Here is a 72,089-nt window from a genome sequence, read left to right on the forward strand (position 1 = left end):
AAAAATTCATTTTCGAGGCATAACGTCCACTCCAGGAATTTTTTTAGTCCTCCTTAATCCTGTCATACAACCAGCGCCTCCCTATTTCCTAATAACGGACTTTCAGTCAATCAATCTCTGCATTGTGCGCTGCACCATACTAATGGCTGAATGAAGACGGTTGTCACTAAGCCTGTTTTCATCGATGTTTCACGTAACATATTTATTTCCCATTGATAGAGGGGTCGATGTAGGGCGGGAGACTAAAAGCGGAAAAAAATGAATGGTTTTCACACATTGTACAGCAGACAACCGCAAGGAACATCGTATATTTCACATTCCCACGAATGAATTCCTTCTTTTGGACAGAGATATTTAAAATAATGCGTTGAATTTTTATTCAAACTTATCTGGAGTGCTGGAGAATACCACAACGTAGCTTTTTTTACTAGGTGGATTATGCGGTCACTCATGATTTTGGTTTCCGTTATACACTATAAAAAAAAACAGAGTGCACACTACTCTTCTTGGTGAGTCCTGACTTGCTGCGTATATAACTCTATTTACAGATGCATGCAAACTCCCTTTTGGAGAGTCACCCCCCCCCCCTCCCGACTGGGTTATAGGTTATTGCATTCTCATTGTTTCCATCAATATTATACACTATGCATTGAGGTAAAGCTTAGAGAACGATTGTGTTGCCTTCATGCGTCTTTATCATTAATGCACTCGATGACAGCTTGCTAATGATAGAGGCACCTCCAAAAAAAGAAAACATCACTGCGAAGCAGCCAAACATGAGTAAGACTTGTTGCTGGGCGAGTTGGTTGAAATCTATGGGGTACATTTTAGCGCAAACTGTGAAAGAAAGCACGGGAAAAGAGTAGAGAAAAGCAGAAAGGTCGAGCGCTAAACTTCAACTGTTTATTCGAAAGGTGAGGCCAACAACAATGTATCAACGACCGAGCACGGGAGCATGAAATATCATTAAAGAATAAAGGAAACGCGCACTTGCCTGCGCATTGCGCAGCCTACAATTGTGAGCCTCTGCTTCGTGAGATCCAGATAAAAAAAAATTGGGGGACGCTTAAGCTTCGCCTTTAAGAGTTGAACGCGATAGCGATATTCCGTTCCTAGTGCGCAGTTCCAACACTACGAGTGTTTAACAGAATGCGCGCAGTAAGGTGTGTGCCTTAGGTAATGGGTAGCATGCTTTGCGAGTTGCGATGCACCCACTACGTGGTCTTAATGGAATACGCGCAGTAATGGGTGGCTGTCTTTAAACCACCAAGTCGTTATGATATTGACATGGTGTGACGCCCGATGGCAATGTACGCTTGTACCACGCAATATTACTCCGATATTACATCTCGTACTTTGACACCTGTATACAGGACGCGTATATTTGGGAAGCATGAAAGTTACTTTCAGTGCAGCTCCAAGCAGTGGCGTGGCTGTGTGGTAGAACACCTGCTTGCCACGCAGACGGCCTGGGTTCGATTCTCACTCGGACCCAACATTTTTATTATTTAATTTATTTCCAGCTTTTTCGATTTTTCGGTCACGGACAAGATGATGATTTTTCGCTCACAACCAACGGCCCCGACGCCGACGGCGGAATTTCTGCGATACGAGCTCTTTAACGCTATCGCGTTAATAGGCAGGAGCAGTGACACATTAGCGCGAGAGTTATTGGAGGCGTTCCATATTAAGAAGAGAGGCACGAGTTGTATCAGTGATACGTCTGTTTGTCTGTTCCAAAACGAGATGCAATTATTTGACATGAAAGTGTGATTTTTTCCCTTACTTTCGCGCGCATGCGCACATGGTATTTGTTGTTGGCTTCACCTTTCGAATAAACAGTTGAAGTTTAGCGCTCGACCTTTCTGCTTTCCTCTACTCTTTTTCCCGTGCTTTCTTTCAGAGTTTGCGCTAAAATGTACCCCATAGCCAAACATGAGGGACGACGATATTTCCATGGCAAGAACAACTGAAGGTCTAGGTATTTGCAATTACGGCTTCTTTAAATTTTAAACATGCGGCGGCCACAACAATGGAGAGAGCGAGCAATCACTGAATTCGGAGACTCCCCATGATTATGTCTATGGGTAATTCACTATTTTAAAGCGCGGATATGGAATAAATCAATTTTGCTGGCTACTGCCGTAATATAAACAGTGTACGTTGGCAATATGAATACTATAAACCAAATTAATACTACTGGTTGTGCTGTGCTGTGTAGCGCCAGTTCATTTATGCACTTTCACGTTTGCATAATATTTGTTTTAAGAAGTTCAGTAGAATAAAGATGTGTTACAACACTTGTCATGCATATAACAAACCCTTGCGCAGTTGTAAATATAGCACTATACTGAAAGCTTTGAAAAGTGCAAATATCCTCTGTCGACACCAGTACTACGCATCTTTTCGAAACATAGCTTGGAGGAAGTGGTCTGTTCTTAGAGCTCAACAAAGTTGTACCACGCGCTCTATTGTAGGTTGCCAGTTTTGGGAAAAATGACTGCAAACCATTACTTATATAAAATAAACATTACAGGTTACCTTAAATTAAAATGTGCTTTTGCCTATCCTACGTGAGCTATTTCAAAGCTCCGTTCATCCAGCAAAACATAGAGTTCTCGATAAAGTGCATTGCTTACCCACCGCCGCTAACGCTGAATCCAGAAGTGTAGCACGAGTGGAGGGCGTGCAGCTTAAGAATGTCCGATATATAGAGGGCGAGAGTTGAACGACTGAATTGTGTAATACGCGAGCGAGAAAGGTTTCCACGCAGAATTAATGAAAATGGAAGAAAACCCAAACAGTACTAGTCAGTGTAGCAGCGTAAATCTAACCCGTATAACATAGCGATCAGGTGTATGGGAGAGGCAGAAATGGTAATGGTGCTTGCACGGCTGCTTAGGGAAAGTGTTCCTTCTTGCTCGACCGGAAAGGGTAAAAGTGCTCAAAGCGCACGAGACACTCGTATTCCAGGCAGAGCCAGGTCGAGGTCAACACGGCGCCTTCAGTGAGTTTACGCAAGCGGTTGTTGTACTCGGCAAACAAACCCTGCAACTGTGAAACGAACAGCGATAAACAAGGTGCCTGCGCGTAGTGTAGGAGTGTTTGAAGGATTCTGTTCAGTTGTGGGCAAATGGGACTTGTTTTCAAGTGCGCATCGAATAAAAACCGCGAAAATCAGCCTAACCTAATGTACATGTCGCGCCTTTAGTCTTCTCTTTTGAAATTGTGTTTGCGTAAGGTAAGCGCTAGCCTGGATGGTGAGGTTTCTCATTTTTTTTAGAAGGTCGCCCCCGTGTTTCTGTATTCACCGTAGCGGAACGTTTACGAAAAGTTCATCACTTCGTCATCTACGAACCTGGTTGCAAAAAGCTTTACCGGCGAAAGAGTCGTACCTTACAAAACTTTTTTATCCAACAAGCTGGGTAAAACATGCCACGCCTTACACAGAAATAATGTGTAGGTAAAGTACAAAAGGGGGAAACTCGTTTGTGTGTTAAAACAAGAGAAACTTAGACTCTTACACATATGCGGCTTACAAAGTACATTGTAGCTGCGGATGCTTATGCGTAGGGCACACGGGCCATTGAGTTAATCAGCGATTAATGGAGTAGGAAAGGTCGTCAACTTAAAGATCGTCATTTATTCTTTCGTCTCCCGTTTGCCCGTTCGAGACTGTAAATACAGAAAAATTAGCCGCATATCTGCGCACTTCGCCGCAAATGTCGTCGAAAGACGATAGTCTTCTGCCGGCCGTACTACATGAGTCCTCCTCTTCTATGTTGAATCACCGCATCTGGCTCATAGCGTCGTATTTGCAGCGCAGCCCAAAAAAAACACTAGCATTTTCAGCGCAGCCTAAGAAACACTATGGTCTTTAGAATTAGGTATCTATGTATTTTCTAGTAAAAGAACACACAACTTAATACTTACGTATTGATGTTCAGCCTCAGACAAGCGTAACATTTGCTTTTTGATCGACAATGATCACAAGTTTGAACGGCGCTACCAGATAGAGATGGCTGGGCGTTGCGCAAGTGGTTAAACTTAAGCCGGGTGGCTGAATAGGGTGACAGACAGACCAAAATTTCTGCGTTTAATTTCCCCAAGAAAGACTATCGTCTTTAAAAAATTTGATGACTGCTCAGTTTTACGCAGGTATAGGAAGGATGAAACGCGTCTAATGATCGAGGCTTCGCATACCAGTAGTAGTGGAAGCGCACCCGCAAGCCACCCTTCGATTAACGTGCGTGCCCCGCCACGGTGGTCTAGTAGTTATGGCGCTCAACTGCTGACCCGAAGGTCGCGGGATCAAATCCCGGCCGCGGCGGCTGCATTTTCGATGGGGGCAAAATGTTTCAGGCCCGTGTACTTAGATTTTGGTGCACATTAAAGAACTCCAGGAGGTCGAAATTTTCGGAGCCCTCCACTACAGCGTCTCTCATAATCATATCGTGGTTTTGGGACGTTAAATCCCAGATATTATTATTATTAATATTATTATTTCCGATTAACATGCATACAGAAGCCGCGGTGACTGCATTTTCGCTGGAGGCGAGAATGTTTGAGGCCCGTGTGAGAGCATGCGCAGATAAGCTTTTGTGTGTACCTTCTTTTCCGCCACTGCGCTCTCTTTGAGCTGATAGTCCATGTTTGCACGCCCACGCTTTTTCATAATGTAGACTTCAAAATAGGACTTCTTTGAACTCCAACACGCACGTCGTAATGGTTGATAACATACGCGATTGTTACCTTAAAAACTATAAATAGGGAAGCTGATTCTCGAAAATCCAAGTACACAAATATATGATAATTTTTGCGGTTTTATGCCCCACAACTATGATATGAATATGAGAGACGCCGTAGTAGAGGACTCCAGAAATTTCGAGTTGTTAGTCGGCGTTTGTGGTGTCCTGACTTCTTTCTTGTGTCCGTGTTTGCACGCCCTGTCTTTTTAGAATGGCTGACTTATCACTTGCTCCCCTTTCCCTCTTTCCATCTGTGCGCTATATATTGCACACGTTCCTTGCAATAAACGGCTTTTGCTTTGGCTGCTCTGCGTAAGAGAATGTGGTCACTTCAGTGGCGACGAGGATAGGATTGGCTAAACCATAGGAATTACCCAGATAGTCATGGCTCGATACGCAAGCCCACCACAATTCGAGGAAGCTACGGACCACTGGCCGGCATACATGGTGCGGCTGGAAGTCTTCTTCGAAACCAATGGCATCACGGAAGAAAAAAAGAAGCGAGAATTGCTGGTAGCAGGACTGTGCCCCCACACTGTGGCCGTCGTGAGTGGAAGCTGCGTCTCATCAAAGGTGAACGAGCTTTCCTACCAAGAAGCTCTCGACACATACTTCAACAGCACTTTTCGCCCAGCCAGAATGAAATAGCCCAGTCCTACAAATTTTTCTCGCGCAACCAGATGCCCGGTGAGCCAGTCAGAGATTTTTTGGTAGCCACTCGGCAATTGGTAGATACCTGCAATTTCGGCAACTCACTCGACAGGATGCTGCGGGACCGGATATTTTGTGGCTTGCAAAATAGCTTGGTACGTCGTCAAGTGCTGGCAAAAGCATCTCTAACAAGAAGCGAAGCAGAAGAAATCGCTTTAGTGGCGGAAATGGCGGAAGAAAACGTGAAGACGATGAGGCCTTCGCCTGAATTAGAGGAAGGCGTGCACATGTTAAGAAACGGAAATGCACGGCAGGACACCAGACACCCATGTCTCAGGTGTGGAAAAACAGGGCACAACTCCAGAACGTGACGGTTCCGTTCGGTGAAGTGCTACCAGTGCCAAGAGCACGGTCATGTTCGCAGGATGTGTCCCGGACAACCAGAGAGCAGAACAAGGGAACACCTAACATGGCCACACCACCAAATTATTCCCGTGCATCCGCCAGTGGGAAACTGCGACGTTCCCGAATTGGAGGAACTGTACCTCGTTCAAACGGCAGATAAGTTCGTTGGGAACATTCATGCCGCAAGCATGCGCACTCTGCGTTGGAATGGAGTAGCAATTAAGATGCAACCGGACACAGGGTCCGCAGTTTCTATCATCACGTGGCCCACCTACGTACAGCATCAAGATGCCTGGCCGAAACTACAAGAATCGCCGCTCAAGTTGTCATGCTTCCTTGAAACACTTCCAGTGCGCAGCCAGTTACAACTCGACGTTTCCTCGGGGGTAAGGACGACCCGAGCTACATTAGCCGTCCTGGGGTGCTCCGGGCCGAACCTGTGTGGCCGGGATGTCATGACAGCGCTGGACCTTCTGGCGGAGCGGGGGCTCGGTGCGACGCAGAAACGTGAGAATGCAGCCATTTGCCAAATTGTCAGCGGCATGGAGGCTTTGTTAGAAGAGTTTGCAGATGTGTTTCGACCCGAACTAGGGCTCATAAAGGGTCCACCCGCCCGCTTGCCACTGCGCGATTGCTCTGTTCCTCGGTTCTGTAAGGCTCCGCAGGTTCCGTACGCCTTACCCTCGAAGGTGGAGGCTGAAATTGATCGCTTGGTGGAAAATGGAATTCTTGCCCCCGTAGCGCACTCGTCGTGGACGCACGCGTGGTAGCGGTGGTAAAGCTTAACGGGAACATCCGCCTACGCGGCGATTCCAAAACGAGTGTTAACCAAGCCTGCCACACGATGCAGTACCCTCTCCCGCGCATAGAAGACATCATGGCGACGTTGAACGGGGGCGAAGTATTTACAACCATTGATCTCCGCGACGCGTACAGTCAAATAGCTTTAGACGAAGAATCACAATTGATCACGACGGTGAACACACAGAAGGGCCTTTTTTGCTTCACTTGCCTTCCGTTCAGAGTAGCTTCTGCGCCAGCGCTCTTCCAGCAACGCATGGAAACAATTTTGCAAGCACTACCCGGCGTCCAGGTATACTTAGACGATGTAATCATTGCAGAAAAGTGTAATGATGACACCTCCTTATGCCAAGTGCTTGGAAGATTCCGCGAGTTTCGGGTGCGACTGAATTCACAGAAGTCCAGATTTCGGGCGAATGAAGTTGATTTCTTGGATTACCAAATCACCGTCAAGGGTGTTCATGCCAAAAGGGAAAATCTGGAGGCTATCCTAGACGTCAATACACCGGCGGGAGTTGCCGAGTTAAGGTCATTCTTGGGTCTGGTCACATATTACCAAAAGTTTCTACCGCAGGCACCTTTGTACGAACTACTGCGCGCCATGACTGAGTGGAAGTGGGGCGTACCTCAGCAGCAGGCATTCGAAGCGGTCAAAGCTCTGATAAGAAAAGCAGAGTTTCTCGCCCATTACGGTCCGGACAAACCGCTGGTACTAGAATGTGATGCTTCAGCCAACGGCATTGGAGCCGTTCTATCGCACGGCGCAGCTGAGAGCATGAGGCAACCCATTATCTTCCGTTCGCATATACTCATGGACTCGGAGCGGAAATATTCTCAGCTTGAAAAGGAAGCGCTCGCCTTGGTGTTCGGAGTAGTTAAATTCCGGCCATATTCGTTGGCTAGGAAGTTTACACTTTTGACTGATCACAAGCCATTGGTCAGTATTAAAGACGATAGTCTTTCTCGGGGAACTTAAACGCAGAAATTTTGGTCTGTCCGTCTGTATGTCTTTCTGTTTGTTTTTCTGTCTGTCACCCGATTCAGCCACCCGGTCAAAGTTGAACCACTTGCTTACCGCCCACCCATCTTGAACTGGTACGGCTGTTCATACTTGTGAACGTTGTCGATCAAAGAGTAAATATTACGCATATCCGAGGCGCAACATCACTAGGTAAGTATTAGGTGGTGTGTTCCTTTAATAGAAAATACATAGATACGTAATTCTAAAGACCCTAGTTCCTTAAGCTGCGCTGAAAATGCTATATGCACGCCGACGAACGCCCTCTGCCACAGAGGAAGGAAACCCTCTGCACAAGCTCATGTTTCCCGACGCATTGCCAGATGGCGTCCATATCTCACGCAGCGCCTCCTCTATCATTTTTTGACGGCATTTGCAGCGGAGCACGCAGATACGCGGCCAATTTTTTTCAACCTAGATAAGCCAACTCCTGCCATGGCGGCCGCCATCATCCAGCGGTGAGCCCTCCAGCTGAGCAACTACTGTTTCTCAGCTGGAGTGCCACACGCGTCTGGAGGAAAGGGTTTGACGACGTACGCGACAGGATTTTCACGTTATTCATGTAACGACCAGACAGTCATATTCGTCAAATCGTCTTACTCATTCAGGCCAATTTTGGTCTGTACACCAAGTTAAGGAGGCAATCATGAGAGAACCCAGACGTAGATAGATAGATAGATAGATAGATAGATAGATAGATAGATAGATAGATAGATAGATAGATAGATAGATAGATAGATAGATAGATAGATAGATAGATAGATAGATAGATAGATAGATAGATAGATAGATAGATAGATAGATAGATAGATAGATAGATAGCATGAATGAATGAATGAAAGAATAGAAGCATGAATGAATAACGCAACGAGAAGCTGCGTTATTCATTCTTCGGTCTGTTGGGAAAGGGAAACAAACATTCAACAACATGGCTCTGTGGCTGTCTTACCTCATTCTCCTACTTCCCTTTCCCTATCGTGAAACTGAACTGCCTGCCAAGAATTTGACATGTCGCTTTTGTGTTGCATATTTGTTTTGTTTTAACTGATGTCATTTAAGCGTGAAAGGGAGGCTTTCACCTTCCTTTGAAAATACATGATTCATGCGTCGTCCTTCTACAAGTGACAGTTTTATTGTAAGGAAAAGCAAAAGGCAGTCAAGCCTGCAGCAGATCACGCACCGAGATCCGGCTGTCACAGTCCCCGACTTCTTGTTTTAAAAAACACAGGGTTGTGCAATTGCGTGTAACGAGCCCTTTAATTCAACGGGCGACATTTCCTCGTGTGATAGATGCTTTGAAGACTACGTACCTAGGAGGATCGGTAGAAGTGTTCACGTAGTAAATATTTATTTCTCGATGGTAGAAGATTCTTTCCTCCCCCCCTCCCCCCCCCATCAGTAGCTTACCCGAGCTCAGGTAGTCACATTAAGCTTGATCCAAACCAAATCCTATCAAATCCTATTCCACATCCTTTGTGCTTAACAAAAGAGACGGGGATTTTTCTGTCGAATGGAAACGTATTGTCCACATTCCGTGTCTACTTGATCATATGTTCTCGCTGTGCCCCAACCAAGGGGCCTTGGATCTCAACAGTGAGGAGGACTGGAGTCGGCGTATAACCAGTGAAGTCCTCCAAGATCAACTTCTGGCCGTCCAGAGAGCTCACGCCATAGGGAAAGCCTTTGGCCTACCGGTGTTGACGTGGGCGGAGCCACCGACTTAGCCTGGGGACTTCGCCCTTGGTCCGTAGTTTCTCTGGACCATTATGATGTTCGTGCCATGCCATACCATGCCTCTGAGCACTTGCCTACTTGAACAATTCCCATTATTGTTAGTCATTTTTTACGATACTATGGCGAAAGAATTTGACCAAGTAAGGCGAGTGTGGGTAACTTTAGAACTAATACTTCAGGCCATGTAAAATCACGCGGTTCTTCCAGTAGCAGGTCAAATTATGTGCTAGGAGCCCGGCGACGGCGTGACCGTCGACCAATTATATGCACGGAAAAAGAATTTTTTTCTGACTCCTGAACACAGGATTACTGGCGATCCCATGTCACGGTCGCTATCACCATCACCGTTTACTTATGTCAACTGCAAGAACATTACCGTTTCAGCTAACTCCAATTGTATGTGTCTTCCACCAGGTAACTTAATTTAAATCTGTTTATTTACTCTTTTCATTAGTCTACGCAGCCTTCTCTGCCCAACCTACTAGGATAATAAAAGTGGATTGATATTTGCATTTGCATTGGCGCTTTCTTCAGAGATAAATTTAGCGGCTTTGTCAAGCGTCACTATGCTTCGAGATAGCGTTGAAACATACGTGCCCTATAATAGACGTCTAAGTTTGAAAAAGGAGCTCTGAAAAAAAAAGGCCAGTTTTACTTTCCACTATTCTGCGTTAAAGAACACTTCCTTATTTGAGTTGCTAACAATGTATAATGCGTCAAACGTGATGCAACTCAGCCTAGCTGCTGCAACACTGGCATTGCCTATAAATGAAATGCAGACTGTTCAGGATACTTGCCGACATAACCAAAAAGAAGGTGTCTGAAAAGAATAAACGCGCAGCCCAATTTCCATGGTGCGGCAAGCTTTGTTTTGCGATTAGCCGCTCAGCCAACGTCCGTAGATGATCCGGGGCCGCGGGCGCTCGAAGCGGTAGGCGCTCGCATTACAACTGTGCCGCTTCGATTGGGGGCGAGCTGCGTATGCTCGAGATCGAGAACGACGTGCAGAGCGTGAAGGAAATAAGCAATGTATTACTGTGAAAAGTGAAAGCTCTAAAGCAAGCGCTGTCAAGGTCCATATCATGCAACAAAAACGGCCGCTTGCTTTGCAGACGGCGCCTCCAACAGCACACATGTCTTTGTTCCTCTGCTACGAGGCTTAAAGTTACCAAGGCTGGCTTTGTCGAGACATGACACAGAAAGATGGCCTGCGATATCGATACAAAGGTGCATTGTATGTTCAAACTGGTTGAACAACTGAAAGTGCAGTTCCACTTCTCATGCGGGAACACTGGTCTAACAGAGCTGTTGGCTTAACAGAATAGTGTCCGAGTAGTTCGCGTTAGGAAAGTTCTCCTAAAAGAGAATTTCGTTCCTGTGTACCCACATTCCGGAGCCCTCCGCTACGGTGTGCTTCATAACATATCGTGGTTTTGGCACTTAAGACACCGGATACGATTATCAACGCTTGCCTAAGCATACAACAGGGCTGCGCATTTGTTCTTTTCTTTTAACAGCTCATTTGCGACTATGACGGGCGCAACTTTATTGAACAGCCTGCGTCCGATTTCTAGGACAACAGCAGTGTTGCGTCTGCTACGTGGAGTTGGTCCTATTTGACGCATTACAACATCTTACAAAGCTAAATAATGTTTTGTTTTTTTTTTACTGAACGACGTTTTTTTTTAGAATGGCTGACAACGTCCTTGACTTTAATCGGAGAGATCTCATAAAAACTAGGTGTGGCCTTTTTTTTTTTCAGGCTATTTAATATATCGGCGTTTTTGCTACAGAGCATATTTTCAGCCCAATTTTAAAGTGCAACGGTGCATGACAAAGCAATAAAAATCATCTAAAAAACTTTAAATACAAGCGCATAAGTACACAGGGACACAAGACGACAGCGACAAGCTCATAGCAGCGTTGTCTACAAGATCCCACTTTCATGCGGCGTTTGCTATAGCGGTCACACCGGGAGATGTTTCAATGCCAGATTGCGTCACATTGCGTGCGACGTACGCATAAGCAACGACGGTTTTTTGGAGTAACATGTCAGCAGATGCGAACGCAAGGTACAATTTGGCAGCGTAACTGTGATTGACAAACATAAATATCACCACACAAGGACCACTGTTGAAGCTGCGAGCAATGCGCCTGATCCCCTGTATTCTGTAAACCATCAATCGCCCTGTCGGATAAAGATATCGCGGTTTTGGAAAGCGGCACATACCGCAGGAATTAACTATTTTATGCAAGGCAATGTGGGCTTTGGCAAGGTGGGGCAGTTTTTTTTTTATTATTATCGCTCGTATTTTTATCGTTGTGTTCTCATCTCGGATGTTGTTCCAATAAATTTATGTGTCGGTATATAGATGGCAATGCTTTCCAAATAGACTTTCAGTTAATGCGCCTGTCCCTGTCTCCTTGTGTTCCTGTGTAGTTACACGCTCATATTTCAAGTATGACGAATCACCAACTCGCCCAATCAGCCATTCCAAAAATAAGCGCGAATGCCAAAGTCCCCCGCGCTTTATTATGCTCGGCTTTAGCAGTCTACAAAAATAAATTCCCAAATTACAGATATTTTGGGCCGTTCGTCAAGTTTGTAATTTTCCTCATAATTCCTTCTGCGTTAAAGTGATATAAAATACTCATGACATAACATTTCATTTCTTCTTTGTCGGGAAAATTTGAATCAAGAAGGGAAGAACTTTTTTCGCTAAGTCGCTCAATTTTCAAAAATGGTGATACTGCCAGAAAAGAGTTTTCGTCGGCTGCAATATACATCTATTTTTAGTCAGCTATTCTTTTTTTTATACGAATACAATTCCGAAAACATAGTGGGTGGTCCAAAATCTGTGCCTAAATAAATTACATCTAAATCGCAAATGATGACCAGGACCACCTGTTCATTCTTATCTGTATTCGCCCGAGACATTCTATCAATTTTCTTTATGCTTCATTGAGTACACACACTTCAGGCATACCTGGATTCGTCGTGGAGGTCAGCAAGAGAGCAGCGAAGACGGCAGTGGTGGCAGCGGGATCAGGTGCCGCAGCGGAAATGAAGGCGCGTACGCCCAGAAAGTGCCTTCTTTGGCGAAAGATATGAACGCGATGAGGACTTCGGAGCAAAATTACAGTCTTAAAATCAGTTTCCAGATTATCATTCGTTTCGTTTCGCAGAAGTCTGCCAATGACCAACGGGAGTATGCACTCAGCGTCCGCCTAGGGCACGACGTACAACAGCAACTGCGGCTGTAGAAGGATGTGTATTTGTATGCTTTTCAAAAGCAGCTGGCGCTCCTCGCAAAGAACTCTCCAATGCAGCACGTGCCGAACACAGAAGTTCGCCCTTGAAATTCAGGGAGGGTCGTCGAAGTTCAAAGTGATCTCTGCTTGATTAACGGCGATCGCTGTATTTCGTTACGCGAGGCCTTTATCTACTTTCATGGCGTAGTAATCACTGTGGAAGAGATGTACGACATTAAGTGAAAATACTCATGAAGATACGATAGTGAAGGTTGCGCAATAAGCACTCGCACGCATTTCCAGCGCGTAGGAGACACACGAAAAACAAGCACGCACAGCAAGAAAAAAAGAACAGTAAGAACGCTGCCGTAATTAGTCATGCTTTTCTTTTTCTTTCTGTATATGCGTATTTTTTTCATTTTTGTTAAGCGATGAAGTTACATCAGAATTAAGTATTCCAATTACTCCAGCAAATAGCTTTAAGTAATCAGTAATAACAGATTGGATGTTTGGCGGCTTACGTGACATGTGTTGGTGGTCGAAAGTTGAATTGTCTGGAATGCGCGTTCGGGAAACTCATTCTCTTTGTAATTAGGCATGATAGCTGGCATGCTTCTTTTGAGGTATGAGCATATATAATTGTCAGTTGCCTGAGATTGAAAGATATGTGTAATTAAGTTCTATTTTAGGGATCGAAACGGAGAAATTTTAGTGTAGTGCGTCGTTTGTGGCTGCGGAAGGATTTTAAACCCCTGCAATACAACACAGCACTTCGCTGTATTACAAGACCAAGACGAAATAAAAGAGCAAATATACGAATTACTTCTGTACAAACATAGGTTACGTCACTAGACCCAAATGAACATCCATCTAATAAAAGAAACACTTAGCGAACCAGAAGTCAGTTTGCGGTTTGCCACTGAAAGACTTGAGCACTATGAGCTGCAGTCTCTAGATGAAGGTCTATTGTTCACACCCAAGCATTTCTGTTGTAAGTATGACGGGAGATCAGAAAAGAACACCTCTCCTGCACGGTAATTCTGCCCACTCCAGGATAACTATAACAATCTTGACTTTTGTTCTGGGGGTTGTTCGCTAAAGAACGCATGTCCAAATAAGCGTAATCAGTACTTAAGCATTACATTGGTTAGATTGAATAGGGCTGGTTATGGCAGTGATTAATTTCTGGGGCCCAGCGTGCCAAAACCGCGACATGATTATCGGGCACGCCGCTAAGTATTCGACAATCACGCGATAACGAGAGTATGCAGCAGTTCGAAAAGACTTATGATCTTGTCATCAAGACGAATGCTAAATGTTAGGCCGAATGTCTTCAAGGTGGTTCCCAATGAAAACACACTAATATGTTTTCATCTTGTGACCTAGGAGTGGTCAACATGCTTTAGTTGTCGTGTGGCAAGGTGTGTGTTAAAAATTGCTGAAGGTGTGTTGCCAAAAGGCCGAAATAGCACTGACGTTCATAGGCGGATTTACCGGTGCGGAAAGGAAGGCGTTCGCCCTCTCCCCCTTCCCCACTCTCACAAAGAAGGGGAGGAGGGCAAGCTCGCTCCCCCATCTCTGACAGCGGGCAGCGCACTGAAAATCCAACGACTCACGTGAAGTTTTCTTTCAGCACAGTCGTCTTGTAATTGAAGTTTTATTGGACAGCCATCACTGGCTGCCGCGAACATCTTTCTCTCTGCTCTACAACGACGCGCACTGTTTCATGACACACAAGAAAAGCTAGAAAACTTCTAATAAACTTCTAGAGAGCAAGATCGGAAAGTTTAATAAAAGGTTAGTTGAGGTGTTAGTTACACACACTCATCTTGAAAATCTCCTGTAGCTTTGCTAACGGCGCGCAGTTAGATATCTAGAAAACTTCCAGCAAGAACTTCACCAACTTTTTACAAGACGCTTTGAAGAACAAGTTTTTACATCAATTCTTTATGCGCTGCAGCTCGTTCATGAGTTTGCCAACAGTGACAATAGTTCAAGACCTATAATATGCAAGAATTCGAGTTGGTATGACTCAGTTACTGGCATCACCCCATGTTTTTATAATCGCCAGGATAAGCTCTTCCCTGTGACGAATTATAAATGACCGATTGAATTCCCGCATAATATTGTCTGGCAAGAGTTATAGTCAGCAACTGAGGCCTTGTTTGTTCACACATTTATTGAATGCTGCTCATTGTCGCATACAAAGTGTAACCAATACAGCGAACGGATCACAAGTTTTACTGTGTAGGATCAATTCCCACCTACACGGTGTTGTCCAATTGGCATCAGCGGGAGGCTGGAACAGAATTGTTCGTTGCATTGTCCCTGAGAGGTGCACATGAAAAGCGCAGTGAAGCGTAAAATTTTCAGCCAGGTAGACACAAGAACGAACTTATCAAAATCACAATGCATGTTGGGCCACGTACTGCGCATGCAAAGCAGCAAAACTTGGCTAAATGGCAGCGAGTGCGGGACAGAAATAGGCTGGAGCAACTGAACAGCTAACTTTGTCCCGCCACCTACACACAAAATGGGCAATAACACTTCGTTGTCAAGCTTGCCCCTGGATACCAAAAATAAATCTTGGCCCCTACTGAAACTTCGGAAGCATGACATTTGTCCTGAGGTCATTCCAGCGTGTCATGCGCCGAAAATCTAAAGAAAACAACATGTTGACGACAGGAGAACATCAACACCAATTTAACTTGTAAGAGTACCTAACAATGAACAGCAATGAAGTAAATCAAGTCTTGTAGCAGGTCAAACAGCTGGTACATACATAACTGCTTAAGAGTAAAACTTTACTTTTACAGCCGAGCTGATATGCTCGAAGTTTGCGTGTGTAGCAGATAGCAATTTGTCATCATCATGAACCGGCACGCACTCGATCGCCGCCCAAGCACACTTTACATATGGTTAGCAAGAGAAGCTGAAACGCGCAGCCCCTAGTTGCCATGTATATTATAGAATAGCAAGGGGCAGCAAAGAAAGACGTGAGAAGCCTTGCCAAGCCAGGACCAGCTAAGTGTCCACCAGCTCTGCTGTGAGACAGCGTTGCACGACTTAGTCCAAGCTACGCTAATTTTTTAGCACGAGTGGCGTGAGAATAACTCGCGCATATAATATTCCAACATGGTTGAAGTACTTACTTGAATAATAATGCCATATCATGAAAGAGTACATTTTAGTTCGAAAACAAAGCAAATACAGCTTATCAGCTGCCCAGAAGAACTAGAAAATGCAATGTCCTGCAATTCCTAGTTTATGTGAACATCCAAAGACGTTAATGCTAAGATTGTGAATGTTAATTGATAACATATGTAATACCTACAAGAACTCCTAGGCAACTAGGACATTAACGAGAAAACCTTCCAGACGATTGAAGAAAGAATGACACATATGAGACAGGCAACCGGATGCTTTAACCCTTTGAGGGTCGAATTTATTCGCGAAATGCAGTCTAAAAATGTGTAATTTTTTTATTGCTGAAATAAGTTCTTCAGACGATTCTATTCCAGAAAAAAATTGTCTAAAATTTTCTAGCGAGACCGTAAAGTGACAAAAACATTTTTGTTGTTACATACACATAGTTTATTCGTATTAACATCAAGCAAAGTCCTTAAAAAACACTTATACGATTTCTTATAAATAAAAATTATGCATTGTATTAAACATAGCTCACATATACATAAAAAATAGGCGCACCAGAGGACTTTTCCGGTAAAAAAGTGTTCGTGCTCCCCCAAAACAGGAACCACGGCGGCGTCGTTTGCGTAATTTAGCGCTGCATGGAAAGAGATGTAATCACGCCCCGGGGAGCAATAAATGAGAGAGTCACAATCGGTCGCCCTTTGAGAGATTAGAAAGCAGAGAGCCATGAGCTTTGCCGGCGCGAGAAGCGATAACCACCCGAAGGACGAAACCGAAACCAGTCACACCACGTGCGCACGTTCGGATGTGCAAGTGAAAGTCGCCGCGCCACATCGGAAAGCAAGAAAAGAAAGAAAAAAATACAACGCAAAGACATCGGAGCATGAAAAAGATTCCACGTATACCCGAAGCGTGGCAACACATGCAAACAAAAGAAATGATCGACAAAGGCGCGCGTTTTAAACATACAGGCTATGCCGTACATGTACGACGAGAACCCTTTGGTGCCTGTTAGGTGATGCCGTACATGTACGGCGAAAACCGTCAAATCCAGGTGCGGAAGAGTATGGCGCATCACTGGGTGTTCCTCGTGCGTGTTTTTCAGCAGGCATCGGCGTAACGCTCTTTGAAAACGGACATGTTATGACACTGTAATGTCTAAAATTTAATCAGTTGACTTGTAAGTGGAAGAGCACATGCTATCGCTGTCACAACTCCGGAGCACAAAGCGCTGACACGTAGGCATCATCAGCCACGTTTTCGGAGTAACAGACATCAGGCGGCTATCGTTTTCATAGGGGTACTTATCGGAGGTCACTGCCCCCTTACACAATGTCAGGAATCGGCGGGACTTGGGAGCCCCTTGGAGAGTGAAAGCGACCCAGCAAGCACGAAAGCGATATAAAACTGCTACGGAGCGGATTGGTCAAGACGAAATGAAATTCTTCCAACGAGTTTTTAAAAAGGCTGATGGCGCGAGTTGGTGTTTCATTATGCTTAGAAATATGAGCGCGTAACTTTTACAGGGACTTAGGAAGATAAGGACTAGCGCATACTACCTGAGCGCTTATTTCGACAGCATCGACATATATGTACCGACAGATAGAAGAATCGCAGGAACAGCGGAGAAGAGAACGCAGCGAAGAAAATACAAACGATAAAAAATAAAAGATATCCCTACCACACCTGACCGTAGCCTGCATTGCCTTGCGGAAAATAGTTAACATCTGCGGCATGTGCAGCTTTCTAAAAACACGAGTTCCCTATCTGACAGAGCGATTGAGGATTTGCTGACACAAAACAGGTGATGACGGGCTATGCTGGCAGCTTCCCATATCAAACGTCCGCTCAGCAAACTTGTGAACATAGGCATTGTGAACACCTGTTTCACTAATGCAATTGACCGATCTTGTGTTCATTCAATGGCAGCCAGCTTCGACAATCAGGTTGCTAGGCTTAAGTCAGCTGGGTGTCCAAGCCAGTCTTGGTCTCCGTGGCTGAAGGCATCCGTAGAAAGCGGAAGGCCAAAGACCGTGCAAGCGATTTGCCGGAAAGGAGGGAAAACAGCAGCCGTGAAAAAATCGCTGTTGTTCCATACATGCATCAGGTCACCCGCCGCTTGTAGTTTCTCCGGCACCTCATAAGCTTTCTCATCTGGAAAAATTGACGTCTGCTGCAAGACACAAAAAAGCGATTGTGCAAAACGAAGCACAGACAACAGTAGCGTTGTCTACATGATCCCACTTTCATGTGGCGGTTTTAACATCGGTCAAACCGGAAGATGGCTAAATGAGCGATTGCGTGAGCATGCGTGCAACGTATGCGTAACGGGAACGATGGTTTTTTTGGCGCAATATGTCAGCAGGTGTGTGTGCGAAGTACAGTTTGGCAACACAACCGTGATTGATAAACATAAAGATGACCGCACAAGAATAATTATTGAAGCTGCAAGCATAGCGCGTGATCACCTGTTTTGTGTCAGCAAACACTCAAACGCCCTGACAGATAGGGAACTCGTGTTTTCGGAAAGTGGCTAATGCCGCAGAGGTTAACTATTTTCTGCAAGGCAATGCAGGCTATGGCAGGGATAACCATCCCTCAGGTGTGGCAGGGATAACCTTTATTTTTTATCGTTTTTATTTTCTTCGCTGTGTTCTTTTATCGGCTGTTCTTGGGAAACTTCTATCTGTCGGTATATATATGTCAATGCTGTAGAAATAAACGTTCCGTTGGTAGTATGCGCTTGTCCTTCTCTTCCTAAGTCCCTGTAAAAGTAATGCGCTCGTATTTCTGAGTTTTGAAAATCCGTTCATTCGACTGTACCGCTCGTATTCCCCCACTAATTTCCGGCTGGTATGCCATTTCAGGAAGCTCTACAATCCTACTTTAAGAAGGTCCCAGAAATCTGTTCTTCAAAGGTGATATTCAACGACCACCGCAAACCTTGAAATTTATACGAATAGAATTCTTCTACAATCCGAATTGTAATGTCCACTTTCTTTCTTCATGCCTCGTCTCCTTACTCACCTTGTTTCCTTTTCCCATGCTCCTAGTTTTCTCGTTCCCATCCCCAAAATACGCATTCTCCTTCTGGTACATATTAGGGGGAGGAGAACGAGCGGCTGTCGGCAGGTTATTCGCACTTAAACGATGCAGGAGGCACAGGTACAGCGACACTATTGTTGTTATATCACTTGTGAAATTACAAGAAGGGCCGCGAAAAACACGCAAGTCTCATTGGACCACTGCTATACAGCAGGAAAAGGACGTCTGGAGAGCAGAGCTGCCTGGATTTATACATGTTGTAATAAGCTCGCATGCAGACTATTGTATAAAAGTGATACGACTCGAGTAGCAAGGCAGCATGAACTTATTATTACTGGTTACAAAGGTTTATCTCAAATGTTCGAGCACAGCTGTTTGTTCACGCACATTAAATGCGCAAAAGTGACAATCAACAAGAAATCAGTTGCACAAACGATGCTCCTGTAATATACTCCAATTTGATAGAACAGTATCACAGAAATGAGTACTGAAGCAAACTACAGAGCAAGGGCAGCAATTTTGATGAATGTATCAGTTCTCTAAGAACAAACTTATAAATAGTCGAAGTGTGAACCTACCTTCAAATATTCCGCAAAAGAACTATGGCAAAGGTTAAAATAAGGTGCTTATTCAAGTGAGAAAAGCCTGAATGTAGGCCCCAGCTACAGAAATAATGGAAGTAAGCGCATGTTCAAACCTTTAACAAAATAAATATTTCACAGCTTAAAATCAGGTACATAGGCAAGTGCGGGTATGGCGACCACCTCAATAGCACCCCTTGTGGATGACGTCACGTGAATACTTTCTAATGAAGGACACAGAGCATCTTCGACAAATTACAAGGCGCCATGATGATTGGCCGAAACAGCTCAGCAGGGCGCCGCGGTGCGATTTGTTGACGATGCCAATACACAGAGCCACTCACAGAAGTTCACAGCTGCTTTAACAAGTTGTGTGACTTTTTGTTCTCTTTAAAGTACCAAAGAAGAAGAGCGGAAGTGAAATGTTTTGATATCAGTCTTTACTCATATGATAAACAGCAAATAACCCCGTCAATAGAGAAGTCATAATTTAGGTGGCGCAACGCTTGTTTCTAACCATCTAGGATAAGTAACACCAGAAAAAAAAATAGGAGAAAAGAGGAATTTTGTTATATACATTAATGCCTGACAGAGGACGGCGTCAAAAGGAGAAAACTCGATAACACCGTACGGCGACAGAAAGCGAGCATGTTATAATTCACCAGGCGCAAGCGACGTGCTAGATAGCTGTTCGCTTCTGCTAACAGGTGCCGTGTTTACAGAGGAAGGTGTAGGTTGACGGAGAAGGGAAAACATAAGCCACAAGTGCGAACGCAGCGTGTCGAGACAGTCAAGGCAAAATGTCACCACGGCACTGAAAAAAAATGCCTAACTCTTGCCCTCAAAACGCACCTTTGACTATCATGCCCCCAGTAATTCGAAACTAAAGCTCGTCCAGGCTCTCGTTAAATGCAATAGACTGTGCAAGAAACGACGAAATAGTACATTGTCGACATAGGCGTGCGCAAGGTACCCCACCAGGAGGGGGGGGACGAAGGTTCTTTGCAGCGCCCCCCTCCCTACTAAGTCAAAGTAGGGGGCAGACTTTGCGCCCCCCTCCCAGATTAATAGGGGGCAGCCGCCCTCCTACACCCCCCCCCCCCCCCCGCGTGCGCACACCTGTGATTGTCGCTATTAAGATTATTATCCACAAATTGTTGCAGTGACACGAGAAAGCACGTGATACGTGCGTAACTTCTCCGAATTCCGTACGTTGCACACGCAGAATAATCTAATTTATATATTCAAACCCATCAAGCTGGCAATAAAACTGTAAAAATGTAATGTCACGCGAAGCGTGACATTATAATTTGTTGCTATAGCACTCATTCCTTCGCCCTTGTGCCGAAACAATGCACAACAAACGCTCAACTACGTCTGTGAAGACACGTTTTACTTTCGTGTTACACCAATTCCTATGAAAGAGGGATCAGCCATGTCTTTTTGCGCTAATTCGACATTCATTTGATTTGGGGATCTTTTATTGAAATGTAAGAAAACTTGCCTCTCAGTCAATTGGTTATTTCTCTTTGTTCTAACACAAAATGAAGACGATGAAAACTAGGGTAGCATAGTAAAAGTAGTCCTATCCGAAATGTGCTTTGATCTCAGCATCGACAGCCATCTTTGTATTTATTGTTGATTACCCAACTGCCCTTAAAGTGATTTTAATATTGCCCTTTGAGCACGCTGCTCTCTGACAACTAGGCAGTTTGGATGCTTCCGTATCTCCTTTGGTTTCATGCAGGTTAAGCGAAATAAAAAAACTACGCTATGTTGATGAACTCGAAGCTCTTTGCCGAGACCTGGCACTTGCGCCATTGAAAACCATATAGGTTCTTGAACTCTCGCCCAAAAAATAGAAGTGCTGTAACGCCATGGCGCCGTGTCGTTCTAACGCGTGGCACTAGAGCATCACCTATTCTAACCCTAATACTTGTGGCAGACGACCTCGTCTCCCCGGTCATGGTCTCGACAGTCCGTTCCAAGGCCGAAATGGCTGCGATGCGCAGAAGCGTCCCGCGGAGCCCTGCGCATGCCACACGCGTATCGCAACACACGCGGACCTCGTCGTCTTTTCATCTTTCTAACAAAAAAGCTGTTGAAGCTGGCTGTAATTTGTTCATAGAAAACACAAATGATCATCGTCGTGCACCAGCACGCGCTCTTTACATCCTCAACTTCATCTTCGCCCTCTTCTGCTGCGCTACCGGAACGCGTGCGCAGGTTTATCCGGCATGGCCTGTAGCAACCATGATTGACGAGAGAACAAGTACGGAGAGACAGAAAGAAAGAGATCAAAACAAAGAGAAGGAGAGAAATTCTTGGTGAAAATAAGTTCTTCACGAAGCGTTATTCCAACCCGCACACCCTCGATCCCAAGGTGAGCGTCCTAACAACTCGGCTATCCAGGCACGCTAGCAGAGCATAACAAAGCCTTGTATAGTACAGTGTAGCAAGGCAGTGGCAAATAAGGGAAGTGAACGCGAGGAGGAGAGATGTGATGGAGAGCAGGAGGGAAAGGAGGAGGGGAGAGAGCAAAGCCAGCATGAAAAAACTGTGAAAGAGAGAAATAGAGAGAAAGAAATGCAGAAAGAGAAAGAGAGAAATAGAAAGAAATACAGTGAGAGACAGATAGAGAATGGATGGAAAGAAGGAGGAAGCAAGTGAGAAATAGGCAGAGAGAGAAAGAGAGGGATGAAACAGGAAGATAGATAGATAGAAAGAGCAAGGAAGAGAAAGAATATAGAGATGGAAATAAATAAATAAATAGAAACAAACAGAGAAAAAATGCACAGAAAAAGCAGAGACAAGAGAGAAGCAGAAAGAAATCGAGGAGAAAAAGGAGAAAATTTGGAAAGCTTAGCGAAACAACAAAAGCTAAGACTACATAGGTGCCCATCAGTTCAGCTGTCTCTTTAGCATTGCACCTCCTGTGCAAGCTACGCAAATTTTTTTTAGGGAGCCTACGTGACCGCCAAACGGGCGGTCATGTAAACGCTCCGTGCGTCTTTTCTTCCACGGCGTCCTTCTGGCAGGCATCCCACAAACGGCAGATAAGAGAGAGAGAAATAGATGAAGAGGAAATGCAGGGAGGTTAACCTGGCGCGAGTGACCGGTTTGCTACCCTGCACAGGGGTGGGGAAATAGGGGTAAGAAAGAGGACAGAGAGAGAAAGAGAGAGATAAAATGAAAACGACAAAAAAAACGGCAGATAAAATTTTAATAATGCTAGTGTGCCTGCTCACGGCCATCTTATAGAGGGGAGACGCGCACTTGCGCCGCGTCTCCCTTCTAGCCTGGCCGCAGCCTCTAGTAAAATTCATTCTGGGCACACACAGCTTTAAGTGACGGCAAAACTCAATAAAAAATATCAAGAGCTTAATAACATGGACATTAAGAGAGTTCACTCAATATGGAAGGGTATCATCGATTAGAGGAAATGACGGAGTTAAACAGGCATGTAACGTTGGAACTTCCATAAAACATGGCTGTACGTTTAGTTCCAGTGTAATGAGCTATTAATACCAACGGGGAGACCGGTGTAGATCAGTTTGTTTGTTTGTTTGTTTGTTTGTTTGTTTGTTTGTTTGTTTGCTTGCTTGTTTGTTTGTTTGTCGCCTAAAGGAGACTGGCTCATACCCACGAGGGGGATTGGCCACACTGACAATTATCCAGCGGAACCACACACCGAGACTTCAATCGTCGTCTTCACTTCGGGAGCCAAGCGCCAACAGTGCCACTACTGAGCTCTCTTCGTCATGACACTAGCAAATTCTCATGCGTCAATACTGATTCACTTCTTACGTACGGGACGAAAAATTATAGCGGTAGCCATAGGCGTGCGCAGGATTCCCCATCAGGGTGGGCAAATGTTCATCGCAGCGCCCCCCACACTACTAAGTCAATGTATGGGGCAGATTTTGCGCCCCCCCCCCTGCCCCTCCTGTGCGCACGCCTATGGCGGTAGCGTCAAATTTTTCCATCTGTTAGTCCCTCGTAGCCTCACTGAAACATGTCTGAGAAAAGCATGCCAACAGTGATGGCTGGCCGCATGTTTTCACTTTGAGATGTACGCAAATGTCGCCTAAATGTTGTAGACCCCGTTGTTATTTTGCCTATAACTATTTCAGCTCGAATGTGCCCTTCTGTGTCATATTCACCACTGTATTGTATCGTCTTTGGGAAGGAGTACACGTGCGCCATTTTTGGGAAGGAGCACACGTGACAGCGTGGCTGAACCAGTTTCCCTGTGGGCGCTTGCCACGCCCCAGCGAAGCAGGTCACGCAGCGCCGCACACCCTTGATATGAAGCTTGCCGCCTGCCATTCCGTCGCCTGCCATTCCGTTCCGTCGATAGCTCAGTTGGTAGAGCGGTGGACTGTAGAGGTATGACTCCTGCGGACATCCATAGGTCGCTGGTTCGAATCCGGCTCGACGGAGGTTTTTTTTTCCTTTATTTTCTCGTTATTATTCTGCGTCATATCACGCCCTCTGCGCGTCGTCGCGCTAGACCATATTCTTTCTTCAAAAAGATTACAGATTTTAAACCTGTATAAGCCGTAGTTAAACAATATTTCCCCAAAATATTGTGAGCGAACAAGCTTCATGGAGATGTGAAGTCCATTTGAATACAGTTCGACTCCTCAATAACGAAAGCCCTCAAGAGCGAAATTCTTGCGGCAACGAAGAAATCTGGCGTCCCCGGTGAACGTCCTAGAGATCAATAACTTTGCCCCCTCACGACAGCGAATAGATATTAGAAAGAACTCCCACAATAACGAAAGCTTCATGTAGTGATCCGCAACATTTTTGTTTCAACCCATGAGCTAGTTGGGAATCCAGAAGTTCGAAAACTGCAGCACTGTTCATTCGACAAGTCGGGCACATACATTTTCGCCAACAAGCATCGGTGCGGCCATTGTTGTATACATTTAGTGGGATAATGTGGTTACCAACAAGACTTCTTTTTTTTTCGCTGAGAACAGTTTTTTGCTAACGCCTTTGTTGGCAACTACGTCGGCACACGACCTTACAATTGACGCTACCTAGGAAAGTGATGTCATGCCGACAGACATTCTGTAGACTGCCTAACTCCTTGCTGCCGGGCGTCTCTCCGTGTACACACGTGATCTCCCACGCTTTGCTTACGGGCGGTATTGTTTGGTCTTTCTGAAAGATGCCGCCTCCTATTCAAAAGCGCAAGTTTTTGACGCTTCAGAAGAAGTCTAGGATCATCATGGAAGCTTCGACAGGCAGAAAAAAGGCGGATATTGCAGATGAGCCCAACTGAACATTATTTATACAGCCTCTGGACCAAGGGGACATTAACAGGGTGAAGCGACTTCTATAAATAAGTTATGGTTGTGCGAAGTACTGGGTGTGCGTATTTTTCTATGTTCGCGAAAACGAAATTCTCACGAGAACGAACAAAGATGGCTTCCCCGGCGATTTTCATTGTGCAGGGGTTCGACTGTTTGATGATACTGTGGCAACCCAGGGGCACACAATCCACGCAGAAACTCGTTGACTAGTTGTCCATGTGATGCATAATGATAGATTATTATGGCAGGTAGCGTCCTTTCCTAGAACTTTGTTTTCGGGCAGCGTAAGCATGGCGCCTTTCATAATTTTTCTAGCGTTCGTCAGCGTCCATAACGGCCCCATGGGTGGCCCCATGGCTATTGCCGTCGGACGAATCCGAATATGAATGTCTCCCAGGACGAGAACAAGTGGAGGTGGCAAATGATTTTGCTATTGACCCGCTGCATCACACGCTGAAATGTTTTCACATTGCATGTGCTTGCGGTGGGCTTTGGCGGTTATATTCTCACAAAACCGTCACCATATTTTTCGTACACATCTCCAACGTCCCATCTTCCTCCGCTGACTCGCGACGTTTTAACGCGACAGCGTTAAAGAGCTCGTTTCACATAAATTCTGGGGTCGCCGTCGGTGCCGGCGTCGTTGGTTGTGAGAGAGAAATTATCATCTTGTGCGTAACCGAAAAATCGAGAAAGATGAAAATGAAATAAATAATAAAAATCTTGTGTTCGAGTGAAAATCGAACCCAGACCGTCTGCATGGCAAGCAGCTGTTCTACCACAGAGCCACACTATTTTTTTTGTTTATTACCACAGAGCCACACTATTGCTTGAAACAGCTTCGGAAAAAAACACTATATGAATGTCATGTAGTGGAAGGAGTGTCTTTAACGCACTGTAGTTGGAGACCCGTAAAAGAAAAACGAAACTGCAGACGACGAAGTGAGTGCGCGGGAGGGAGATGAACGTGAAGCGGTCTGGTACCGTCTCCTCTATGCTTTGTTTGTCAAGAGCTTGAAAACATCGAACACTTTTTACTTGATTGCGGGTGTTTTATTAACCATAAGAAAAACATTTCGAAATTTTATTCAGGAAATTAAGCATGCCTCTTAATTCTGAAAATATTCTTATCCTTGGGGCATCTTCTCTGGGCCACAGCAACAAGAACGTCTGCATAGCCGTCTGCGAATTTCTCCGTGATACAAGAATACCTTGTTAATATATTCCAACTCAAAATTTGGTACTTCGGAATTCTTGTCGCTAATGGTTGCATTTTATATTATGGTTCTATATTTATTTTTATTCGAACATAAACTAATGATTCATCAATTTTTCTATATACCCTAGAGGACCGATGAATTCCTTTTCCTTCGTCTAAATTCTAAATTTTTCCCCTTATAAAGCCACCGGTTTCATGGCCAATCCCCCGTATGGAGGGGAGTGAAAATTGAAGGATCAAGCAAGCAAGCAAGCAAGCAAGCAAGCGTGAGATTCGGAACTCTGGCGGGCTGAGCGAGCGTGGTCAGCGAGCCAGAAGCATTACGTTCGACCCGAGGAAACAGAAAGCCCGAACTGGTGCCACCAGACCAGCCGGAACGAGCTTGGCGTTCCCCTGCGGAGAACAAGCGTTCCAGACCGGGCCTAGCGTGCTGTTCGTGTGGTGGACGTGCGAGCGGGCCAGGGCGAGCAGCTGATCCTGTGCCAGGTCGTGTCCAACCAGCTGCCGAAGCCGTGGCCGTGGTGCTGAGTCTGCTTGGGTCCGGCACAACCGACTACTGCGGGCGTGGCAAAGGTGCCGCGTATGTTCCAGTCCGGTACAACCGATTGCTGAGGGCGTGGCCATGGTGCTACGTCGGGTGCAGCGTGGGCCTGCGCGTTCCTGAGCGAGCAGTCCATGGTCTGCTCGTGCCTCGTGTACGACTCATCGGGCCCTCTCCTGCTGTGAGCGTGCGTCGCCTACACTGTCAACGGTACTGTGATTGATGTTCGACGGACTCCGAGTTAGACTGTGCGGACGCGCCGGTTAGTCGCGTGAGCGTAGGTGTGCGACTCTAAGGGCTTGTAGCAAGACCGCTTGTGTTGGTTGGCCATTGAAAGTGTGTGCATTTGTTACCTCGTGTTGTCTATAAATGTTTTCTTGTCCCTGACTTGGCTGTCTGTGTCTGAGGGCCCACGAGCCACGACACGCACGTAATATTGCGTGGCAGAAGCGAAGACTCGCGCCAGGTGTCAAAACCATAGTTTCCTACATACACCTAGAGGGAACTTTGGCGCTGCGATCGTTCAGCCACCATGGGAATGGTGGGTAGTACACGGATTTGCCTAATCTTCGTGCTTGCGGCTTCGAAAGCACTTGTGGCTTCGTTTACTGTGTTTTGTCGTTTCTTTTGAATAAAAGAATGGATCGTTCTCAACTTCGTGAGCCGATTTGAATTGGTGAGCCTAAAGAGGTAAAGGTGGTGAAGTGGAAGTGCTGAACATCTGTTGTGCTTCGTCTTCCGACAAAGTGGATCTAGGCCACACGGAGCCAAACGGAGCCGAAAGAAGGAAGTTTAGACAAATCCGTCTACTACCCATAATTCCCATCCTGGCTGAAGCGCCATGCGTTGCAGCTCCCACAGACACTAGCGCCAGAGTTCCCTCTAGTAAATATTGTAGGAAACTTTACGGTCAAAACATCTGAATTACGCGACGAGTGGGTGTTTTAAAGGCCCACGCATTACGACGTACGCAGCTTCGAAGGTGCGCGTGGCACCTCAGGGACGAGTAGTGGGTACCTCGCCAATTTGCAAAATGAATAGTTATGGTGTCGTGGGCACTTAGCAACGGCACATCAGTAGACATTATAGTATAGTTTGAAAGATCCAATATTGAATGTTCCCGATATGAGCTCGAAATGACGACTGCAAATATACGGTGCAACTTTTGCACATTTACGCTATACATTGACAAAAACTGCAGCACTTTTTCGATGAGGAAAACAATTGCAAGTACTGGCTCGAGCAAACATAGACAATTCATGGCCTTGCCATCGCCCAACTGTTTCCTTCAGCTTTGGCGTCAAGTCATCCCAGTAAGCTCCTGTTTGGTTGGAATTTTTGAGGGGCACACTTAGACACGTATAAGAACTGCTGGCCCATTTGGTGCTCGCGAATGCTTGGGGCTTAACGTCCCACGTGCTGTGCCGGCAACCGACGCTCTTTTGCCAGTTTTTCGCACATCTTGTCTGTTCGCAGAATGCCTTGGTGACGTATATCGCCTCTTCTATGCTTTTGCGATCAGCGCAGAAAACACCAACGTCATTACCATATTCAAGGACTTTCACATGACGCGTCTGAAGCATGAAGCCAATAATTTTGCTATTGTTAATTAAACTGAGGAAAAATAGATCAAGGCAGAGGGCGAAAAGCAGAGAAGATAAGGTACAGCTTTGTTTACGCATGACCTAGCGATAATATTTCTGAGGGTCTTGATTACTATAATGCATATTGTACTATTGTGGTAAGCCATCTTTGAGCCTTCCGGCAATACTTTCCCAAGATTCCATCTACAAGCGCAGACAAAAGAAAGTCGTGAGTCACACGGTGAAATCCCTTAGCAAAATCAACTTGAAGCATAGCTAGCCGTCCCGCTATGCGATCGCAACACTTTTAGAACGCTGCGGGATGCATTTGTACTTGATTTATCCGGGCAACTAGATGTGCTGTTTCTGGACTTCAGCAAAGCATTCGATAGGGTCCCACACGGAAAGTTATTATATAAACTGGAAAAAATCGGACTACCCATGGGTATTATACGGTGGATTTGTGCTTACCTGACGGACAGAGAGCAGTTTGTTGATGTCCAAAGTTGCAGCTCTGGTGCCCGGCCGGTCTCCTCAGGAGTTCCTCAGGGCAGTGTGCTAGGGCCATTATTGTTTTTAATTTATGTTAATGATATAATAGATGTTATCCCTGCAAATGTGTCCATTCGGTTATATGCGGATGATAGTGTTATATATAAGGAAATAGTGTCACATGATGATCATGAAAAGTTGCAGAGATGTCTTGTAGCAATTTCTGAGTGGTGCTTGAATTGGGGAATGCAGCTAAATGCGGAGAAAACCGTACTTTTGCGCGTAACAAGACAAAAGTCTCCCAGTGAATTTCATTATCAGCTTGAAAACAAAACTGTAGCCGAAGTCGAAATATATAAGTATCTTGGCGTTACTCTTACCAATAAACTAACATGGAAAACACATATTTCAGATATCTGCTCAACCGCCTTAAAGAAGCTGTGGTTCGTAAAGAGGAAGCTTAAACACGCGCCTATAAGAACTAAAATGTTAGCTTATAATGCAATCGTAAGATCAAAATTAGAATATGCTGCTGAAATCTGGGACCCACATACTAAAAATGACATTTTGAAACTTGAGCGAGTCCAGAGAAAAGCTGTGAGGTTTATATACGGAAAATATGCCAGGAAAGACTCCCCGTCCTCATTATTGTCACAAAACAGTATACAGACACTACAAACACGCAGAAAAATTAATCGTCTGGTACTACTACACAATACACTTGCTGCGAAAAATAATATGGTTTTGCCCTCTTCGGTATGTAGGCCTACTACGAGAAAAACAAGACACACTCACGAACATTTGCTTGCGCCGATTTTTCCGCGAACAAACGCCCACAAGTACGGTTTCTTTCCTCGAACGGTGAGCGAGTGGAATTCTCTTCCTATTCATGTATTTCAATCGAACGATTTCATGGCTGCCTTGACAAACCATTTTTCTTGTGAATTTTAGTGATGTCGTGGTGAGATTGCTGTTTCTTTTTACGCACTATGTACATTTCATATGGCATTGTTTACGCATGTTGTATTTTCTTTTCTTTTTTTGCTTGTTTGTTATTTCTCTTTCTGTAATGCCCCTCGTGCTTGGGCCAAATTATTGGCCTGCAGTATTTCTAAATAAATAAAATAAATAAATTAAACTGCCTTTCATGCCCCCTGTTTGATGCGGTCCTAAAAGCAGCGTGCCAACACTTTGATATCGTATGGCTAAAACTTTTGTGTATATTTTATAATCTGCGTTAGTTAGACTTTTTCGGCGATAAGGTCGAACGAGGAGTTTTTCTGGATTATTCGTCTTGGATATTAGAACCATTTGAGCAGACCGGAAGGAGGGTGATAACTTTTTGTCCTCGTACGCCTCACTGGTGACCTTACGCCGTCTAAGCCACGGCGCCGGCGAAGTTTATTTATTTACTTATTTATTTATTTACTTATTTATTTGATACTGTCAACCCCGTGCATGGGTTCATTACAGGGAGGGTGTCACATAATGCATAACATTCGCTCAAAAAAGCAACATTCAATAGCACATAGGAATAAGAGGGTTAACCAACATCAGAAAAATAAGGAACAAAGAACAGTGACTATACAGATAAAAATCGACGAATAAATGCTCGCAACAGAATTTAGCGCGCATCACTACTGAGACAACTGTCTTCATTGACGTTGTTTGTTGAACAACCGCATTAAATAAACTATTCCCCATTTCTATAGTTTATTTCCATGTCCCATTTTATACACCACTCATATTATGCCTGTAAGCGCCTCTTCAGATTAATTTGATTGCCTTCGCAAGTTACTGGGGAATAAATCAAGCAGTCATCTGGAAAAAGTTTCATTGTAATAGGAACCTCAACTATTTACCATATATCATTAACAAATGTCAGAAAAAGAATCAGTCCTAAAACAGATCCTTGAGGAACCCCCGAGTACACGCATAATGGTCATGAAGTGCAGTTTTCAATTCTTACAGCCTGTTGACGCGTAGATAAATAGGCCCCTATTCATTTTAATACTTCTCCGCTTATTCCTAATCTTTCAAGCATGAAAAGTAATTTACGGCGGGAAATTTTATTAAAGACTTTCCTAAAATCGACACAAGATACATCAGTCTGCAGAGGGCATCGATTTTCTTAGAGAAATCGTGGAGCATTTCCGTTGTGTGACCGTAGAAAGACCGTGCCGACACTCATGCTGGTTTGCGCAAGGTAACTAGTTCGAATCAAGAAAACTAAGAATACATTTTGCTATTAGATGTTTTAGAACTTTACAGCTAAGCGACGTCAAGGGCATACGGGTCGGTAATTGTTTACTAAAGCATGGTTACCGTAATTAAAAATCGGAATTACAATTGCATTGCGCCAGTATTTTGGAAGTGATCGCGTCTCAACCAATTTCACAAACATTATTTCTAAATAAAACGAGAACCATTCGGCGCATCTCTTGAAAAACTGTTGGTAGATTATCCAGACCACTTCCTTTCTTCGCATCTAGCTCAAGTAGTAGCTGAAAAACACCTTCGCGGTTGATAATAACAGGTTCCACTGCGGTTGTTGCATCGTTGCTGATAGATGTTACTATCTTATCGCTTCAATATATTCTGAAAATGGACTGAAAGAAGCGGCCAAGTCTTCAACTTTTGTCAGGATGCTCCCCTCGTGCTCGGTCTGCTCAATTATTTATTTCTTTCACTGAAGTAAGGCCAGAATTTCCATGGGGAACTTCTAAGGAAGTTGACAAGCGTTTGGCCAAATGACTTTTTTCGAATTCAGTAGGGCTTCTTTCAACTTGATTTTTTATAGCTGCAGCTTCCGTCACTCTTTCTTTCCCTTTTCTTTACCTTTTAATTCAAGCTTCGTGTTAGCCAGGGATTTCGTTTATCAACGCGAGTTACGATGTTGCCTTTAAATCTCTGCCCCAATTGCTCCATGGATTCGAAATGTTATGCTCGTTCAAAATCATAAAGCTGCAGTACTAAAAAATCTATGATGGAAGTGTCATCTGCCTTTTTAAAGTCTTTTACTTTTACCGGAAGCAACGGTTTCTCTAAACTGCATGCACTAATCTTAATGACTAAAGACAACAGTTTGTGGTCGGATATGCCACCTAAAATATCTAAAACGTAGTCTGTTATGTTTGGGACAAGAACACGAGGTCTAATGATGCCTTCGACGAACCTGTAACCCTAGTTAGTCCATGCACAGTTTGTTCCAGGCCATTGCAGAATTTAATTTCCAAATGTTTTTCGCAACTAATTCTTTCAACCTCGTGCTCCCGTTAACATGGTCACACATAAAATCACTTAGCTAATCCAGAAACTGAGGCTTAGACGCAGGGGGTCTGTATACTGAACCAATAATGTACACTGTATTGTTGAATGTAATCTTACAACATACAGTTTCGCGAACATCACATTCAGTCATGCAAGTTGAGATGGAAGTTTTAACAATAACAAATCTCTGTCCCATCTGAGAAGCTTGTACCTCTGAGGAACAGTGCGATCACTACGTATTTCATCGCGCAACCATGTTTGTGTCAGTAATACAACATGGGGAGGGGACTATGTGCCATTATTACATACTCTAATTCTGTAACTTTATTTACGATGATACGAGCATTTTGTACAAGCATTCGCAGCTATGAGTGAGATTGCTTTTTTTGAACTACCAGCAGAGCTGTCCGAGTCAAAGAATTCACGTCGGTCATGCGCACTCGCTACTGGCGTCGCTTGAACTTTATTATTGTTCTTATCACTCCGATATTGAAAAAGACGGCGTTCATTTTTTTTACCGTCCCAGACAAACATGCGCCCGTTTACCTTCAGTTAATTATGCACCATTGAGAGCCTCGCTCCCTTAGCTCGGTCTGGCGCAGAACTTTCCCATAATTTCTTGCTTAGTTCGACTGTCTCTTTTGAATGATCGTTACTAACCCTGAAAGAAGTACCCTTTAGTTTCTTGCAATTACGCATCACATTTTCTTTCTCACGGTAATTCATGAGAGGCTGAGAGAGAAATGTAATGCGGAAAGGCAGGGTGGTTAACCAAATAACAAATATCCGGTTTGCTATCCAGCACTGGGGAAGGGGAGACAGAAGAGTAATGAAGAGATGAATGGGATAGGGAGGAAGGGAAGCCTACAGACACTCACACAGGTGTGTCAAAATCGTTCAACAAGGCGGGTCGCTCGCGGAAACTTCGGCATTGCCTTCGTTGCTTTGTGGCGTGAAGCAAGACCTTTCCGGCATTACAAGATTGATTTCTCAGAAAGCGGTTGGTCGTCGAGGCGTGCGGACACTGCTGCGAGGGACTGTCTGTGAGAGCTGTACTGAGGGCTCTGACGTATGCACTCCATGAATTTCATAATTACAGGTCTTACTCTGCCATGTCTTCATTTACGTACTCAATGAATTCTTTCTACAGATTTAATCTCTACCCCTAACTTGCCTTTGCAAATGTTATCAATAACGGCATCTCGCAAAAATCGGCCTCATTTCTGGCCTCGGGAACCCCAAAAACCAGTAGATTATTTCTTCGGCTCCTGTTTTCATAATCCACTAGTCGTTCAGCTTGTTGCTGGACTATTTTCTAACCTTTCGATTTTCTTCTGCATATCCTGCATGGAAATAAGATGCTTGTTAATTATTTCTGTTTTTTTTATTAAGTTCGGCAACTTTTTTCTAATGGTCTGTTTATCTTCTCATTCAAATTTGTTGCAACAATTCAGCAGTCTTGGGATCCGGATGTTCTTCTACATCCCCCGAAGTTGACAAAAGTAGTAATGACAGCCAACAGTCCACTGCAATAGACCAACATCGTCGAGGGCACGGCACAACAATCAAGAATCTATTGTCGCTTTTGCAACAAGTTGCATAAGGCTGAACAACGTCCGATGTCTTCTTTCCGTAGTCATGCAGCAGGAGTGGAGACTGCCCACGTACGTTGCTTGAGGTAATCACGCCGAAAATCAAAGTCAGGGCCTGCAAAGACAGCAGCGGTTCAGCCAGCCTGCCCGCTTGACATGTGCCGTTAGCCGATTTCCAGCAGTGTCAGAAGCGGACAAGTCTTCAACTTTGATCACCTTCGCAAGTTGCTGGGGAAAAATGACACCATCTCCCGCTAAAGGGGACCATCAGGTGATGCGAAACAGCGTTTCGGCATGCAGGGCACGCGTTTAAGAGGGGTAGGGGAAAGGGAGAGGGGAGGTGGAGGGGAGGAAAGGGGAGAAAGGAATTGGAGAGGGGAAAGGGGAGAGGGCAAGTGGAGAGAAGGACAGGGGAAAGGGATGTGGAGAGAGGGAGAGTAGATGGGGAGGGGAGAAGGAATGTGGAGAGAGAGAGGGGAGGGGGAGAAGGGGCGTGTGTGGAGGGGGTTTGCGCATGCGCACTAAGGGTGGTCACGCCGCACACCACCACCGGATTGAACTCCGCTATCCGCGATGCGCAGCGCCTATAGGGGCGCCACTGAAAGCCGCGTAGCGGCGGCCGTTGGAACCGCACGCGGGGCGCGTAGTGAACGCCTCCTTTCACTGCAAGCATGACGGAAGCGCGTGCGTGCGATTTGCCGCTTGTGCGCGTCCCTGATAATTACTTTTGCGGCGATAGTGTGCGCTAAGGAGCCGCGCTTTATAATAGTGGACATGTGTCCGATGTAACAGCTGTGTGGGACGACAATGTCACTATACGCGCCAAGTGTTTGCCACAGACAAGCATCAACAAGCTTCCTTACGAAGTGGAGCTCATCGTAAGTACACCGCTTTCTTTACAACGTCCCGATCACTAATGCCTGCATGCTTTGACGCATGAACCAACGTTTTTTCTCGACACAGTAGCTTCGTTTACGTGCCATGTGTTTATATAGTAGATTTTGAGGGAGCGCTGCCGCGCCGGCGCATGGATTTCACGGGTGCGGCCACGCGAATGGTCAGCGTTGGTAAAACTTTCAAACCAGCACGATAAACTTGCGAAAAAATATCTCGGCAGCTTGCGCTAGTGGCGCGGGACTGAGTCACTGCGGCGCTGGTGGTCACCTAGCTTGTCATAGCAGCTTGGCTACGTATTTGCTGGGTATCTTCAGAGAAGAACGTCGGTGCATGTCCGTCGACCCCCTGTAATTTCGCTGCAAAAAATATATTTTGTTGTCTTCACGAATACGTGTAGCTCTTCGACAGCAATTTGTTCGGGAACAAAATTTTCGTCAGAATGAGGTGCATCCAGAGACTCTACGGCGAACTGTTTGAAGCGGTTGAAACAGTTCTGGCACAAAACGTCGGTTTTTCTGATGGATGAGGCTTCTTCTGGCGTGCGCCTTCAGGAGGAGTGGCGTCTTAGCCGCGCCAGACAGACAGATGGGGCAGAAGGGGCAGATTTTGCGCCCCCACCCCCCACCCCCTCTTAGGCAACTAGGAAAGCCCCCACGCCCCGTGAGCACGCCTATGGCCCCACTCATAACACAGCTTGTGTAAAGCGAATGAGTATTAGTGGGATACATCAAGGGTGTTTTTTATTAACATGAAGTCATGTTACGAGGCATTCAAAGGGAGGTTGAAACGGTTGAATGTTCTGTCAAAAGCCTTCAGTGCGAACAGGTGCCATGTTTTACAGCCAATATGCATACAGTTGAGGCGAGCGCACAGCGAACATTCTGCACCGGTGATCGCATTCCGGTGCCATCATTAGGTAGAATGCAGCCCATTTCGTGCAGCACACGTGTGATTCCACGGCGCTTCTGTAAAATAGCCGCCACCTGCCCCACATTCTCTGGCATAGCGCTTCGCGCCATTCGTTTTTCAAGAGAGCCTAGGCATCGCGTCTTATCAGTGAGATAACAACCTCATGTGCATTGTAGCATCTATAATGTAGGCGAGGCGACCAAATGTAAACGTAGTAGCGTTCGCTGAAGACGTAGCGACATAAAAAACACGGTAATCGTTCTAACACTGCCTAAACAAAGCGCGATTGCTTACCTTTTGCGTCGGACAGCCGCAATCCACCGTCGCCGTCGCTCTCGCTCATGAAATAGCACCGGAAACATGTAGAAGTGCGTTCCTGGCGAGTTTTTGTATGTGTTTGAGCAGCTGACAACGCAGCAGTCAGTTTTCGACATCGCTGAAGCCCGAGAGAGTCGTTAAATCACGTTGAAAAACACATCCATCCGTGCACTCGCGTAGACGCTCGCTGAAACACTGTTCGCCGGGCCCCGCGAGCGCTTCCGAGCCATGGCGGCAGATGGCGTGGTCGGCGCTTTGCGCATCGCCTATAAGATGCTTCACATCTAATAAATCAAGCCGTAAACTGCAAAAAGTTTCATTGTAATAGGAGCCTGTTCCGCATTTCTATTGCAACCGGAAGGAGGGTGACAACTCTTCGTCCTCGTACGCCTCACTGGTGACCTTACGCCATCTAATCCACGGCACAATCGCTGACGGGAGTAGCTTGCGTCCCGCAGTGACAACAACAACAACAAAAAAAAACTACAAGAACTGTCTCGAGGCACCGGTGAGATTCGAACTCAAGATATCCTGTTTACTAGACAGGCGCTTTAACCAACTAAGCCACGGTTTTTTTTTCTTTATTGCCTGCTTTTGACAAGAAACAAACAAACACAAGAAGAAGCGCTATTTACAATACAAACACTGGTTGCGTAAAAAGGGAGAGGGATCGATAGGAAAAAAAGGAAAGGCCATACTGGGACTAATGAGGACGCTCTAAACCTCCTTCATTTATAAAAGAAGCTCTACACGATCTAACCAATCAGGAACATCTTCAAGAAGTTTTTGTTCTTCAACAAAGCGGGTTACGCTTTCTTTGAAGTATTGACGCGCCGGACGGGCGTCCACAACAGCGTGCCGTATGGCCATCCTGCACTTCCATATGCTGTGGAGTGTAATCAACATTATCAGATCAAAAGGTGTACCGTCATCACTTTCAACAGAGAGATATCGAATTCCAGGGGGGTCTAAGGGGAAATCTTTTTGATGGTACGCTGCAGTACGTCCCATAAAAACACAGCGTCCCAGCAGTCGAGGAACATGTGGTCTATTGGTTCTACTTTTCTGCATATTAAGCAATCGGTTCCCCATGGCACACATGCCCTTTTCCTCCAGCCAAGGTTTGACAGGAAGTACGCAACGTACAGGACCCTTTTCTGCGCACTGTGTGCCAGCTTCGCCTGTGCAAACGGTTGCCGAACATTGTTGTATCTGAGAAATATTTGCCTGGAAGCTTACATGGATTTTTAAAAGAAGTAGTTTTAGCTAGTAATTTCTTGTCTGCTCGCTTTTCTCTCGATTATCTTTCCACTGTGGCACGGAAGAAATTGCACGAAGAGCTTTGTGATGTTGTACTACCTGTACCGCTGTATAGAACCATTTACCCTGGGGGGTCGATGGAGAAATGTACTAAAAAGAGTCAAAAGAATGATGGTACCTGCAGGAATGAAAACATTCTTCTTTCAACTACCAACTAAGCCACGGCGCCGACGAGTAGGCCACGCTTCAGCAGAGCCATCATTCGGAGTCATGTGTTGTGAGCCACATCAAAAAAACTAAAAGAAATGTCGCGAGGCACCGGTGAGATTCGAACTCACGATCTCCTGTTTACTAGACAGGCGCTTTAACCAACTAAGCCACGGCGCCAGCGAAGAGGCCACGCTTCAGCAGTGCCATCATTCGGAGTCATGTGTTGTGAGCCACACAAAAAAAAAACTAAAAGAAATGTCGCGAGGCACCGGTGAGATTCGAACTCACGATCTCCTGTTTACTAGACAGGCGCTTTAACCAACTAAGCCACGGCGCCAGCGAAGAGGCCACGCTTCAGCAGTGCCATCATTCGGAGTCATGTGTTGTGAGCCACACAAAAAAAAAACTAAAAGAAATGTCGCGAAGCACAGGTGAGATTCGAACTCACGATCTCCTGTTTACTAGACAGGCGCTTTAACCAACTAAGCCACGGCGCCAGCGAAGAGGCCACGCTTCAGCAGAGCCATCATTCGGAGTCATGTGTTGTGAGCCACATCAAAAAAACTAAAAGAAATGTCGCGAGGCACCGGTGAGATTCGAACTCACGATCTCCTGTTTACTAGACAGGCGCTTTAACCAACTAAGCCACGGCGCCAGCGAAGAGGCCACGCTTCAGCAGAGCCATCATTCGGAGTCATGTGTTGTGAGCCACATCAAAAAAACTAAAAGAAATGTCGCGAGGCACCGGTGAGATTCGAACTCACGATCTCCTGTTTACTAGACAGGCGCTTTAACCAACTAAGCCACGGCGCCAGCGAAGAGGCCACGCTTCAGCAGTGCCATCATTCGGAGTCATGTGTTGTGAGCCACACAAAAAAAAAACTAAAAGAAATGTCGCGAGGCACCGGTGAGATTCGAACTCACGATCTCCTGTTTACTAGACAGGCCTTTAACCAACTAAGCCACGGCGCCGACGAAGAAGCCACGATTCAGCAGTGCTTCCGAGGGAAATATTCTGGCCACTATTGCTTTGCTTGGAAATAATAACATTTCAGCGATTAATATCTATGTTGAAGTCAAGAGTCGGACGGAAACACGTCTTGGTAGGGAAAACAGATTAGGCCAATTCTTCTTCTGCGAAAGTAAATACATGGTGCAATATAACAAAAACGCCGACCAAGGCAAAAAACACAAAAAATTATATGTAAATTCTGTGTTTATTTTACCTTGGTCGGCGTTTTTGTTATATTGCACCATGTTTGTCTCGATCTCATCATTCGGAGTCATGTGTTGTGAGCCACATAAAAAAAAAAAAACTAAAAGAAATGTGTCGAGGCACCGGTGAGATTCGAACTCACGATCTCCTGTTTACTAGATAGGCGCTTTAACCAACTAAGCCACAGCGCCGACGAAGAAGCCACGCTTCAGCAGTGCCATCATTTGGAGTCATGTGTTGTGAGCCACATAAAAAAAAAATACTGAACGAAATGTCGCGAGGCACCGGTGAGATTCGAACTCACGATCTCCTGTTTACTAGACAGGCGCTTTAACCAACTAAGCCACGGCGCCGGCGAACAGACCGCGCTTCAGCTTTCCTATCAAACGCGAGAAGTCGCCTGTGATTCGTGCAGTGAATGCCTTCGATACTGGTGGAAATACATTGAGGAACGAGTAAATGCGGTCACGTATGGACGAGAAGCGTGCTTGCCGACCGAGATACGTGGCTGGTACGTGAGCAGAGGATTGCAAGGACAAGTAAGTATTGCTGCTACCGCCAATGCTACAGTTTCTCTGCAATAGTGACAATATCACTGAGGTGGCGACTCACAAATATATGGCTTTGGCGCAACTTTTTCTTTTCGAAGCGCTTCCTCAATGGAATGTTTCTCACAGTAGCTGCTTCCGAGGGAAATATTCTGGCCACTATTGCTTTGCTTGGAAATAATAACATTTCAGCGATTTCTATCCTTGATGTTGAAGTCAAGAGTCGGCCGGAAACCCGTCTTGGTAGGGAAACAGATTGGGCCAATTCTTCTTTTGCCAAAGTAAATACATCGTGCAATATAACAAAAAGCGCCGACCAAGGCAAAGAACACAAAAATTATTTGTATATTTGTGTGTTTATTTTACCTTGGTCGGCGTTTTTGTTACATTGCACCATGTTTGTCTCGACCAGGCGGGATTCCGTTGGACTTTTGACTAAAGTAAATACAATCAAAGATCTGTCAGCTCCCGCACGGTAGCCTTGTTCACAATCTTGGGAACAAGGCTCCCGGGAGGGAGCCGAAAAATCTTTGATTTTATGTACTTTAGTGGTCGGAGCCTATATTCAGTTGTCCTTATATCTTTCATTTTCCTACTGACTCATTCAAGGACAAGTGTCTTGTCTTCGGGGAAAAGCGGTGGCCAGAAAATCAAATATATAAATGCCTGTCCTGCAGATGCATATTGCGGGTTGTGGTACTTCAAGTGACAGAGAAATAGAAACTGTTGATTTTCTTCTTCTTCTGCTGCCTCACATTTTGTGGAAACGTCGGAATTGGAATGCGTAGGGATTACACTCACAAATGCGCTCTCGTGAGCAAGGCACGTTGCAAACATATGCGCAGCAGCTTCTATAAATTGGTTTTTCTCGTGCACAAGTTGGATTTGGCAGCTTTACCTCAAAGACAAGCGGTTTGCTTTAGTTTCAATTGATATGAAATAAGTCACTCACCTTTAGAAGTAGGAAAGAAGGGTAATTGATCAAGGGCTCGTTTTCTTTGTCAGAGACAAGCTAATGAAAACAACCGACAATGAAGCCATAAAAGGCATGGGGGACATTATTTCTAGTCTTTTGAGTGTGACATAGTAGTTATGGTACAAACAGAAACAAATGAAAGCGGGAAAAAGACAGCTTGACGCCGGTAGGGACCAAACCTACAACCGAACCCCTTGTTTCGTTCATTCTTGCCGAGGGTTTCGGTTCGGCAGACATAAAGCCTTCGGAATGCATGCGATGGTTTATTGGTCAGCTTCCACGTCGTAAAAAGCTCACGGGCTACGGACGCCAGCTGACGGAAAGCCATGACGTGCTATCTTTATGCATAAATTCGAAACATACTTTTAACGATGTTTTTTCGTGATTATTGGATGTTATTATACTAACAAAGAACTGCCATTCGCCTTTACCATAGACCCAATATTAAGGTCATATAACGAGTCACAGCCGCTCAAGGCGCTGCCCGAGATCTCGTCCAGCGGGAGCGTCACCCGTCATCAATGTAGTGACCTCCCCCCTTGCCCTCCCTCTAACGAAGACCGCCGCCCAACAGACTGGCGCGGCCACGTGAAATTAGAATGGTCACATTCTGCGAAATTCCCATGCCTTACCCTAAGGCGACAATGAACTACCTACTCCACATGACAAGTAGCAAGAAGCCCCAGGCGGTAACCTGGCGATTACGCCCTCGCTGCATATTCGCATCAACCAAGACATTTACATACCACAATGCAAAGCGTGCGGGGTGGCTCGCGCCGACCTTGACCACATTATCGGGTATGCCTCGCAGCGACACCAATAAACAAGTGCCTGCAGAACCAATTCCGCGTAGCCCCGCTGGCCGCCGCCGCCGCCACGACTCAAGGTCTGGCCGCTGTAAGAAAAAAAGAAATGCGCAGAAAGAGCTTTCAGACGTACATCGGCCCTTTTTCTGTGATTTTTTAACCCTTTCTGCTACATAAACATATCGCGAAGTCCTTCGCATATCTCACGAGGACACTGCCTCCGAGGAGCCCGAAATATTGGACTGTATCTATTTCTAACTTTCTCCATCTTAAACAGTTGCTTGGCTAAGCTAACAACAAGGTTTTTCTTTTAGCCTTACGTAGACCGTTTGTGTTTGACTGTGCAGTTGAAAGAGAAATATTTTATTGACGAACCTAAGGGCACTCGCTTTCCCCTTTTTAACACATTTGTGCCCCACTCTATCGAATGATTTGCCCTATAAATCGGTAGCGGCATAGTTACGTTTAATAGACCTCTGTACAACTGTCCGCGCTTTGCTGTCTTCAACTACTCCCCAAAAAACTGCACGCACAGGAATGGGAAATACTATAGGGTGTGTCCAGATAAGATCAAACACGAAGTCCGGGCCACCATTCCTGTTTTTCATTATATTTACTGTAGGCATAGGACTTAAATCTAAAGCAATGGTTTCGAAGTTAGTGTTGTGAAAAAAAAATTGTTCGCCGGAAAAAAAAAATATCTACGAATTTTGGCCGCAAAAAACACTTTTCTGCCAGTTTCGCGATTTCTGAATTTTGAGCGCACCTAGGGCAGAAACGGTGCACTTCTTCGTCACAATATTTACTCAACTCAAAGAACAAGTGAAATAGAATCTGAGTTTATTATTTCCCTTACCTGTCGAAGCACTTTTCAAAAAAAAAAAAATCACGGACATGGTAAATCGCACAAGATACCTGCATTTCAGGAATTTATTGCGGCAAGCAAGTGCAACTGAGCATAATAAAAATCAGTGCATATTAACTATGATATATGCATTCTCTTCTAAAATAACCTTCGTGGTTATATCGCGCTCCGTTTCACTCCATAATTGTGCTCCGTTTCATTCCATAATTGTGCCGCCAAGTTTACGTTGTATAATATGGCTTTTGTTGGCGCTTAACAGCATTTAACTTTCACAGTGACGTATTCGTTATCTCATTTGTCCTATGAGAGTAGTTTGGCGCGCAAGCGGCGCTCCTCCGCAGTCGAAGCGGCACTCATATAATGTGAGCGCCCGCAGCATCGAGCGGCCGCTGCTGCTCGGTTTGTCAAGCGGCTGATCGCAAGACAAAGCCTTCTGCGCCATGAAACTTGGCTGCGCAGATGCTGTTGTGGAGCTGCTGCTTTGCGATTATATCGCGTACAATTATGTTCAACAACTTATATTCAATTTTCAACACACAACCTACGTCGCGGCCGCTAGGCTGACTTGGTCACATGTGACGCATTAGAACTTGTTAGCAACCAAAATAATGGAATTTTTTTTACACATAATGGTGGATGAAGTCCTTGACTTCAATCAGAGGGATTAAAAATATAAAAATTGACTTTTTCAAAAAAGTATTTTCAACCTTTGGCGTTTTTGGTAAACCACATACGTTTCAGCACAATTATGGAGTAAAACGAAGCGCGATAAAACCACGGCAGTTATTTTAAAAGAGAGGGCGCATATCAAAGTTAATATGTACCGATTTTTATTATCCTCAGTTTAATTTGTTTGCAGCAATAAATTCCTGAACTACAGGTATACTGTGCGATTTGCCGTGTTTGCAATTTCTTCGTCAAAAGTGCTCCGACCAGGTAAGAAAAGTAATAGCCTCATAGGATTGTCTTACACTTGTTCATTGAAGGAAATAACTATCGTGATCAAGAAGTGCACTGTTTTTTCCCTAGGTGCGTTCAACATTCAGATATCGCGAAATTGGCGGGAAAGTGCTTTACGCGACCAAGATTTATACATATATTTTTTTTCAGGCGAACAATTTTTTCCCTAAACTAGCTTTGAAACCATTGTTTTGAGTGTAATGGCTCGACATACAGTAAATTTCATCAAAATCGGGAATAATGACCTTGTGTTCGATCTTATCTGGACACACCCTATAGAATTTCGCGCAAAAGGCCTTTTATACCATCCCATCTCGCTACTCGCTGCGAAACAATATAATTGCGTAACTGGTCGCGCATGCGTTCCTGAATTACAGGGTATGAAGCACATACAGCCACGCACTAACGAAAGTAGTTGTATCCTTGAAGAAGGCAAATCCGCTTGTCGAAATACCGGCTCCAGCGCAGCCCTTGTTTACAAGTTTTTCACGGAATGGAAAAGCGTTTTTTTTTTTATCACACAACAGAAAGCTTACGACAACTTGCTTCGAAAACAAATGAGCTGTAATAACATTTGCTGGCAGGCGCTAGTTGGTGATGCATAGTTGATAGGTAGAAACAGCGCAAACGAAACGAAACGCAAGGAAGACACGAGACAGAGTGCTGTCCCGTATCTGTCCCGTGCTTCCTGCACTCTGTCCCGTGTCTTACTTGCGTTTCGTTTCGTTGGTGCTGTTTTTACCTATGATGTGAGCTATGAGGAGGCCTCCTCCTCTAACTGATCTGAACGAACTGCAGCGGCTTGTGTACATTCTCACATAGATCTCAAATAAAGGCTGTAAATTCTCAGTGCCGTCTTTGTAAGGTCATTATGGATGCGCAGAGTGCCTCTTGATTGAAGCATATCTTAGCTCGGAGAAGGAGGTCACATACTGTAGCTATCGCGAATATCAAAGTCCGTACCACAAGAGCTCTTTGTTTTCTTCTCTACTGTCATACATTCAACCATTCACTAAACCTTGGTATCCCAATATATTGCAAATGAACACCGAAATACTTCATAAGCATAATGAATGTAACGACAGCGCAACAAACAAGGACTGGTGAAGAACGCACACGCACAGCGCTGACGTTTAGCCCGGACAGCGCTGTATATGCTTCCTTTGCCTGTCCTTGTCTGTTACGCTGTCCTTACATTCATTATGTGCAACCAACATGCCCAATTTTCCACCCTTCATAATTTCATAGGCGTAGAAGTCGACTTCAAATCTTCCATATGCATTGCTAAGCCAATCACCTTATAAGATGTGCTCTGAGTGGCCCCAATGAGAAACAATACATGACGTCTCACACAATTCCTTCGCCACAGGAGCTGCTTCGCTAACTCTATTTCTTCTCGCTGCAGAACGCCTACTAGGTCATACGCTTATGCCAATAGCATTACTGCGCTTGCGCGAACTCGGAATCCTACCATGTTATTGCGCGGTAGCACTTTTAAACAAAGGGACTCCAGCAAGGGCGAAAAATAGTGCCCCTTTCTCAAGATATATATATGACTACCATAGCTTCTGAGGACGTTTTGGTTATTGTTATTTCAGAAACTACTTCATCGCAACACGTTTTAACACCCTGTGTCAAAAGCTACCTAACGTTGATATATTCAAGTACACTAAGAATAATTATATATGCTATCCTAAAGTAGTCTTTGTGTAGATTGAACCGTATTATTGTGTCGTTCTCTTACAAGGCGTCACAATATTCGGGGACCATTCTTATCACAACGGTCCCCTAATGTTACGATGACCACATCTTTGTTAGCCATCATGAATGGTCTCTTTATTCCACATGTACGATGCGGTCCCACTAAAGCCTGCATGAGAGATTACAGTTACGTTCCAACAATCTCTCTGTGCACGCCTCGTATTTTCAACTCCGTATATGCAAGGGTAATTCGGCAATATGCCCGCACCTAATGGAGGGTCTCAGGTTCCTCAGTTATGCTCTCTTGAAAGAAAGGGAGAAATGGAAGAGTATGTGCTTCCTGATACTCCTCTCGAATAATGCCATGATGAACGACGGGTGCGTCATTTTTTAGAGCCTTAATAAAAGCAGCCCCCACAGCTTCAGGACGAGCCAGTTTACCGAAGGCTAAGTTCTTATTTCAACATTCAATAGCCGCAACAGCAAGTGGCTGTTAAGGCCTCATGTCGTCATGTAACTTTGATAAAACGCTCAATAACTGACTAGCAGATCCTTCAGAATGCTTTCTTTCATTTCCTAGCTCAAACTGCTATTATGTCGATTTATAAAGCGTATATCGTTCTTCGGGTAACGCCATTTTTTTTCCTTTGTCGAACAAACCGTAATATTTGTGAGCGCGCACATGTAACCGTGCATTTATATTTGCCTAGATTGCCGCTTTACAGCTGTGATTTACTTCTGTTATTTTTTTCAAAAGGATACCAAGGCTGGCACTTTCCATCAATAAGCGAAAATTGCGTCGACATTGCAGCTCTCTTTCGCTTCTATTCCATTTATGAAGCAAATCGGATGATCTTTCTGTCTCGGTTAACTTTGTTTCCTTAATTTTTAAACCATTAACCACCATTCCGCATTACTTTTATGCTCCCTCTCTATAAAGCCCCTGCATAAGTGAGTGTTTATACATGTTAATGAATATTGCATTAGGTACCCTAATGTTGAACTTCTTCAACTGCCACTTTTTTCTTCAGTGGACCGACGCAAACATTTCCATACAGTGGTAATCGAACGCCACAGATATCACTTCTTAAATATTGCAGGCTGTGATCGAACCAAGAGTCATAAACACCCGCTTTATTCTTGCATGAGTTGCTTCTTCGAACATAAGTCCTAACTCCTGTGCCAGAACATGCACGTATACATAACCCACATCGTCCACATTTATATCACCAGCGATCTTCGATTATATTTGGGCGCAAGCGTCCTGAGCTGGTGAACGTCGCATTCTGCCTCTAACGACGCGCACAGTAACGATTGTTGGCAGGCTAGCTGGTGATGCATAACTTCGTAACAATAACAGCACGAACACGAGACACAAAGATAAGGGACACACGGGGCAGAATGCTGATTGCTACCGAAAATTGCACTTGCAGATCAGCACTCTATTAATAATAATATCTGGGGTTTTAGTCCCAAAACCACGGATATGATTATAAGAGAAGCCGTAGTGGAGGGCTCCGGAAATTTCGACCATCTGGGGTTCTTTAACGTGCACCTAAATCTGAGTACACGGGCCTCAAACATTTTCGCCTCCATCGAAATGCGACCGCCGCAGCCGGGATCAAACCCGCGACCTTCGGGTCGGCAGCCGAGCACCGTAACCGCCATACCACCGCGGCGGACGCAGATCAGCACTCTGTCCCGCGTCTTCCTGGTCTTTGTGTCTCGTGTTCGTGCTGTTATTCTCACCAAGTCACAGACACATTTGTAATCTCTTAAGAGTAACACCTTAGTTTTTGAGCCCATTTAAAACAGTCTGCCTTAACACTTCTCATTAAGTGCGCAAACACTTCGCTCTGGCCTCTACCGCAGTATTTATAACGTCGCACATCTCTGAACAGTTATTTCCATCACTCGTAATACTTTCTGGAATTACCTCTATAGACCTTCTAACGAACAGTGCACAACAACCGGCCTTTCCTACAGAATGGCACACGCAAATATAATACCGTGGCAGAAAAGCTTCTACTATACAGCTCGTTCCTTCTTCACTTTCGATTTTAGTTTCTTGCGCTGTGATAATATCAAAGTCACTTTCTATGAAAAGACTGATTAACTGACATTGATTTCTTTTTGAGCCAAGGCCGCTTATTTTAAGACAACTTATGCTTAATGATATAGCCTTTAAATATTTGTCATGTCGTGAAGATGCGGACAAGTGCATATTTAAGTTTCTTGGGCGCAGCTTGTAGCCCACACACGTTCAATACAGCGCTCCGCAAACGTGAGCGTGACTGCTGCCGTATTTGACTGTGGACATGACTGAACAGAGCAAATGGATCGAGGACAGAAGAGAGGTCACTTCTTCTGTCCTCGTTCCATTTGCGCTTCGCATTCATGTCGATGTTGAATCACCAACTCGCCCAAGGTCCCACTTTATCACGTTGAGTGCTATTCTTCTGTATTTCAGTTCATGATTTTGACTCCAGTCAAAGTCGTCTTCTCCCTCTTTGTCCGCAAGCAAGCCTCCCCTAGCGCACCCACCACGAGCCATACCTTCAAGAAAGAAGTGTAAAAAGTCTGCAGGCTTTTTATACATTGTTCAATGGTTCCACGCCTTCCACTCCGAAACTACTCAGTTGTATTCTGGTTGTAAATATTGAGTTTTGTTTATATTGCCAAATGTGGGCGTACATTTGCAGTATTGCTTCACCACGAAGCCCTTTGGGAGTCAAAGTAGTTTATGCCAGAGGGAAGTAACAAAGAAATTATATTCCTTTTCTAACAACCAGCAGATTTCTAAGGCGCTCTGTGTGGTATTGTATTTTATATAGTGTTTTTTTTTTTGACAACGTAGGTTTCGCCCACTACGGAAAAATTCAGATCACTCTAAGCTACAGATTTTTTTTTTCTGAACGTGGGCAAATAGTGCGCTGAAATTATTCTCCACAATCTTGTAGACCACTATCGGAGGTAGTCGAGTTCAATGCCTGCGACGTTTGTCGTCGAATGACCCATGAACTTCACACTTTCGTGATACCGTCTCATTTTCCTCGCTTGCCAGTTTTAGGTTCACGAAAAATATATATATGACAAATATATATCTCGTCGGGGGCATTGCATATAAATATTACAGCTTTTCACAAAATTATTGGGAGTTGAACTATATAAAACCTAACACTGTGTGCTGTGTATTTGTGCGTACGTAATAATAGCGAGTTTTAGTACTGTGTACGTAGCGTCCGTAACGGCAGTGCGTACGTCGCATCCCTGCGTTTCGCCTCGAGCGCACACCCTTACGGACATCCTACGCCCGCTATTTTCACTTCTGCGCGTTGGTCCCAAACGTTTGAGGCGTATTGCATTCACGGTATTACCTGTACATTATGAACAAGTTGTTTAGTTCTGTCAGATGCTTAAGGTGCCTCCATCAAGCATCCATATTTTGTCATGCTTTTGAGGTATGCTACGTGTTCTTTCCAGCTAAGCTAAGATGTCATCACGACACCGTGGACTCTATAGACTCATACAAAAAAAAAGTCATGAATACGTCTATTGTAGAAGAATTTTTCCACGTGATTTTGGCTATCAGATACCTCGACGTAACGTCAGCGTGCCAAGGTCTGCATTTCAGAGTTATTATTTCGCCATCTTTAAGGACATTTATCGCTATTTCGGCTGGCTGAAATGAGCAGAAAGAGCATCTGTATGGAAAAATTTCCTTTTTTTTTTTCGTTTTTATCCCTGCTTGTGGCTGATGGCCCGTATTCACAAAAACGCCTCGCGATAAAAGTTCTCTTGAGAGAATACTTCAGTCAACCACGATGCGGGGCATATTATTAGCGAAGCCGGCTGACCAGTGGGAAAACACGCTTACAAAAGAGAAGTTTTGTGAATTCGGCCCAAGTTACCTTGTTTCGCAGGAGGGTGTCTTGAAGAACCAGTTGGTACATGCTACTGCGGGGAAACAGGGCGAAAAGGGGGACTATGTCGAAGGAACACACAACACAATGACGGAAAATATGCACCAAAAATTAGAACTAAAAAGAAACAAAAGAAACATGAACTGTCACATCCTCACAATGATGAAACAACAAGTCTCCACCACGAGTCAAGATATCACATTTGACTAGAACAAAACACCATGTCTTTTTCCAGAAGCGTCATCGAGGGCTGGCCGACGCACGTGTTCCCTCTTTCCTTGATCTGAAATGCTTAATCGATTTCGCGCTCGATTCGATTTCGATATCGTGGATTATTTGCTCGTGTTGTTTGTTCCTTCGACTCAATCTCGTTTTTGGCGCTGTTTCCTCGCAGTATCTTGCTTTTCGTGCACTATTTACAACCTATGCAATCCCGCTACGGTATTACTGATTTTTTTTTTCGTGCTAGCGACTATGTTTTTGCTTTTAATGTTTGTTTTAGAAAAGGGCACCCGTTCCTGCGCTGAGCGGCATCGCCATTGGCGTCGGCAGCGTGACCGATAGAGCAAACGACGGTATCACGAGCTACTGCCCTCTAACCTGGCTTTCTTCCTCCGTCACGCGCGCTGGCCCCTCGCTCGGAGCTCGTACGCACACAGGGCTGGCACCTGCACTGCGGCTGGCATCGCTTGTCGTACCGGGGCTGTCGGCGTTTCGCGTACTTTGCGACGCCTGCGGTGGACAGAGTGGTGTGCGCAGCACTCGAGCGCTGGCAGTTTCCGTGTCATTATGTCACGAATCTTACGTTGTTACAACTACAGATAGCCAAAAATTCACAGTTTGCGTTGCCCCAACAGGAAGGGGCGCTCAGAATTCGCATTAGGCAGTATCGTAACCATCTGTGAATTTTTGTCATTATCGAAGCCTATTCTTCTTTTTCTTTTCTTTTTTTCTGGGAGGGCATCTCTCGTACGGCAGCTTCAGCGCTTTGTATCAGCATCGTTTCCAGCGAGCGAACGATCTGTTGGCACAAAAGCGGATGGCAGAGACTATAAAAAACACACGTGTGGCTCTGTGAGGATAAAAGAGCGCGAAACAGGAAGGCAGTTGAGGATCAAAGAAAGCGAACGCGGACAGCAGTAGAGTGTGAAGTAGAGCGAACGCCAAGCGCGGTTCAACATGGATGAGGCTGGAAGACAGCGAACGCGCCTATCCCACTGACAGCATTCTTTTGACTATGAACCACGCAATCGCGCTGCTGTTGCTGCTAAATTGCGGAGGCTCAGCTCCGCCGATGCGAGAATCCACAGCTGCAAGCCACCGAAATAGAAGGTAGAGCGCTAATGCTGCTGTGGTGCTCACAGAGAGCTCACTAGAGCGGCGGGAGCGGCTATCTACATTCACGACGATCTTTTAGGGGCGAAGCTCCTTATGCCGTGGGTCTGTCCATCCTCCGTTTGTAGCGTTGTAGTAGCCACCTCAAGCTCGTGAGAAGCGCGCGTTCTGGTATGCAGTAGAAGAAGAAGACGACGTTGACGAGTTAGACTCTCGTGCGTGTTCGCCTGTGTGGCATTCTTTCTTCTTTACTGCGCGCGTTCTGGTATGCAGTAGAAGAAGACGACGACGTTGACGAGTGACACTCTCGTGCGTGTTCGCCTGTGTGGCGTTCTTTCTTCTTTACTACGTCTCGTGTTTTCAACGACACCCGAAGACAACATTTCAGAAGTAACGCGCCATGAGGCTCCCTGTTGGCACGCTTTCTCTTTAGCTCGGAGTCGTCAGATGGAAGACCAGGCTGCGGAACAGAGGGCGCGGAAGACGGCGGCAGCGAGCGCTCGCAGACAATCCTGAGGTGAGAGCCCGCGAGGCCGAAGCGGCACGTCGACGCCGCAAAGCAGATTCCGCCGTTCGAGCCCGCGAAGCCGAAGCTGCTCGACATGCTGCAGGGCTGCGGCGAGAAGACCTCGCCGTTCGAGCCCGCGAGGCCGAAGCTGCTCGACAAGCTGCACGGCTGCGGCGCGAAGACCCCGCCGTTTGAGCCCGCGAGGCCGAAGCTGCACGGCTGCGGCGCGAATCGGATCTTCAAAATGTGAAGGACGGTGAAGCGGCGAGAAAGCGCGCATACCGGCAGGCAGAGCTCGAGGCTGTGCGAGCACGTGAAGTGGCTGCAAAACGCATCAGGCGGGCTCTGCCCGAAGGCGCCGACGCGCGCTTCCGGCGGGACTTCCTTGATAACAGTTTCGGCCATAGTTGCGGTATGTGCAACAGATTGTGGTTCTCAAACAATCTAGTCACAATATCTTCCACCAAGAAGGACCACGCTCGCGCCAATGCCATCGCCGTGCTGCAGCGCGAGTTCGCTTCGCGCCACTCATCATCATTCACCACGTGCATATGCTGTGATTTTTCTTCAATGAACGCCCAAAGATTCGATACGCCATATGAAACCGGCGAATTCGGTGCCGCTAAGCTTCACAACGGCCTCCTGGTTGTCGCTTCGTACTTGTGGCTTATCGGGATGACCACCGACGTCGTGCACTTGCTGCGCCTCGTATTATAGACCCATCCATTCATATCAGTATTAGTAGTCTCGGACGTTAGTGACGATGTAGAGGCAAACATGAATTTCCTTCAAATTAGGCGCGAGAACATCCCGTTCCTCTCCCTCGTCACTCCTCCCACTGCGGTGACAACCTCGCGCAACACGTCAGATTCAGATTCGGATGCTTTAGCTTTCTTCAATTGCACAATCAGATGCACAGACGCTATAGGTAAAGCGATACCTGACACAGACCTGCGTAGCTGATCTACAAAAACACAGCATTTGAAATACATAGTTCAATGTTCGCAGCGTGTAGCAAGTTTTCGTAAAGATAAAAGTAAAATAACCAAAAGATGAAACAATGCATTCAGAAATTACTGCAGAAATCCTAAGGCTACCTAACAATATTGTTAATACAGAACGGCTTACTATACAAAATACAAGAAATCAGTTATTAATTGCACCAATTTAACCGCACGATGTACAATACAATGCATGGAAACTACACTTCGCATTAGGGCAGAAATTCGTACATATTAAATGCCAAGCATTTTTTAGCCAACCTTTGGCATTTTGAGCGTTTCTACCTACGTATCTATCTATCTATCTATCTATCTATCTATCTATCTATCTATCTATCCAGCCGCCTACGTCTGCGTGCTCTCATGATCACCTCCTTCAATTGGTGGAGAACAAAATTGGCATGGGAGGTAGGGTAAGGAGATTTGACGAATATGACTGTGGGGTCATGACATGAATAGCGTGAAAATCCTGTCCCGTATGTCGTCAAACCCATTCCTCCAGACACGTCGGGCACATACCCGTTTAACACGGGCCGCGGTGTACGGGTATGCGCCACAGGTGACTGACAGTTTATATCTGCCCAGGAAGGGCCAGGAAGGACATTGGTAATTTAAATGCGAGAGCGTTCAGAAAAACCAACATCGGCAGCGTTGACCCGACAAATGGAAAGAATAAGAACTAGGATCCCAGCAGGAATCGAACCCAAGTATTCTGTGTGGCAGTCAGGTATTCTACCACACAGCCACGCCCGGTTTATAAACTGGTTTGGAGAAACAGCCTATGCAGGCGTAATGGCGGTTCAACGTCCGTTGTGGTTCTGGTGCTTACTATCTAATTTTACAAGAAAGCAATAAACACTACATGATACTCCTACGATGTGTACTCCTACGATACAGGCGTCATATCAGATTAACGTCTGTGGTTACAGTGCTGGCTCCGCTTTCATAGCAGTCTAATAAACATTACATTTTATTTCTATGATTCAGCAAACTATAATAAAAAACGGCAGGAAGTGGAAGATGGAAGCTTGCTATGAAAAAACCCGTAAACAGGGGGTGGGTGCTCGAGCTGACGTTTCGACAAGTGGACGTGTCTTCTTCAAGGCTGGAACTGATTTCCTTAGCTCTCATGTGTATATATACGCACGAGAGCTAAGGAAATCATTTCCAGCCTCGAAGAAGACAACTACACTTGTCGAAACGTCAGCTCGAGCACCCACCCCCTGTTTACGGGTTTTTTCATAGCAAGGTATATTGAAGTATTGCTCGACAACAGAGGAATACATAAAGTTACGTATGATATTCACATGATTGCACCATAAAGTGCACTTAGTTTCTATAATATTGGCGTATGTATTCTAACGTGAGGGCTGACATTACGTCGAACCATAAGTACCCTTTAAACGCCAGTGTTGTCGACGTGCCTGGTAAGCCCACGATGTGCACACAGCTACTACACTTACAAAAACACGTCGATCCACCTCGTAACGCTTGGCTCAAAGCCATAAAATACAGCATAGATGTATTCGCTGAGTGCTTCCTATGAAATCGATTCCCACAATGCGTGGGATCTGCCAAATTTTTTAGAAGTCGATTATCATGATATTGTCACGTGGTTGTGACGGAAGAGAGCTCGAAATTCAAGTCGGTGAGGGCACAAACCTTCAGTGGGCGAACTTGTGCCCAGTAAAGGAAGTAGCTCTCACAGCGCAACAATAGCGGCTGTCATAGTCCTCGGTCGTCGACTATCTGATCGCCGGCAAAACACGTCGTCTTCTATGCATGCAAAATCCAACCTTCAATCTTTATCGCTGGTGCTCGCGCGAGCTCCAGAACAAACTTAGCTACTCGCGTTGGGCTTGCAATCTTATCAGAACGGTCTAAAACAATCGCGAAGTTATCCCAACATTCCTGCACGGCCTGCACCGACCGCTGGTTACACGTGCAGCACATTTTGTGGGTGAATCGCGATCAGATAAGAAGAAACGTGCGCGCGTGGCAATATATCAGTATATTTACAGGACCACAATTTCCCCGATTCCTTTTTGACCACCAAGGACTTCGATAGAAATGTGTCTTCAGTAAAGTTTACGTGCACGAAATAAAGAGAGTGTGTAACTTTACATGCGTACACGTCCCTCTCCAATTCCTTGCGTCAGTGTATCGCGATTTCAAAACACTTAAACAGGTGCGTTCAAATTTCGAATTAGAATGTATCCTGATAATCTGTGGACATCGTTATTGCAGAGATTGGTGCAAACCGCCAGAGTGATTTCCGACCAGAGTGGGCATTTCGGAACATAACCTCGGAGCTCGTGCACTTTAAGGAATTAATTATTTGCGTTATAACGGCATCGCCAAATAATTCATTAGGTGAGGTTCCTGCAATAGCTATAGAGATTGGATCTGTTAAGTCGTACTAAAGGAAGAACGAAGAAAATACACTCATTAAAAGCTTCTGCAACGTTTATGGGATGAAACACGAAATGCCAGGCACGTATGTCGATGAGATTGAAAGCAGTTGACATCAACTTTAAAATAGAATGGTGCCCGATACGGACGTACACGTGTATCGTACCGGAACGTTCCCATCTCGTGAGTTGCTCTGTTTGCTGGGCAACCGACGCGCGGAGGTTCTCTTCATGGGCGACGTCACCCAATGTCCAAGGCAACCTTAGATTTATACTCCTGCTGGCGTTGCTCTTGTGACCGGTACAAGAATCGTCGTTTTGGAAATCGAAAGGTAATACGACAAGTCGTTTCTTACTCTTCCACGTGACCACGATGTCGAGCTCAAAGCACGTTTTACCACGATAGCCTTAAAGAGCTCGTTGCGCAGAAATTCTGGTGTTGGCGTCGGTGTGTTCTCGGCGTCATTGGCTGTGAGCGAAAAATCAGCGTTGTCCGTGAAAGAAAAATCCAGAAATATGCAAATAAAATAATAAAAAGCCTCACTTCGAGTGGGAATCGAATCTAGGCCTGCTGCACGGCAAGCGGGTGTTCCACTACAGAGCCACGCCGTTGCTTGAAAATGTTTCGGAATAAAAGACTATATGAATGTCATGTAGTGGCAGCACTCTCCTTAACGCATATATATTGCGTGGCAGAAACGTAGAATCGCGCCAGGCCTCAAAACATGTGAATTGCGCAACGAGTGGATGTTTTAAACGCCCTATCATTACAAACGTCTGACATATTTAGTCAGCATCATTAGCAAAATCATGAAAGAAGTGAGCAGCTGGGTAGGTTGGCGTGCTGCCTTAAGGATGCGTAGTCGGCCGTTCGCTGAATCGCAAAAGGAAGAATTATGGCGTAGTGGGCACTTCCCAACTTTACTTGCAGTAGGCATTCTAGGATAGTTTGAAACGGCCGATGTTACGCGCACAGACGTTCGTTTCCTTGCGGCTCGGTTGAGGCATGCACCGAAAACCGAAGCTAGGCTAGCATTTGGAAAAACGATGCGCGCGGGGTGCGATTTGGCTATCGCGTTCTACTCTTGAAGGCGAAGCTACAGCGTCCTCCATGTTTTTGTTCCTGTTTCAAAAACCTTGAAGAATGATGATTATGTAGTGATTTGTAGTCCTAATACGATACAGGAAATACACCAGGCCATCGGTCACCTACCTTTTCTCGGATGATGATTATTATTTCAAATTAGTTGCGCAGAATACCGCAAGGTGGCGGAAGGTTTAAGAACAGAAAATTGATAAATAATTGATGAACTTTAATGTCCCCAAAACACGCTATGCATTTGAGGGACGCCGTAGCGGAGGGCTCCGGGAATTTTGACCGGCTGGGATTCTTTAATCTGCACCTAACGTGCATCTAACGTGCACCTTTAACGTGCACCTAAATCTAAGCACACGGGTCTCAAGCATTTTCGCCTCCATCGAATTTGATCGAATTTGATCCCGCGACCTTCGGGCAGTGCCGTAGCCAGGGGAGCGGGGTACACCGGGCCCGTGCCCCCCCCCCCCGTATTTTTTTTTTTTTGCCATGGCATACAGAGCGCAAAATGACACTCAATCACATCTGCCTGCCCGACCCCAACTTCAGATCAAGGAGGTGCCCCCCTCCCCCGGAAAAAAATTTCTGGTTACGCCCCTGCCTTCGGGTCAGCAGTCGAGCACCATAACCACAAAGACCAAAGTGGCGGGTAGAGATGCTGACAGCCACCCCAATTTGTAGCTCCAAACCACAAGGAAATCCTTATGAATTTCTCATAAAGAAAGCTTCTCAGTTGCCGAAATATTCGCCTTGGTCCAGGCATCGAACATTGTCCCGGTATTGGTAGAGTGACCGCCCCGAAAAGGCGTTGGTCTCTGCTTCACTCCTCGGACCAGGACGACGGGTGAAACTTTCAACCTATGATTCGCCTTTTCAACCTATGATTCATTAGGACAGTGCTGGGCAGTATCCAAGATGCATGTATCTTAGATAGTATCTTAGATACTCTTTGGGTATCTTGCATCTGTATCGCGATACGTCTCGCAAAACGAGTATCTGCATCTATATTTCCGATACATTCAATATAGTATCGTGTATCTTAAGATACAAGATACTGCTATAGAAACACCACCGTGCGAAACAATAAACGTCGACCGAAATTCCGGTTCTCAAGCTGATATTGCTACCACTGAGCCACCTGAATAAAAGTAATGGCAGTGGCATTTTTGTATATTTCCGCCAGAGAGCTCCCAGCGAGCACAGGCGATGAGGTTTAGGCTTCGATGTTGGCGGAGCAGAGTCACGTGTTGGCGCTCGAGCCATCTCGGCAAAAACAAGCGTGCGAACGTCCACGCGCAGCCTACGTTTTCTTTTAAATGCGAAGCGTTTCTTAGCGAACTTCTGCGACTTTGAGCGTATCTATCTATCTATCTATCTATCTATCTATCTATCTATCTATCTATCTATCTATCTATCTATCTATCTATCTATCTATCTATCTATCTATCTATCTATCTATCTATCTATCTATCTATCTATCTATCTATCTATCTATCTAGCCGCCTACGACTTTGTGCTCTCCTGGTCGCTTGGTTAATCGAATGTACACCAAAATTGGTATGGCGTAACATGACCGTATGACAAACATCAGTGACAAGTCATAACATGAAAATCATGACACGCATGTCATGTACAGCATGACTTACGTGCCACGCTCATGGTGCGCTGGCGGCCGTTTCGCTAGCTTTATATACACCAAAATTGGTATCTTGCGACGTGACTGTGCAGCGAACATAAATAAAACGCGTTAAAAGAAAATCATGACACGCATGTCATGTAGAGCATGACTTACGTGCCACGCTCATGGGGCGCTGGCGGCCGTTTCGCTAGCTTGATCTACCCCGAAATTGGTATTACGTGACGTGACTATGTGACGAACATAACACACGAGTTAACATGAAAATCATGACACGCATGTCATGTACAGCATGACTTACGTGCCACGCTCATGGAGCGCTGGCGGCCGTTTCGCTAGCTTTATATGCACCAAAATTGGTATCTTGCGACGTGACTGTGTAGCGAACATAAATAAAACGCGTTAACAGAAAATCATGACACGCATGTCATGTAGAGCATGACTTACGTGCCACGCTCATGGTGCGCTGGTGGCCGTTTGGCTAGCTTGATATACACCAAAATTGGTATCTTGTGACGTGCCTGTGTGACGAACATAACACAAGTTAACAAGAAAATCATGACACGCATGTCATGTACAGCATGACTTACGTGCCACACTCATGGGGCGGTGGCGGCCGTTACGCTAGCTTGATCTACCCTGAAATTGGTATTGCGCGACGTGACTGTATGACGAACATCAATGACAAGTCATAACATGAAAATCATGACACGCATGTCATGTACAGCATGACTTACGCGTCACGCTCATGATGCGCTGGCGGCCATTTCGCTAGCTTGATATACACCGAAATTGGTATCTTGCGACGTGACTCTGTGACGAACATAAATAACACGAGTTAACAAGAAAGTCATGACACACATGTCATGCACAACATGACTTACGTGCCACGCTCATGGTGCGCTGGCGGCCGTTTCGCTAGCTTGATCTACCCCGAAGTTGGTATTGCGCGACATTACTGTGTGTCGAACGTAAAAAATAGGAGTTAACATGAAAACCATGACACGCAGTTTCCTCAGTGACATACAAGACGATGTATGGAGCTCTTTGCTGGCTGCTTCGCATTACATCGATTCCCACAATGCGTGGGATCTGCTGGCTTTTTTCTCAATGTTTTCTTTTTTTTAGTTGTGTTGATGTCATGACTTGTTCATAGCCACTGCACTATGCTGCTTACTCGAATGCGTGCGGCATTTCTCGCACAAATTCTGATGCCGCCATACTGTCGCTATCGAAGTTTGTCTTGCGTGGTGCTTCGTTGCAAAGTCTCAAGAAGGCACGAATGGGGCTGGTTTGCCGTCGCGCGATTTTCACACCTGAGCGATTCGAAAGACCTTGTGGATGTAAGCTTGACTTACATAGTACGATGCGGTTGACTTACATGCAAAGGAGATTCTAACAACCATCCCACTATCTTTGCTTAGGTACACCTGACCGTCGCGCAAAGTACATTTCGTGAAAAGGGGGCGTAGAGAATAGAAGAAAGTAAAGCCCCTTTTTCACGAAATGTATTTTGCGCCACGGTCAAGTGTACCTAAGCAATGTAAGCACCAACTCGCCCGAAAAGAAATTTTGCATCCCACTATCGGTACCGACGTTAGATGCAATAGAACAAGCATTTACGTAACAAGGAACATTTTGACGTACTTAGTCTTTGTGCTTCCTGCTAAATTATTCGAGAAGTTCTTTTAACGATAATTTGAGTGTTAGCACAAGTGCTCTCTATGCTGTCCTCCGTTTGCATCCCATACATTACATGTTCCTCTGCATAGTTTTTCGCCCGTCTGTTTATTGTAATATGTCTTTTGCTACCTGCTGCTAAAATACGTTCTCTGCTTTATTCTTATTTTTTAACTTTCTGCAAATGTGATTTTATGTCATATTTCGCGGGCTTTCTTTAAAAACCCTGAAATATTAACGACGCCGCATGTACGCTGCGAAAAAAAATGGATCTGTTGTTTTTAAATACGCTCTACGATGTTTCTGTTCCCCGATAAGGGAAACAGAAACAAGCGCCTTCTCTTTTCTCTAATAAACAGGCAATTATCCCGGAGACCTTTTTCCCTCGCCTTCCGTCGGCTGGCTTTCTCTGCCATCCTTGGCGGCTGTGTCCGCGCGTGAACCACCACTTCACCACCAAGCAAGGCGCTTAGCTATGTTCCCGATAAGGGAGACAGAAACAAGCGCCTTCTCTCTCCTGTTCTCAAATAACTAGCCACTTATCCCGGAGACATCTTCCCTCGCATTTGGCTGGCTTTCCCCGCCGTCCTTGGCGGCTGTGTCCGCACGTGATCCATCCTGGAGACCTTTTCCCACGCATTCCTTCGGCTGGCTTTCCCAGCTTTCGTCCTAACGCGATCCTCGCCTTTAGGTTCTCCGTAGGTACCAGTGCGCGTGATCCACACCAGAGACGTCTTCTCACGCACCTTCAGTTGGTGTTCGCTGCTTCGTCCTAATGAAATCCTGGCCTTTGGGATATCCGTTGAAAACAGTACGCTTCGGACATAAGGGAAGCGAAAACAAGGAGGCCGCCGCAACCTCAACGGGCTGTCACGTATACATGCTCCACTGACGCCGATTTTAGTGGCATAACTACGGGCCTCCGGGTTTATTGCAGCGAAGACATGTTTTTGTATCGCCGTGCTTAGCTCACAGCCTGGCCGAAAGTTCCGTAAAGCCCAAAGAGAAGCGTAAAAGAAAAGCGATCTGAAAGAAGCTGTACAAATTTCGGCGCCTGGTTCGTTGCGCGGCAATGAATTGGCTGGTCCGACATAACATCTTTATTTTCACAAGAAACTGTTCAAATAAAAAAAAACTTGACCTGCAACTAGCGGAGTTTATTGTAAACGGCGGCAGTGCAAGAGTACAATACCCAGACGGAGAGATTTCGTCAGCCGTATCGCGGCAGAACAGCGCGTTAAAATCCGTTCAGTTGGTTTCGGATAGCACCCGCGCGCGCGCCGCGCAGCCCACGTGCTTTTCGAGCCGGAGAGAGAGTCGCGCCTTTCGCTTCACATTCGGATGTAAACAAGAGAGGAGAGTTTGCCCAGTCAATATGGCCGACTTCCGGCTTCACCACGGCTTCACAACGAGTGACGTCAGGGCCTCTCCTCAGTATATTCCTTCCTCCATGGACACAGCCAACGAACGCGAAAGATCGGCATATTCGAGAAAGCAAAGCCGAGCCAGCGGCGCAGTCTGATTCCGCAGACAAATCGGTGAGAGGATCTCGCCCTTTCTCTAGCTTTCGCTGTGCTACGCACAGACGAATCATACGCACCTTCCCGAACCCAGGCGTGAGCCGATACAGGCAATGCAAGCGCAGCAAGCGCGCGGGGGCAGAGTCAGTCAGTGAGGAGTTAGTCGGCGATGAAGTTATGTCGTTCTAGTGATAGCATCGTTCGCTCGCCCGCGCAAGACGTGTTCTTTGATGATCTAGTGCTGTGAGTTAAGTATCAAGAGATGACAGTGACAAGTTTTGAAGAGGGTTGCCGAGGAGACATGTGATGACCGACTGCGGAGGAGAACGAACGTCCGCGTGGAGTGAATCGCCATGCCGGTGAATATCAAAGGTGCGTCGCGCAGACCAGCGTAACAAGATCCAGCTATGAGGTGCAGCTCGTGGTGAACATCCGCTTTGTTTCGTTTACAAAGGTGACGTCTCAATCACTTCTTGTTCTTTCTGAAGTCACCGATTGCTGCATTTCTGTTTCTGTAAATAATAAATATAGAACTTAGCTTGTAATAGCGCGGTACATGTACCGCGCTAGTACTAGCTAAGTTCATGGATGACCAACTCGCCCGAACAACAACACTTCAGCGAAGTGCCCTGCACGGCGGTCGAACCGAACCAACGCTTGCTCAGGCTGATAACTTTGGTCGTCTACCAGTGTCAACATGATCGAGTGCACCGAGCGAGCACCGATATGACAGAACGAAAGCATTAGAACAAGAAGCGACGTGTTAACCCGCACAATGACGAAGCGGCTCGTCTTTGCCAACGAACAGCGGCGATCCATTGCTTCCGTCGCTCTTGCTCAGGAGGCCTTGCGGTAAGTGAGTAAAACCGTGTTCCGGGCGCGTTTTTTAGGTGTTTGAGCACTCCACTCCACAGCAATTGCTATTCGACATCCCTTGAAGTTTCGGCCACCACACATACGACGAACGTTGCTTATTTCACTACGGAAACGTGAGCAACGCGGAAACACACGTATGTACAACGACGTAGGAAACCACGACGGCCGTCTGCTTGCTTTCCCGAGAGCAATGATTAGTTCGCCGCCTATGGCGCTTCCGTCGGCGCGTACTAGGCGTATAGCAAGGTGGCGGGAAAAGGAAGTAAGTATGAGGAGGAGTGATGGTGCGAGCGAGGAGGACGGAAAGGGGGAAGGAGAGGGTCATCATCATCAGCCTGTCTACGCCCACTGCAGGGCAAAGGCTTCTCCCATGTTCCGCCAATCAACCCGGTCCTGTGCTTTCTGCTGCCACGTTATACCTGCAAACTTCTTAATCTCATCTACCCACCTAATTTTTTGTCTACCACTCACGCGTTTGCCATCTCTTGGAATCCAGTCAGTTACCCTAATGACCACCGGTTATCCTGCCGAAGTGCTACGTGCCCGGCCCATGTTCATTTCTTCTTCTTGATTTCAACTATGATGTCCTTAACCCCCGTTTGTTCCCTGACACATCGCTCACTGCGTCGTCCTCATTTAAGTTGAACCCTCTTTGTAAGTCTCCAGGTTTCTGCTCCGTAGGTAAGTACCGGTAAGATGCAGCTGTTATATACCTCCCTCTTGAGGCATAGTGGTAGACTACCATTCATGATTTGATAATGCTTGCCGAATGAGCCCCATCCCATCCTTATTCTTCTAGTTATTTCACTCTCATAGTTCGGCTCCGGGGTTACTAACTGTCCTAAGTAGACTTACTCCTTTACAACTTCCAGTGTCTCGCCACCTATCGCAAAGCGCTGTTCTCTGCCAAGATTGTTCCACATTACATTAGTTTTATGCATATTAATTTTCAGATCTACTCTTCTTCTTTCCGTATCCAGTTCAGTAATCATGAGCTGTAATTCGTCTCCCGCGTTACTCATCAGTGCAATGTCATCAGCAAATTGCAGGTTTTTGAGATACTCTCCATTAACTCTTATCCCTAATTCTTCCCAATCTAGGGCCCTGAAAACTTCTTGTAAACACGCAGTGAATAGCATTGGATAGATCGTGTCTCCCTGCTGTGCGCCCATCTTTATTGGGATTCTGTAGCCACTATAGTCCTCCATAAAGAGAGCGACAGAAGGAGAGGGTAAAACATAGCAAAGCCATATATGGTACCAAGCATACAGGACCATTATAGCATAGCCGTGTATAGCGAGGTGTGGGAAATGAAAGTAACGGTGAGGAGGAGTGGTGTGAAGTTGAGGATGATGGAAAGGTGGAAAGGAGAGGGTAAAGCACAGCATAGTCATGTATGGCGTCACGCAGGCAAAACCAGCTATAGCATAGCGGTGTACAGAATGGGGGTGGGAAAGGGAAGGTTAGCCACCTATAGCAAGGTGGCGGCAAAGGGAAGTGATGGTGATGAGGAAGGAACGGAGGAAGGGAGTATGCAGTCATCGTATTCAGTCATCTCATGTCGTCGATTTGCGTCACGCCGGCAATACCATGTATCACATAGTCAATTTTAGGAAGGGGTGGGAAAGAGAAGTGACGGTAAGGAGGAGGGAAAGGAGGGAGAGGGTAAAGCATAACACAGCCTAGTATGGTGTCACGCACGAAAAAACGCCAGGCCTGCGCGGAAAGCGCAGCACAGTCACAGCGAAAGCTCGAAGAGCGGCATTTCTAGAGCCCGTTATAAATTCTCTTGCGGCTACTGATACAAGTACACTAGGAACGTACCCACTACGCCACACATCATAATTTTTGTGAAGTTGGGTGAGCACCCACCATGACATTACTCGTCATTCTGCGGAGAAGCAAGGTACCATCTGTAAGGCATTATGTGCACTTTGTTAATGCGACGGTTGATGACGATGAAGAATTATGGCTGATCCCTTTGTAATGGGTTCGAAGCTTCAAAGGGCCCACTAGTTACGTAATTCGCATTGCGTGACGCCCGGTCGTTATTTCGTTCTCCCACCACGCTTTATAACATAGGGTAACGTGAGAAAGAGATAGAGAAAGGGAATTATCCTTATTGAGACCCTGAGCAAATGGATCATGGGAGCCTAATGGGCTTCCTTGGCAACCAATAGAAGTGCACTTGTTAGGAGCCGACTACGCTATAAATCATCATAATTTTTGTGAAGTAGGGAAGTAACAACTATGCAATTTTTCTTCATTCTGCGCAGAACAGTGGTACCTGCTAAACATCTGTAAGGCATTATGTGCACTTTGTTGATGCTGTGGCTGACGACGATGAAGAATTATGGCAGAGCCCTTTTCAATGGGTTGGAAGTATTCAACAACCCACTCGTTGCGCAATTCGCATTGTGTGACGCCTGCTTAGAGAATTCGCGTTGTGTGAAACTTGGTTGTTATTTCACTCTTCTACCACGCTACATTACATATGTTAATGTGGTTCCTTCCCGACATGAAGCCTGTATAGGGTCATTTTGCAACGCAGTTTCAAGCAACTGCTTGCCACCGTCATTTTCAAGATCGCCCACTATTCTAATTCGAAAATCAGAAGACCCGATGGTCCTCCGCAGAGTGACAGCATACAGCCCCATATGTTTAACAAACTGTGATTATAAAATTTTTATGAGAATTCTTGCGAAACGTCTACAAACTGTCATTAAAGAATTAGTAGGGCCGCATGAAATATGTGGCATTAAAGGTCGATCGATTTTCACGAATATACATACAGCACGCAGTGTACTAGAGTGCTGCGATGTAATGGGAACCGCGGTGGCAATGCTGCAAATCGATTTAGAAAAGGCCTTGGACAAAGTCCCTCATGAAATACTTCTCTGTCTTCTAGATTATGTCAATCTAGGAAAAGTAATTAGAGACGGAGCGGCTGTGGCGTACCGGGATTGCTCAACACAAATGATTGTCAATAAGGTTGCCGGTGTGCCCATCAGTGTGCAGAGATCTGTGCGTCAGGGGTGCCCCTTATCTCCGCCGTTGTTTTGTTTATACATTGAACCATTTTGTCTCAGCGTTATAAACAGTGAAAGTATACGTGGATTTAAACTGCATGAGGTCGAAATGCGGCTTCTCGGCTATGCAGATGACATCGCCATTCTTTGCACTGACTATCAGAGCATTACACATGCGGTAGAAAAGGTTAAGAACTACTGTTCTGCAGCCGGAACTACGGTGAATTGGGGAAAGTGCATAGGTTTCTGGCATGGTAAGTGGTCCGGGAACCCTGAAATTTTTGCTAATATCCCTTTCGTTAACAAACCCGTGAAATATCTCGGGGCGCCCTTACATCACTACAAGGACCGTTATCGATACTGCCAAGAACAGGCTGCTGAGTTGCGGGATAGGACGAACAAATGGAATAGATGGAAATGGTCAATATTTTCTAGAGCAACTGTCTGTAGCGTGTTTTTGGTGAGTAAGATTTGGTATGTGCTTCAGGTCCTTCCCTGTTCGAGAATTAACATCCAAAAACTTCACCGTTTTCTTGTAGTGTTCGTGTGGGGGTCAACATGGGAAAGGACAAGTCCGGCTAATTTGTTCTTGCGAATTAGAAATGGAGGGCTGGGATTGACAAACCTCTTTTCTCGCCAGATTGTCAATCGCTTTCTGTTCTTACGCAACGTACAGGACCCTTTTCTGCGCACTGTGTGCCAGCTTCGCCTGTGCGAACGGTTGCCGAACATTGTTGTATCTGCGAAATATTTGCATGGAAGCTTACATGGATTTTTAAAAGAAGTACTTTTAGCTAGTAATTTCTTGTCTGCTCGCTTTTCTCTCGATTATCTTTCCACTGTGGCACGGAAAAAATTATACAAAGACCTTTGTGATGTTGTACTACCTGTACCGCTGTATAGAACCATGTACCCTGGGGGTCGTTGGAGAAATGTACTAAAAAGGGTCAAAAGAATGATGGTACCTGCAGGAATGAAAACATTCTTCTTTCAACTACATTCAGGTACACTTCCTGTCAAACCTTGGCTGGAGGAAAATGGTATGTTTGTGCCATGGGGAACGGATTGCTTAATATGAAGTAAAGTAGAAACAATAGAACGCATGTTCCTCGACAGCTGGGACGCTGTGTTTTTATGGGACGTACTGCAGCATACCATCAAAAAAGATTTCCCCTTAGACCCCCCTGGAATTCGATATCTCTCTGTCGAAAGTGATGACGGGACACCGTTAGATCTAATAATGTTGATTACACTCCACAGCATATGGAAGTGCAGGATGGCCATACGGCACGCTGATGTGGACGCCCGTCCGGCGCGTCAATACTTCAAAGAAAGCGTAACCCGTTTTGTTGAAATTCAAAAACTTCTTGAAGATGTTCCCGATTGGTTAGATCGTGTATAGCTTCTTTTACAAATGAAGGAGGTTTAGAGAGTCCTCATTAGTCCCAGTATGCACTCTCCCTTTTTTTCTGTCGATCCCTCTCCCTTTTTACGCAACCAGTGTTTGTATTGTAAATAGCGTTTATTCTTGTGGTTTGTTTGTTTCTTGTCAAAAGCAAGCAATAAACAAAAAAAACGGCATGGCTCTGAGGTTGAATACTGGGCTCACACCCGGAGGGCCCAGGTTTGAACCTCGTTCCATCCTGGAAATTTTTAAATGCGAAGCATTTCTTAGCGAACTTCTGCGACTTTGAGCGTATCTATCTATCTATCTATCTATCTATCTATCTATCTATCTATCTATCTATCTATCTATCTATCTATCTATCTATCTATCTATCTATCTATCTATCTATCTATCTATCTATCTAGCCGCCTACGACTTTGTGCTCTCCTGGCCGCCTCGTTAATCGGATGTATACCAAAATTGGTGTGTCATAACATGGCCTTATTGCGAACATAAATGACAGGTCATATCATGAAAATCATGACATGCATGTCATGAACAGCATGATTTACATTCCACGACCTTTGGGTTCCCTGGCCGTTCCGTTAATCGGATGTATACCAAAATTGGTGTGTCATAACATGGCCTTGTACGCACATAAATGACAGGTCATATCATGAAAATCATGACACGCATGTCATGAACAACATGATTTACATTCCACGGCCCTAGGGCTCCCTGGCCGTTCCGTTAATCGGATGTATACCAAAATTGGTGTGTCATAACATGGCCTTATTACGAACATAAATGACAGGTCATATCATGAAAATCATGACACGCATGTCATGAACAGCCTGATTTACATTTCACGGCCTTTGGGCTCCCTGGCCGTTCCGTTAATCGGATGTATACCAAAATTGGTGTGTCATAACATGGCCTTATCACGAATATAAATGACAGGTCATATCATGAAAATCATGACACGCATGTCATGAACAGCATGATTTACATTCCACGGCTTTTGGGCTCTTGCGGCCGTTCCGTTAATTTCATATGTACCAAAATTGGTACAGCGTGACAACAGTTCATGGCGAACATAATGACAGGTCCTAACATGCAAATCATGACGCGCATGTCATGTGCAGCATGATTTACATGACATGGTCTCGGGGCGCTCGCGGCCGTTTAAATGAAGGGATACATACGAAAACTGGTATGACGAGACATTTCTGTATGACGAACATAACTGACACGTGGTAACATTAAAATCATGATTTGCATGTCATGTATGACATGATTTACATGCCACGCTCATGGCGCACTCGCGGCCGTTTCGCTAGATTGATATACACCAAAATTGGTATTTTGCGATGTGACTTTATGAAGAACATGAATAACAGGTGGTAGCATGAAAACCATGACATCCATGACATGTATGTCATGATTTACATGCCACGCTCGTGGTGCATTCGCGTCCGTTTCGCTTGCGTGATATGCACCAAAATTGGTGTTACGCGACACGACTGTATGACGAACGTAAGTGAGACGTGGTAACATGATAATCATGACATGCAAGTCATGTACGACCCGATTTACATGCCACGCTCATGATGCGCTAGCGGCCGTTTCACTAGATTGATATACACCAAAATTGGTATTGCGCGATGTGACTGTATGAAGAACATGAATAACAGTTGGTAAGATGAAAACCATGACATGCATGAGCGCTTCCGGCCGTTTTGTTAACGTGATATATACCAAAATTGGTATGGCATGACACGAGTGTGTGATGAACATAAGCGACAGGTCATGCATTTATATACCAGAATATGCGTTTCATTGGCATGGTGTACACCAAATTGTGCATGCATGCGTGCATGGCAAACATGCGATATATGGTGGACTAGATGCCATGGCATGAATGATTTCATTTGGCTCAAATACAAACAAGGCTATGTATGCAGCTCTTTGCTGGCTTCTTCGCATTACATCGATTCCCACAATGCGTGGGATCTGCCTAATTTTTTCGTATTTCGTTCTTTTTTTCTTATTTCGAGCGATAGTGGTTGCGTAAACCGGCGGTGGCGGCGGCGGACAACTACGGCACCAAAAACAGCCCTTGTTGTGATGTCATAACAGCTTTCGCTGTAAAACCTTGTATAGCATAGCCGTGTATAGCATAGTATAGCAATTGGATGGAATAGTGAAATAAGGGTGAGGAGGAGTGATGCGATAGAGCCATGGAGGCCTAGCAGGCTGCGTGGTTGGAACGCCAGGGGGGCGACCTGCCCGTGGATACGAGCGTCGCTGAAAGAACGGAGATCCTACAGCGACGCTCACAGGCTGCATTCGTTCTGTCTACTACTCCCGTGTCTCGTCCCAAGGGCAGTTCAAAATAATAGAGAGTTTGAGAATTGGGGCCCCAAGGAGCTTGGGGACCCAAGACGCTTGCGAGCCGCCAGGGCGTATGCGCAAAACCCAAGCCACTCTTGGGCTCTTGCACTCGCGTTGACCCAAGACGCAAAAATTGAAAACTAGCGTGGGGCCCCAAGGCGTCTTGGGTCAGCAGCGAGAAGACGCAGATGCAGCGCGGGCCAGTATCGCCCGCGTCTCGCATGATTTTAATTTCGTCACGTGTGGCGCTCTGTGCGCTTGACCCAACGCGCAGCCTGCGTTAGCCCAATTCTCAAACTCTGCTGATCATCCGAACGCAAGCGCAGGCTGCCCAACGCAGCTTGGGGACCCAGCGTCTTGGGTTCCCAATTCTAAAACTCTCTCATTTCTTACGAACTACCCCCCCCCTCCTCCAACACCCTCCTTGAGTTCGTCGCTGAAGGACAGGCGAATCACAGCTCCGCACTTACAGCTTTCACGTAGAGTCCAACTGCAAATATTTTTTGTTGGACTTTGTGCTTGTTTTTATTGGTGGGTGCTCTATATTATGGGTGTTTTCGCTGAATAACCTTACCTTGATGTTGACGTGCTTTCGGTGCTCTCTTTTTCGTTAATTATTTAACTCTTGCCCCTTTAATTTGAACACCATCTACACAATGGGGCTCGGCTTTTGCGAAATACCACTACATTTACGAGTCACGCGTTACCTGACGAGGAAAGCGTTTCTGTGCAACTTTATAGCCCAAGCTGCGCAGCTAAGGGGAAAAACAGGGCGACACTGACACAAGCAGAAACCGCACACAATGGCTATGCTTCTTTTTTGTTTGCGTGTTGGTGTGCTGTCCGTGTCATATAAGCAGGGGAAATTGCATCATAAAATCATGCCACACCAAATACCTCTGACAGACGCTTTTTCTCGCGCCAAAGGAAAAGTACACTGCTCAAGTCGCTTGGTGATGGTGAATAAAACTCACCATCACTAAGTGAAAGTCAGTGAAAGTTTTAACGAAAGGCCTACTGTAACGACGTTTGCCCTGTCAAATTTGCCCTGTCAAATTATTGCCCTGTCAAATTATTCGAAACTTCGAATACTAGCTGTTCGAAAGTCGAATCAAATTATTCGATTAGGTATTATTCGATTCGAAACTCGAATATTCGCACACCCGTAGTTTTATTTCCAAAAGCGCAAAGAGCATACGAGAGGAAAAGTACACTATTTCGGCATGTCACCCCGGACCAGGACGAATTTTTCGGCAACTAAGAGGCTTTTATTCTGAGAAATCCGTATGGATTTCCTTGTGGCCTCGTACTACAAACGGGTGGTTGTCTATTTTCCCTTTCTTAACCCTTCCGCCACCTTGTGGGATTCCACAAAACTGATTTTCAAGATTCAACAGGCTTTCCGTGAAGATTCCATGAGCCCCTCTCCGATCAAGGAGGGATCCATCCGCTGCAAGGACGGCCGCACATCAGTGTGGAGGGAACCACGTTTAGGCAGACCGTAACCAAGTCGACATGAGAATGTTATCGAGCAAGCTCGCATTTTGGTCATAAATTGCCGTCATATCATAGTACGAGATTTTGCGAACGAGATAGGTGTAAGCATTGGACCAGTGCATTCAAATGTTCCTGACGTTGTGCGGCGCATGCGACTGCGTCTGTGGGCAGCAAAAACATGGCGACTCCATCATAATAACGCACGCGCTCGTTGTGCACACATGATTCAGGCTTTCTTCACAAAGCACAACAATCCTGCAAGTCGTCAGGCTTCCTAATCCCCCGACATGGCTTCTTCTGGCTTTCGGCTGTTCCGCAAGCTGAAGGTGTCGCTGAAAGGAAATCAGTTTCAATTAAGATGAGACATCATGCTGAACGCGACAGCCCGGCTGAGTGCCTTTCCAAAAGGTGCGTTCCTGGAGGGTTTGCAACAATGGTCGAATCACTGTTATAGGAGCGCGTTACCGAGAACACTGCTTTGAAGGGTATTAGTGTTCCGCACCTCCTAAACCTTCTAATGAATAAATAAATTACTGCTGAAGGAAGGTTCGATACCTTTTGAACACACCTCGTACACTGCATTTGTTCAGTGTTTCTGATACCTTTTTGGCTGAAACGGGCACTGAAAAACAATACGATCATTCCCAATGTCATGCTCCCCATAAAGAAAGGGAATGCAGCGTTTGTATTGTTTGTATCAGCAATATACGGGCTTTATTTTATGCCGTGCGAATGCGTCATGACATCAGTCGCTATCGTTTCGTGAATGCGCGCGGACATTTGCGTTTTGTTGCTGCATGCGCATAGATAACGTAGTATCTCCACAGGCACATTTTCCGCGGGCTGCTGACGGAGAGTAATGTCTTCCTCGTTATCAGAGGCACTAAGGCGGTCAAAGAAGATTAGAGAACCAGACACTTTTTATAGAGTGGCCTTATAAGAGTCCCGAACACTTGCGACCCCATTGCGCTGTTTTGTGTTTCAAAGGCCACCACAAAAACTCAATTCCTCTCACAATGAAGACCTTAATAATGTTTAGCTTTATTCTTCTGTACCATGTGAGCCTTGGTTTAGGAAACCTGCATTCTTCCGAACAACGACAATCACTACTCGGCGATGCTCCAGATGCTGTCAAGGTACTCTTCTCTTTATCGCTAATGTGGCCTTGATATGTATTTGATTTGAATTCGTACATTAGTACAAAGCTGTGTGATGTACCACCTACAGAAGTGTAGCAGCGAAAGGCTAATGCTGCGTGTGAATGCTGCAAGAAAAAATTGAGTGCGACATGGCTTTGTTGAAGAGGGCCGGTCAAACCGTTGCACATATGTTCTTTACCACGAGCTAAAATGTACTCCCAATATTTTCGTTATCTGTAATTTATTAAATCATCAGCCAGCCGTAAATGAATCGCAGCCTAAAGGGTAATTTAAACTATCGCGGCTAAATCGCAGCCTAAAGGGTAGTTTAAACACTACTTATACACAGTATGGTGCGAACTGGTCATTAGGCTCATTATGCTTTCTGTGAATTATTATTTGTCTCCCGTCTTCCTTTATCTGCACGGCCTAGCGTAGATCTACTATTTTTTAGTCAGGCGCAAATACAAGTTTAACCTGCAGCACGACTGCTAACTTTTTAAAGTCTACGTTACAGGTAATGAATGTGAAGATGACTCACAATTTTTTCTTCTTACTCTGACAACTTCTGCAGCCATGTGCAACGTGGCTTAGGCAAAATGAACGCGCTATGCTGGCTTGTGATGGTGACAGCTACTGTCATTACTTATATGTTTTATGCTTTCGCGTTTTAGTTTTCCTTTTTCTTGACCTTGTATGCACATTTTGTACATTTGCTTTGAGGCAACGACTGTCCAGCAATTTGGTCAGCTATTTGAAATTTTTTAAATACTTCACACTGTATATCCCCGAGTCGTGTCTTGGTCCACTTTATTTTCGAAACGCTAGAGATTGCACCTGAGGCCTAATCAAATGCGGAAAGAGGATCTTTGTGCATTTTCTAGTGAGTCATCATAATTAAAAAGTAAAATAAAATATCGAATTACTGGCGAGTGAGTGATGCTGGTTTCTTAGCAAAAAACTCACTGAACGACTTACGGGGCACGAACATGGTAATGAATGGCTGCACACATTCCGCCACAGAATAATCAGTTGGTTACCATTTGTGACGGAATGCGGCTCGTCTAAACACTGTTAAGCATGGTCATGGCTTTCATTTCATGGTTGACTACAGCGATACAATGCAATCACAAGTGATCTGGGTTCACTCTAGCTCAAAACAGTCATCATTTTGCCAGAAACGTCTGCTTCTCACATCACTGGGCAAAAACTGCAGGTAGAGAGAAAGAGAAAGAACTTTAATCAAATGATGCTTCTTGGTTACTTCGGGTGGAGCCCCTCGTCCAGGGCTCCACTGGATATTGCCGCTAGCCGGTCCTAGTCAACTGTCGCGAATTGGTTTCCCAAGACAAGTTCGGAGGAGATTCTCGCCTCTCGCAACCAATGATGTCTGTTCAGATTTGTGTATGCAACTTCTTCATACCGCTTAATTAGACGTCGCAACGCTAACTAAGCGGTAGAAAGAAGTCGTTCCCACAAATTTGAAAGTCGTGACTGAAGTGTTAACCTCCCCTTCGCTTTCTGCGGCATTCAATGTCTCTTACTAAGGACATTTCTGGCTAAAAAAACACTGAGCTCCTTGATTTCATCATCCTTCCTAATATATTTCCCAATATTTGGAAACTAGCACACTGAATATCCATACAAAACTAGGCCATACGAGTTAGCCCGCGCAAAAGCGACCGAAGAAAACATCATAACAGCCGATTTATTTTAAAATGGGGGGGAGGGAGAGGGGAGTATTTTATATTACGGAAACTCGCGAGACTACAAAATGTCGCATAATTTAAGAAGCACCAGTAACCTGGGAAAATGCTGACAGTGCATTATTAGACAACACGAGCGGCGTAAAGTACGTGAGGAATTACTCACGAACTATCTTTCTGTGATAGGCTAAATATTTATTAAAGAGGCACTGACACAAAAATTTCGGCCTTGCGTTTCTTTTTTTTTTTTTTTGTCGCAATGTGTTGCTGGAGGCCTGTTAGTCATAACGCGGCAGATCGTTTGCTACAGCGCGCAACAGATAAATAATTACAGGCTCCTCATTACCGAACAGTGCCAATTTCGGTTTCAAGAACGACAAGCCTCCGGGTGCGACTATCGCCTCATAGCGGGTGCTGCGCTCGATCTCGACAGCACACAGAACTGTGACGCATTTCCGCGCGGTTCGCGAGCAGCTGCCGAGAAGTAGGCTGCTGGAGCGAACGCGGCAAAACAACATGGCGGCTATGACACCATTATAACTTGTTGCAGCGTGGTCACGTGAGGGAAGTAGGGGGTCACCAAGGTTCACCTTTGAGGGTGTCAGCAACGCGAGCGTGTTGATCACTCAAGCAAACTTCAAAATTCATTCAAAATACCTTCCAAGCTATATTTGCTGTTGATATATTGCAGATGATATGCGCATGTTCACGGGAATCGATCCCGCAGTCTATCTCGGCCGCGAAATTTTGGGTCAGTACCCCTTTAAGGTAATTTCGTACAGGATAACAGAAACGGTTCTCCTCAACAAACCTACAGAGCAACAAGGCTTTGGGAAGGAGTGCTCTGCAATGGATCACAAACATGTGAACAACCAC

General features: G+C 45.4%; 9 non-coding genes across 9 annotated transcripts; 1 reads left to right on the forward strand and 8 right to left on the reverse strand.

Moving 5' to 3' along the window:
* The first annotated feature begins 23,738 nt into the window (after positions 1-23,738).
* Positions 23,739-23,830, forward strand: Trnay-gua (transfer RNA tyrosine (anticodon GUA)). The gene is given in 2 exon segments: positions 23,739-23,775; positions 23,795-23,830. It is a non-coding gene; the product is annotated as a tRNA-Tyr (tRNA).
* A 13,276-nt stretch (positions 23,831-37,106) lies between these two features.
* Positions 37,107-37,180, reverse strand: Trnat-agu (transfer RNA threonine (anticodon AGU)). The gene has a single exon. It is a non-coding gene; the product is annotated as a tRNA-Thr (tRNA).
* An 86-nt stretch (positions 37,181-37,266) lies between these two features.
* Positions 37,267-37,340, reverse strand: Trnat-agu (transfer RNA threonine (anticodon AGU)). Its single transcript has one exon. It is a non-coding gene; the product is annotated as a tRNA-Thr (tRNA).
* Positions 37,341-37,426: 86 nt separating this feature from the next.
* On the reverse strand, positions 37,427-37,500 carry Trnat-agu (transfer RNA threonine (anticodon AGU)). Its single transcript has one exon. It is a non-coding gene; the product is annotated as a tRNA-Thr (tRNA).
* An 84-nt stretch (positions 37,501-37,584) lies between these two features.
* Positions 37,585-37,658, reverse strand: Trnat-agu (transfer RNA threonine (anticodon AGU)). The gene has a single exon. It is a non-coding gene; the product is annotated as a tRNA-Thr (tRNA).
* An 84-nt stretch (positions 37,659-37,742) lies between these two features.
* Trnat-agu (transfer RNA threonine (anticodon AGU)) lies at positions 37,743-37,816 on the reverse strand. Its single transcript has one exon. It is a non-coding gene; the product is annotated as a tRNA-Thr (tRNA).
* Positions 37,817-37,902: 86 nt separating this feature from the next.
* Trnat-agu (transfer RNA threonine (anticodon AGU)) lies at positions 37,903-37,975 on the reverse strand. Its single transcript has one exon. It is a non-coding gene; the product is annotated as a tRNA-Thr (tRNA).
* A 361-nt stretch (positions 37,976-38,336) lies between these two features.
* Positions 38,337-38,410, reverse strand: Trnat-agu (transfer RNA threonine (anticodon AGU)). The gene has a single exon. It is a non-coding gene; the product is annotated as a tRNA-Thr (tRNA).
* Positions 38,411-38,498: 88 nt separating this feature from the next.
* Trnat-agu (transfer RNA threonine (anticodon AGU)) lies at positions 38,499-38,572 on the reverse strand. The gene has a single exon. It is a non-coding gene; the product is annotated as a tRNA-Thr (tRNA).
* Positions 38,573-72,089: the final 33,517 nt, after the last annotated feature.

Source organism: Rhipicephalus sanguineus, chromosome 6 (genome assembly GCF_013339695.2).
Source record: "Rhipicephalus sanguineus isolate Rsan-2018 chromosome 6, BIME_Rsan_1.4, whole genome shotgun sequence".
NCBI lineage: Eukaryota > Metazoa > Arthropoda > Arachnida > Ixodida > Ixodidae > Rhipicephalus > Rhipicephalus sanguineus.